Below are 69,166 nucleotides of genomic sequence, written 5' to 3' on the forward strand. Positions count from 1 at the left end.
CAATATCAACAATTCAAAAGGTTTCTAAATTAGGGTTTTGTATAGGAAAAGTCAACTGAACTTTGACCAGCCATAACTCTCACATGGAACATCAGAAATTTCCCATCCCAAAGCTCATTTTGAAGGAAATTGAATTCTCTACAAAATTGTCTCTCACATGCCAAGTCTAAAAATGCTTCATTTAAGAGATATGGACCAAAACACTATAGGTCCTTTTCAAAAGTCAACAAAAAGACACTTTTTTCAAAAGGACATAAAATGAGAATGGAAAATGATTTTGATATGAGACCAAAGACACTGGTTAGAGGACTCTCTAAGGTTTCCAAAATGTCCTAGAACACATTCATACCTCAAAAATTGAGAGAGATAGACCTTGTCAAAGTTGGACAAATTTGAGAAGGAAAATGTGAAGAAAATGCCTCAAAATGGATTTTTCTTGTAAAGGAACCCAATTTCTTTTGGCCCAATCTTGTTCCACAAGTCACCAATGAGGTCCATATCCAATACCACGAATTATTGATAATTAATTGATTTTATATGAATTTTTATTCATTAAAAAGTCAATATTAATCAAATATTTGAAAGAAAATAGAAAAAGATTTGATTCATCTTTGATTTCCAATCATTCCAATCAACAAAATATCCCATAATTGCTATCAAATTCGTGCTCACACATATTAATTTGGAAAGATTGAAATTGGATGAAGTTTTAGAAAGTTTATATTCAAGATCCCATCAAAATTCAATCAATGATTCAAAGAGATTTTGTTGAGTTTTTATTGACCTAATACATCTTCTATAAGTACCTAATGTGCACAAATCATAAGGGTTGGTTTTGGACAAGGATTTGCAGCAAGGAAACTTGAGGAGAACTCAAAAAAAACGTGGCTCTAAAGTGAAGTTGCAGTCGAGATTCTAGGGCGATTCAAGCAATTCAAAGCATCCCAATCAATTCTCTGAAGCTTTCTGTTCATAATCATATCATCACCCTCGATCCAAACGTCCAGAAACGCTCCTAATTACACGCGGTTTGCTAAATTTTTCTTTGCTTCGATTATAATTTATCGTCAATCATAAATAGATTTTGATTGCATATTCGTGTTCAGGTTAATGATTAGACCGTTTCTGCATGTTTAATTTGATTTTCGTTGTGAATATAAGGATCCACCATTGTAGGGTTTTCAAAGCTTTGAGTTAGGGTTTTTAGAAATAATGGGAGTTGGACCGAATTGGGGCTATCATTGAATCGGTGATGATGATACGAACGTAACCATGTGTTTATCTTTGATTTTCATGCCCGTATGGAGTTTCTTGAGATTTGCAGGTGTATAGCCACAGACCCAAACCGTTGCCAAAAAACGCTACTGTATTCACGAGGAAGAAGAAGCTGGGCGCGTAGTTTCTTTCCTTCATAATTTTGAATTTTGTTTTTGTATATATTATGTTATGGATAACATGTTAACAGCAAAGTGAAGGTGGTGAAGCGGAAGCTAGGCGTGTCCAAAGACTCTGATTGGCAAGGGTACGGGTTCGAACCCTGCCCCTTGCATTATTTTTGTTCTATTTCTCGTTTAACCTTGCAGGCAGATTCAGTATCCACGCAGGCGCCCAGGCTTACTGTACACCCTTAGCGTCTGACCTTTGGAAGCCGTCAGATTAACCCAAGCTCAGATCCAACGAATCAAGCGTTGAGGGTGCACCATAGTTCCTCAGAAGCCACCCACACTGAAAAAAAGCTGAGTTCTTTTCTTTCTTTTTTTATTTATTTATTATTAAATAATCTTTTTACATATATACATTTATATATTTGTTTTAATTTATTTTTCCACTAATAAAACCCTTTTCTAAAAATTTCCTTTTTTATATGATAATAATAATAATAATAATATTTTATACTTATTATATTATTTTTTTATTTTCTTTCTCTTTTTTTTAATTACTTAATTACACAAAAAATTCATACATATTTTAATTTCACTCTATACAATTTATAAAAATTATTGTTACTCTCGATTTTATTTTCTCATCCCTATTTAATTAATTAGGTCGCGAGACCAATAATTAATTAAATCGTTTGTGTTTCTTATTCCAATCATACCCTAATCAGGGTTTAGGACGAACATTCCAATACACTGAAACATTTTCTTTTGTGCCTTGCCTTTTCAGGGTTACCAACAGGGTTCACTCCGACAACGCGCCACGTCAAATTCAAAAGTTAAGTCTTAATCTTTAATTATTTAAATACTTTCCTGCCTTTTATTTAATTAGGGTTTGATCACTCCCATCAATGAATTCCTCCTACACTCACTTCCTCCCATTACTTTTTTCTGTCAATCCTCCGAGGGTCAGAGTCAATGCTTCGGGAAACCTCCACTGCCGACCCTATCAGATCAAAACAAACTAAGTATCTTTGTGTATTTTTATTATTTTAAAATTTACTTATTCTTTATTTTAAGGTTAATCCCGTTTGCCTCCGAACTTGATAATGCACTCACCCTATTTTTGTTTGTTTTTTTTTTCCACCTTTTCAGGGTTTGTCGAATGCCAAAGCTACGTCATTGGTAACCCTAAATCTTTTCTGTTTTTATTATTACTTATGCCAAACCCTATTAAGGGATCCGCTGGTTACAATTCCCCTCTCCTCCGCTGGTTTCATTTTCCCCCTTCCCATAAATTGTTTATATACTGCGTGGTTAGTAATTTAGGGAGTGCAAATTTAAACTGGGTTAGAGTCACTAATTTACAAGATAACATAACTGAATTAACCACGTGATTATTGCACACACGCACTCTTTTGGGGTAACCTCTCTGTTGCCTTGTTGCCTGTTGCCTTGTTGCCTGTTTCCTGTTGCCTTTGTGTTCTTTGCAGAATAACCCACGTCCCTCGAATACGAGGATACCTCAGCCATGCTGCCTCGATAAATAAAGGTCATGCGACCCTAATGATGCTGCCTTCGATACACTACATGACCTCGACCCTCGGAAGTTGCCTACGGAAAAGGCTGAGGTATCTTCTGGCTGCCTACGAATAAGGCTTATTCTGATCCTTACCTTAGACTACCTGCCCTTCTATGGCATGGGATAGTCTTATGGCAAAGGATGCTTCGACGACCCTTCAACCTCCAAACGAAAGGCTTCCTGCCCTCTTATGGCAAGGACTGACCCTTTCATTCTGAAAGGCTAAAAAGAGACCTATCATCTGAGTTTAAGGTAATTGCCCCTAATTGCCTTGTCATGCTCTATTTTCTATATTCTTTCTCAAAATTCTTCAAAAACTGGCTACGCTCATTTACGAGCTAAAGTCCATTTTTTCCTCTTTCATCTACATTTTCTGAAAACGAGCAAGCAAAGCAATTAAGAGCCCATGGGAAACCAGGGATGCAAAGGGTGCCTTACACCTTCCCTTTGCATAAATTACCCCCCGAACTTAGATTTCTTTAAAAGGTTTTTTTCTGTTTCTTTTAGCCTTTCTGAATTTGTTTGGATAAAATACAAGTCGGTGGCGACTCATGCTTAACCGCGACATTTCGATCGATAAAAAGTCAGTTCACCGTATTACAGAACTGGCGACTCTGCTGGGGATGCTTTCGATTAAAAGAGGGGTTACCTTAAAAGTATAGGATTCACTTAATTGTTTTCTATTGTTTGCTTTGTTTGTTTTATTTTTCAGGGGCGTTTTGGGAATTAAATGAAGGACGAATCCTATTCCCGGATTCAAGAACACTTAAGATTAGGAGTGGCATAGTCATGGCGACCTCTTTCACATATGTGGGAGATGAGTCAATATGAAGTTCACACTTGAGTTAGGACTCCATAGCATATGCACACCTTTCTCAAATGAGGGAGGTCCATGTATGTGTCTGTGGGTGCGCCGGAGCTCAAGGACCTTTAGTTACCCTTAACCCATCCTGGCCTTTAGGAACGTAGTGGGGGGACTACTCTTGACAAATGTTAAGAACTAGTCGCTACCCGATGCTACAATTCAGATAGGTTCTTTCTCAAAGTATCATTGCATGGTGCGAATGCATCATGTCCGAGGGTGCTTTAGAAGGGCTGACAATTCTGGATAACTTGTAGAACCCGTTACTGAAATCTCCCTATCCATAGAAATACCCTTGGGAAGGACACCTGATCAGACTCCATGCAAGCCTTAAGCCAAAAATTGTGTGACTTGTGTGACTTGTTTGTGTTTGCTACTAACCTTCATTCCCTTGCAGGTTTTGATAAAATGACTTGTTTGTCCTTACTATCTCACACTACGCCTAATGCACTGCATTCACATGACATCATGACATCATGAGCATAACATGGTTTAACTAACCCTTTCAAGGATCTTAGGGATTTAGGGCGCGCAATTTCAGGTGCTCTTATCAAAGACTGAATTCCTATCAAGGGGCAAGAGGATTTACTTTCCTCTGGCCACATACCTTCCAATTCAGAGACTCAGTATCTATCAAGGGGCAAGAGGATTTACTTTCCTCTGGCCACATACCTTCCAATTCAGAGACTCAGTACCTATCAAGGGGCAAGAGGATTTATTTTCCTCTAGCCATGTGCTTTCAAATTCAGAAGTATCCCGAATCAGAGGCGATGACCCACTCGATATGGTGAGCTTGATTCTCAAAGAACGACGTTCAAAGACAAAAATCAGATTCTTCACACAAAGACGCGACCAAATCACTTTCTAATGTTGCTAACTAAAAGCCTAAAGATCCTTGAAAATATTGCATCTGCATTCATAACATCGCATAACAGGTTCTTACAATAGGTCTCTCATCCTCCCTCGCTGTTTATTTCAGCATCATGGACCTTGAACAATCTGTCAAAAAACTCCAAGCTCAGAACAACCAATTCCAAGGGATGATCTTTAACTTGGCCAAGGGGCAAGAAGAATTAAAGGCACTCCTGATCGAGAGGGAGAAGAATCAACATAAGCATCAAGGTGTGCAAGATAAATGGAAATCCAAACCTAAGCGGTCATTCACTCCGTTACCCATGCCGCTATCTCAAGCTCTGCAACAACTGCTCAATCAGAACTTGATAACTCTATTGCCTCCATATTCGTTTCCTACTAATCCCGCTCCTGGGTATAAGTATCATGCGAGATGTGCTTATCATTCGAATAGTCCTGGTCATGATACAGAGGATTGTGGACCGTTGAAACACAAGATCCAAGACCTCATTGATGACAAGATCATTGACTTCAACTCACCTGAGGAACCTCATATGGATAATGCTGGGTACAATCGGAAAGGTCGTAATGAACACAACCTACCCACTGGGGCATATCCACAACAACAAAGACGCAAGCCAGATGCACCTAAGCGTCAGTTCACGAAGATCAACATGTCACTGGCTCATGCATTACAACATTTGTTGAAAGCAAACTTGATCACTGTGAGGGGTCCTCCTGTAAAGCCCAACACTTCCGCTCCCAGCTATAAGCCCAATGGGAGGTGCGCATACCATTCCAATAGCCCTGGGCATGATACAAATGATTGTTGGCCATTGAAGAACAAGATTCAAGATATGATCGATGCTGGTGAAATTGAATTCCCTCATCCCAAGACTCCTGTAGTGATCACTGCTCCCATGCCTAACCACAAAAAGATTGATTAGTGCCTAGAAGGATGAACTTTTTAGATCATTAGATTTACTTTCATTTGCAATTTCTATTCTGTTTGTTAAACATTCAAATTATGATAGACATTATCTGTTTTAATAAATATCATCAGTGCATTGCATATGTTTGTCTTGAATACATTATTTCGTTATCACTCATTTTAAATTGCGTATTTACTTTGCATATGTTTTGTGTTTATTCAACTCCTGCTAAGCTGTAAGCCTTTTGAGGGAGGATGACGAAAACGATACCGCAACCTCATACAGTGTGCTTTTGAACAGACTATGCTGACGATGTACAGGCATTGTTTCAATTCCTAAACAGTGGAGATATAAGGATGTTAATCCCTTGTCAACCCCTTTGAGCCTTTGAAGTAGGAGTTTTTTTTTTTCTGTACGAAAAAACCCGCATTTTTAACCTGGGGCAGGGTAATTCTCACATAATTTGGCTGTGCATTCTATTTTAAGAGAATCATTCAAGTACACCTTTCAACAAAGGGTTCAATCACAAGCGTTAATCCGCACACATCAAATAAGTGTCGGAGATGTCAATCAAAAGCCAACGATGGTTCATCAATCATTAAGCAAGGCAGCCAACATCTTTCAAAAAACAAAAATGATGAAAAAACATATATACAAAGAAAAGCCTGCTAAGTCAAAAATCAAAAGATGACTTAGGCAAAAATCAAGGCATCCCGCTGACTGTAATCTCAAAAATAAACAGTTCAGGCAAAAGTTAGGGATATCAAAAAGATGAAAACAGAGAAGTCAATAAATTCCTGAACAACACAATATTGTGACTACCAAGAGGAAGAAGTGACTGCCATCTCAAAAAGTTCTCTTTGTTTGTGAACCATCATCATTATCAAAGGTGCAAATCCAAAAGTCTCTTGGGACCTGAATGCATAAGTTGAATTAACTGAGTTTAGGACTGAAGATCATCACGAAGAGGGGTGGGTACAATCAAATTTTGCGCCTTTATCCTTTGTTTCTTAAACCGTGAACCAAGCCACGTTACAACCCTTGAAAGTCCTAACTGAAGCATGGTTAGTTCGAAAGTATACTGTCACTAAAAAGGTATCCTGACTCCTTAAGGTTTACCAAAAACGAGGAGTCGGTATTTCATTCTTACAAACATCACGTCGTTACAAATATCATGTTTTTACAAATATCACGCTTTTTACATCTTCTGTTTAAATGTTTTCAAAAAAAAACTCAAGACAAACGTATGCATTGCATCTCATGAATTCATTATTAAACATATTCTGCTACATAATTTCAAATGTTAGCAACAGAAAGAATTTGCACAGGATACAACTAATGACTAAAAGTTATCCCGACAGACAAAATCACTTCAGAAGCAATGTCTCTTATGTATACAAGGGGCATGGCATGTTTTGCCCAATCAATCTGGGGCAATCAAGTCAAAATTCCAAGAATCTCTCAAAAGCCAAACAGTCAGGGGCATCATCCTAAGTTTACGATTACTTGGGGCATGTCGCCTACAATATACATCTCATAAAATCCTCGCGAGGCGAATCTTTCCAAAGTCCCTACTAGCAGGGGCAAATCTATGCAAGTCCAGTTTGACATCTTGATCAATACTCAGTGGTGTGTCCTAATCAAATCCAGGAATGGTAGTTACTATAATGCTGGGGGCATCTTTCGAGACACCCATGTCTCCTTACAAAGCCAGGTTCACAAGATCATATCCCCACAGAGTAATCATTTCCAAATGCTCTCGTCCCGACAAAGACATGGCTCCCCAACAGAGTTTACATTTTCAACACTACCGGTTCTCCAACACTAGGCCCTTCTCCAACACGGTCTACTAATATCTTTTATTCCCAATCAGGGTACATCAAGTTACTGGTCATCCCCAAGCAGAAATCGTAAATCCCCAATCGATCATCTTCAAGACAAGATCAAAACATCAAAATCACAACAAGAGAAAAATCTATCTCCTCGATCTAGATGTTCCAAGAAGCATAAATCATAGTCATACATCATAAATCATAAACATATTCATACATCGCATACATTACTTCATACGCACATTCCTCATTTATTTTGAGGAACAAATTACATACATCATAAACATTGCATAAAACTGACATTGTTACCAAGTGAATATTATCTGACAGGTACATTACAAAAGTTCGAATCTTATTCAAAGCAAAGCCTAACGCACGGCCTTCCAGACATCTACGGATGCAAATTGGGTAGTCTAACGCACGACGTATCCATCAACCTAACGCACGGTTTTCCAGACATCTACGGATGCAAATTGGGTAGTCTAACGCACGACTCATCCATCAACCTGACGTACGTTTTTCCAGACATCTGAGGATGCAATTGAGAATAGTCTAACGCACGATTTATTCTTCGACCTAACGCACGGTCTTCCAGACATCTGAGGATGCAATTGAGAATAGTCTAACGCACGATTTATTCTTCGACCTAACGCACGGTCTTCCAGACATCTGAGGATGCAATTGAGAATAGTCCAACGCACGATTTATTCTTCGACCTAACGCACGGTTTTCCAGACATCTGCTGATGCAAACTAGACCCAGTCTAACGTACGACACAACCTAAGTCTATTCCTCAGAAACAGTCTAACGTACGACATATTCTGACTCTCAAACACCTGGATGGCATCTTCAAGCCCATCTCCGACAAACGTCCCTACTTCAGCTAGGGCAAATTTCTTGGTATTCTAGTGTTCAATCATCTTCCACCTTCAGATACCGACTGGCCTACAAACCACTCTACATCTTCAGGTTTAAGATAATTGAACAGGGGCAGCTGTCATACCTCAAAATTTGCCCATACTATTTCTCTTATTCAAATTCAAATCAATACACAAAGCTCCTAGACACACTCTCCTATACAAGGCTCTGAAACTAGGGTTTGGCTTATTCAAAGAAAAATCAGTGAATCAAATGGCTCCAAGGCATCTCATATGGCTCAATATATCTCACATCATCTCCATGACAAGTATCAAGGCCTATCTCAAAGTTCTGGTCATTCAAAAGCTCAGAAAGTCAACAGTCGACTGGTTGACCTAAAAAGTCAACTGTGGTCAAAGCAAGGTCAAAACTCCTGATTTTTTGTCAAGATCCTCATATTGAAGTATCATTCACCATTTGATCAAGAATTGATCATGGTTCATCAAGGAAAGATCAAAAATCAACAATTCAAAAGGTTTCTAAATTAGGGTTTTGTATAGGAAAAGTCAACTGAACTTTGACCAGCCATAACTCTCACATGGAACATCAGAAATTTCCCATCCAAAGCTCATTTTGAAGGAAATTGAATTCTCTACAAAATTGTCTCTCACATGCCAAGTCTAAAAATGCTTCATTTAAGAGATATGGACCAAAACACTATAGGTCCTTTTCAAAAGTCAACAAAAAGACACTTTTTTCAAAAGGACATAAAATGAGAATGGAAAATGATTTTGATATGAGACCAAAGACACTGGTTAGAGGACTCTCTAAGGTTTCCAAAATATCCTAGAACACATTCATACCTCAAAAATTGAGAGAGATAGACCTTGTCAAAGTTGGACAAATTTGAGAAGGAAAATGTGAAGAAAATGCCTCAAAATGGATTTTTCTTGTAAAGGAACCCAATTTCTTTTGGCCCAATCTTGTTCCACAAGTCACCAATGAGGTCCATATCCAATACCACGAATTATTGATAATTAATTGATTTTATATGAATTTTTATTCATTAAAAAGTCAATATTAATCAAATATTTGAAAGAAAATAGAAAAAGATTTGATTCATCTTTGATTTCCAATCATTCCAATCAACAAAATATCCCATAATTGCTATCAAATTCGTGCTCACACATATTAATTTGGAAAGATTGAAATTGGATGAAGTTTTAGAAAGTTTATATTCAAGATCCCATCAAAATTCAATCAATGATTCAAAGAGATTTTGTTGAGTTTTTATTGACCTAATACATCTTCTATAAGTACCTAATGTGCACAAATCATAAGGGTTGGTTTTGGACAAGGATTTGCAGCAAGGAAACTTGAGGAGAACTCAAAAAAAACGTGGCTCTAAAGTGAAGTTGCAGTCGAGATTCTAGGGCGATTCAAGCAATTCAAAGCATCCCAATCAATTCTCTGAAGCTTTCTGTTCATAATCATATCATCACCCTCGATCCAAACGTCCAGAAACGCTCCTAATTACACGCGGTTTGCTAAATTTTTCTTTGCTTCGATTATAATTTATCGTGCATCATAAATAGATTTTGATTGCATATTCGTGTTCAGGTTAATGATTAGACCGTTTCTGCATGTTTAATTTGATTTTCGTTGTGAATATAAGGATCCACCATTGTAGGGTTTTCAAAGCTTTGAGTTAGGGTTTTTAGAAATAATGGGAGTTGGACCGAATTGGGGCTATCATTGAATCGATGATGATGATACGAACGTAACCATGTGTTTATCTTTGATTTTCATGCCCGTATGGAGTTTCTTGAGATTTGCAGGTGTATAGCCACAGACCCAAACCGTTGCCAAAAAACGCTACTGTATTCACGAGGAAGAAGAAGCTGGGCGCGTAGTTTCTTTCCTTCATAATTTTGAATTTTGTTTTTGTATATATTATGTTATGGATAACATGTTAACAGCAAAGTGAAGGTGGTGAAGCGGAAGCTAGGCGTGTCCAAAGACTCTGATTGGCAAGGGTACGGGTTCGAACCCTGCCCCTTGCATTATTTTTGTTCTATTTCTCGTTTAACCTTGCAGGCAGATTCAGTATCCACGCAGGCGCCCAGGCTTACTGTACACCCTTAGCGTCTGACCTTTGGAAGTCGTCAGATTAAGCCAAGCTCAGATCCAACGAATCAAGCGTTGAGGGTGCACCATAGTTCCTCAGAAGCCACCCACACTGAAAAAAAGCTGAGTTCTTTTCTTTCTTTTTTTATTTATTTATTATTAAACAATCTTTTTACATATATACATTTATATATTTGTTTTAATTTATTTTTCCACTAATAAAACCCTTTTCTAAAAATTTCCTTTTTTATATGATAATAATAATAATAATATTTTATACTTATTATATTATTTTTTTTATTTTCTTTCTCTTTTTTTTAATTACTTAATTACACAAAAAATTCATACATATTTTAATTTCACTCTATACAATTTATAAAAATTATTGTTACTCTCGATTTTATTTTCTCATCCCTATTTAATTAATTAGGTCGCGAGACCAATAATTAATTAAATCGTTTGTGTTTCTTATTCCAATCATACCCTAATCAGGGTTTAGGACGAACATTCCAATACACTGAAACATTTTCTTTTGTGCCTTGCCTTTTCAGGGTTACCAACAGGGTTCACTCCGACAACGCGCCACGTCAAATTCAAAAGTTAAGTCTTAATCTTTAATTATTTAAATACTTTCCTGCCTTTTATTTAATTAGGGTTTGATCACTCCCATCAATGAATTCCTCCTACACTCACTTCCTCCCATTACTTTTTTCTGTCAATCCTCCGAGGGTCAGAGTCAATGCTTCGGGAAACCTCCACTGCCGACCCTATCAGATCAAAACAAACTAAGTATGTGTATTTTTATTATTTTAAAATTTACTTATTCTTTATTTTAAGGTTAATCCCGTTTGCCTCCGAACTTGATAATGCACTCACCCTATTTTTGTTTGTTTTTTTTTTCCACCTTTTCAGGGTTTGTCGAATGCCAAAGCTACGTCATTGGTAACCCTAAATCTTTTCTGTTTTTATTATTACTTATGCCAAACCCTATTAAGGGATCCGCTGGTTACAATTCCCCTCTCCTCCGCTGGTTTCATTTTCCCCCTTCCCATAAATTGTTTATATACTGCGTGGTTAGTAATTTAGGGAGTGCAAATTTAAACTGGGTTAGAGTCACTAATTTACAAGATAACATAACTGAATTAACCACGTGATTATTGCACACACGCACTCTTTTGGGGTAACCTCTATGTTGCCTTGTTGCCTGTTGCCTTGTTGCCTGTTGCCTTGTTGCATGTTGCCTGTTGCCTTTGTGTTCTTTGCAGAATAACCCACGTCCCTCGAATACGAGGATACCTCAGCCATGCTGCCTCGATAAATAAAGGTCATGCGACCCTAATGATGCTGCCTTCGATACACTACATGACCTCGACCCTCGGAAGGTGCCTACGGAAAAGGCTGAGGTATCTTCTGGCTGCCTACGAATAAGGCTTATTCTGATCCTTACCTTAGACTACCTGCCCTTCTATGGCATGGGATAGTCTTATGGCAAAGGATGCTTCGACGACCCTTCAACCTCCAAACGAAAGGCTTCCTGCCCTCTTATGGCAAGGACTGACCCTTTCATTCTGAAAGGCTAAAAAGAGACCTATCATCTGAGTTTAAGGTAATTGCCCCTAATTGCCTTGTCATGCTCTATTTTCTATATTCTTTCTCAAAATTCTTCAAAAACTGGCTACGCTCATTTACGAGCTAAAGTCCATTTTTTCCTCTTTCATCTACATTTTCTGAAAACGAGCAAGCAAAGCAATTAAGAGCCCATGGGAAACCAGGGATGCAAAGGGTGCCTTACACCTTCCCTTTGCATAAATTACCCCCCGAACTTAGATTTCTTTAAAAGGTTTTTTTCTGTTTCTTTTAGCCTTTCTGAATTTGTTTGGATAAAATAAAAGTCGGTGGCGACTCATGCTTAACCGCGACATTTCGATCGATAAAAAGTCAGTTCACCGTATTACAGAGGATGATGAAAACATTGAGAAGATGTTCTCAAGATTTCAAACGCTAACTGTTGGATTAAGAGTTCTTGACAAGGGATACACAAGGGCTGATCATGTCAAGAAGATCATCAGAAGCTTTCCAAGAAGATGGGGTCCTATGGTGACTGCTTTCAAGATTGCCAAGAATCTGAATGAAGTCTCTCTTGAAGAATTGATTAGTGCTCTGAGGAGTCATGAAATTGAGCTGGATGCTAATGAACCTCGGAAGAAAGGTAAGTCTATTGCATTAAAATCTAATTATAAAAAATGCACTAACGCTTTTCAGGCTGAAGAAGAAGATTCTGAAGAATCAGAATCAGAAGAAGAAGATGAACTGTCCATGATATCCAGAAGGGTAAACCAACTCTGGAAGAGCAAGCATAGGAAGTTCAAGAACTTCAAAAGTTCTAAGAAGCCTGAACGTGGAGAATCTTCTGGAAGCAGAAGATCTAACAAGAAGAATGTCACATGCTATGAATGCAATGAGCCTGGTCACTACAAGAATGAGTGTCCAAAACTTCAGAAGGAGAATCCCAAGAAGAAGTTTCATAAGAAGAAAGGTCTTATGGCAACATGGGATGATTCAGATTCAGAATCAGAATCAGACTCTGAAGGCGAGCAGGCAAACATTGCACTCATGGCCACAGTTAATGATGGATCAGAATTTGCATCAGAATCAGATTCTGAAGAGGTATTTTCTGAACTATCTAGAGAAGAGTTAGTTTCCAGTATAACAGAACTTCTGGAACTCAAGGCTCATATTAGTATCAAATACAAAAAGCTGAAAAAGCTATTTGATTCTGAAACTAAGAAGCTGGAAGAGGAAAATTCGGAACTGAAGGAAAAAGTTTTAAAATTATCCAAAGACATTGGATCTCATTCTGGATCAGAAAAATCCATTCCTAGTCTCAATCATATTCTGAAAGAATATGACTCGAGCTTCAGAAAGTTCTTATCTAGAAGTATTGGCAGAAGTCATCTTGCTTCTATGATATATGGTGTTTCTGGAAACAAAAGGATTGGCGTTGGCTATGAGGGTGATACCTCACACAAATTTGAACCTGTAGATGATATGAAAATCACATACAAGCCATTGTATGATCAGTTCAAATATGGCCACTCACATGATATTAGGCTCACTTCACATGCCAAAAGCTTTCATGTCACACACACTAAGAAGCATGTGACACAACCTAGAAAATATCATGCTGCTAAACCTAAAGAATATCATGTTGTACCTCCTGTTGTTTATTATACTAAACCCAAGTTCAATCAGAACTTGAAGAAAACTAACAAGAAAGGACCCAAGAAGTTGTGGGTACCTAAGGAGAAGATAATTTCTGTTGCAGATATCCTTGGTAGCAAAGAAGACAAAGCACAACATGTCATGGTACCTGGACTCTGGGTGCTCGCGACACATGACGGGAAGAAGGTCTATGTTCCAAGACCTAGTGCTTAAGTCTGGTGGAGAAGTCAAGTTTGGAGGAGATCAGAAGGGCAAGATAATTGGCTCTGGAACCATAAGTATTGGTAACTCTCCTTCCATATCTAATTTACTTCTTGTAGAAGGATTAGCGCATAACTTATTATCCATAAGTCAATTAAGTGACAATGGTTATGACATAATCTTCAATTAAAAGTCTTGCAAGGCTGTAAGTCAGAAGGATGGCTCAATTCTATTTACAGGAAAGAGAAAGAACAACATTTATAAGATTGATCTTTCTGATCTTGAGAAGCAGAAGGTGACTTGCCTTATGTCTGTTTCCGAAGAGCAATGGGTCTAGCACAGAAGATTAGGACATGCTAGTTTGAGAAAGATTTCTCAGACTAACAAACTAAATCTGGTCAGAGGACTCCCAAATCTGAAATACAAATCAGATGCTCTTTGTGAAGCATGTCAGAAGGGCAAGTTCTCCAAACCTGCATTCAAATCTAAGAATGTTGTCTCTTCCTCTAGGCCGTTAGAACTTCTGCACATTGATCTGTTTGGCCCAGTCAAAACAGCATCTGTTAGAGGGAAGAAATATGGATTAGTCATCGTAGATGATTATAGCCGCTGGACATGGGTAAAGTTCTTAAAACACAAGGATGAGTCTCATTTAGTGTTCTTTGAATTCTGCACTCAGATTCAATCTGAGAAGGAGTGCAAAATCATAAAGGTCAGAAGTGATCATGGTGGTGAATTTGAGAACAGATTCTTTGAGGAGTTCTTCAAAGAAAATGGTATTGCCCATGATTTCTCTTGTCCTAGAACTCCACAGCAAAATGGATTTGTAGAGCGAAAAAATAGGACTCTACAAGAAATGGCCAGAACCATGATCAATGAAACCAATATGGCTATGCACTTTTGGGCAGAAGCAATAAATACTGCATGTTATATTCAGAATAGAATCTCTATAAGACCTATTCTAAATAAGACTCCTTATGAATTGTGGAAGAACAGAAAGCCCAACATTTCATATTTTCATCCTTTTGGCTGTGTTTGTTTCATTCTTTATACTAAAGATCATCTTGGTAAGTTTGATTCTAAGGCACAGAAATGTTTCCTTCTTGGATATTCTGAACGCTCTAAAGGCTACAGAGTATACAATACTGAAACATTGGTTGTAGAAGAATCAATCAATATCAGATTTGATGATAAGCTTGGTCTTGAAAAGCCAAAGAAGTTTGAGAATTTTGCAGATATAGATATTGATATATCAGAAGCTGAAGAACCAAGAAGCAGAGTTTCAGAAGCTGAAAATCTCAGAAGCAAAGGATCAGAAGATCAAGTTGCTGCGTCTTTAGAGAATCTCAGAATTTCTGAAGAGCCAACAGTCAGAAGATCTTCTAGACTCACCTCTGCTCCCTCAGAAGATGTCATTCTTGGAAAGAAAGATGATCCTATCAGAACTAGATCTTTTCTAAAGAATGGTAGTCAAAACAATTGATCAGAATCAGAAGATGAGAAGTTCTACCGTTCATCAGAAGCATTTTTTTTGTAACAGCTGTCATCAAGTGTTTTCTGATGGTGAACACGTGTTCACACGATAGGTAAAAGCATGTGTGAAATTGATGGGACGCCGCCCTAGGTAACTGTGTAAATCATTTCAAATATCATGTTCTCTCACCTAACGTCACTCATCATTTAATGCATTTGATTTCAATTAATTCTGTAACTGTTCATTCTCATAAATTAATTGCATTCTTTTTCAAATCCGCCCCTATATATTCATTTCAAATCATAACGTTTCTCTTTTTCGCTCTCATTCTCTCTCTTCTTGCATGCATTTCTGCAACTTGTTTGCCCTTTTCTCAAACCCTAAACGCAAACCAAAAAAAAAGTTTCCAGTAATCTCAATAGTGCTTCAATGGCTGCTTCATCATCTCTCAATGTGGGTTCCTCTGTTCCTCTACATCTTCAAGAAGAAGAAGATCAAATTGTTCCAGTTATCTCTTGTTCCATTCCCAGAAATGAGTTAGAAGTTATCTGTGAATTAACGGTGGACTTTGATAGTCTTAAAAAACATGAGTTCCATCTGAAAGAGGATATGTTGTTTCAAGGATGGACTTCTCTGTTCTCTGAGTTCTGTGGACCTGTTTACCCAGAACTAGTGAAGGAATTTTGGGTGCATGCTGTAGTTGCCCCTAAATCAATCCTGTCTTTTGTTCATGGAAGATTTGTTGTTGTTACTGAGAACATCCTAAGAATGATGTTTGATCTGAGAAACCCTGAAGGCGTCTATGAAGTGGATCAAAGAGCAGACTGGGATGCCGTTCTGGCTAAACTTTACCCAGATGTAAAGAAAACAAAGCGTGTCAAAGACATGAAGAATCTCTACAAAATCTGGACCAAGATTCTTCTGGGGTGCTTCTATCACAGAAAAGAAACCCATTCTGCAGATTTTGTCAACAAAGAGCAACAATATATTCTGTACTGCATTGCCACTCAGAAGAAGATTGATATTATATACATAATATTCAATCATATGTGGAATGCTGTAAGAGACTCCATAAATGCCTTCAGAAAGAAGAAAGGTACTATTATTCCTTTTGGAAGAATAATCACCAATCTTCTGATTCATACCAAGATTGTTGAAGACTTGGAAGCTCAAGGAGTTATCAAGGATCTTGTTACTGATTCAGGAAGCTGTTTGAATGCTCACACTCTGAGAAAGATGAATCTCATTCAAGAGGATAAAGACAATCCTCAACCTCTCCCAGGAGCAAGAAGCAGAAGAAATCTTGTTCTTGCTGAGTTTGAATCATTCTTCAGAAGTGAGCTGCCAGGAGTTAGGGCTAACTATCTTAACTCTCTCAAGGAAGATAAAGACAAAGATGCTCCTGCTAAAGGTGGTCGCAAGAAAGTTTCTACTTCCAAGCTAGCAGTTTCAGAAGATGTTTCAGAAGCTGCACCAGAAGCTGCAGGAAAGAAAGAAAGAAAGAAGGACAAAACGGAAGTTTGATTGCCCTTCTGACAGTCAGGAGAAGGAAGTCCAAGAAGAAGCTGCTGTAGTTGAGGAGAATAATGCTGATAAAGAAGTTGTTGCTGAAGAAAGCCAGGATGTTTTAGTTGAAGATAAAAATGTTGAACAAGAAGGTGCTGAGAAGAAGAAGAAGAAGAAGAAGAAGAGAAAGCTGAAAAATAAGAATGTAGAAGATGGAAAGGATGTAGAAAAGAAGAAGAAAAAGAAAAGAAAATTAATAATAGTAGATTCGGATGAAGAAGAAGAAGAGATTCCAGAAGCTGTGAATCAGCAAGAAGTTGAAAATCAAGAAGCTGTGGGTGGAGAGAAAGAAAGACTGGAAAATGCCAGAAGAAGAGAAATCTCTCTTGGGAAGGCAAAGATTATGGAAGAGAAGAAGAACAAGAAGAAGAAAAGACTTGAGGCTGCATTTGAAGCTCTTCAGAAGGTGTCCAAAGGTATACATCTTTCTGAACCTGTCTCTGTATCTGTTTTACATTCAGAATCCGTACCAACAGAAGTTCCGGTTAACCCTCAACCAGAAATTCTACCAGAAACAGCTCCAACAGAAACACCTCAACTCACCCATGTTCTCACACCTCCTTCTTCTCCCCATACCAATGTTCTTACCCCACCTTCCTCACCTGTAACAAATGTTCTCATTCCTCCCTCTCCACCCACAACCAATGTTGCTTCTGACCATTCGTTTGAAACCCTCATTCTGAATATTCAACCCCTTCAAACCTATTTTCCTCCTCACTCAAATATATCCATTTCTCAACCACCTCCTCATGCTAACTATGAACTCATTCCATCCCACACTCAAAATAATCCCTCCATCTCTGATCTCCCTGATTCTGCATCACATGAGCAATTGCTTCGTGATTGCAACTACACACCCAAGCCTCGTCCTGAACCTGAGTTAGTGGTGTTAGAATCTGAGAATGAAGCAGAATCATCTCTCTGTCTCGATAGGGATCCTCAACCCTATCTCCTTCTGAGACCAGATTCTGCCATCACCTAACTCAAATCCCGCCGGGAATTATCTGTTGGTGTACAATTTGAATTGTTAAACATTAGGATGCAGGAAGGGTTAGATATCTTGAAAGCAACATATCAATCCAGGATGGATGATGTGGCTTTCAGAAATCTATGGAGGACTTTCAGAAGAAATATGAATTCTATGTTTCTGGAGCTTCAGAAGAAGTGTGTAGCAATAGCCCCAGGTCCTTGCAAGATTCTCAGACCTTATGAAGACTTCTGGCATAGTCGTCTTGGAGGGAGGCATTGTTTTGAAGAAAGAGATTTTGTTGATGAACTGGCAGAAGCTTCAGAAGCACACTCTCGAGAGATTGTTGTGTGGAAGCCTAAGTTTCCTGTTCTGACTGAAGATTCCCAATGGCTATTTCACTGGCTTAGGGAAAATTCTTCTGAGTAGGCTCCTACCATGGCTGGTTCTGAGGCTGTCTACTATCGAGTCGTTGCTGCTCCCATTCCTCCAAAGAATCTAGCTAAGATTCTTCAAGCTCTGGAAAATGGCGATTCCGATCTTCCTACTCCAGAATATGATGAAGATGCTTCTATGGAAGAAGGTGATGCTGAGAATAAATCTTCTGAGAAAAGTCCTGTTCCGGAAACTCAAGAAGATGTTCTTACATTGGATGCCTCTGCTGGACATGCTATTCCACTGAATGCTGGTGGTGAAACTTCTGGTGAATCCTCTCGTCTGGAGAAGACATTGGAGGTTCTTCAACAGAATCAAGAAGTTCTTGCTTCTCGCCTGGATAAGCATGATGTAGCACATGAAGAGTTCAGAGACTTCATGAAGAAGCAGAATGAAAGCACTGTTGGGATTAATGAGATGCTGGCCAAGATTATGTCTAAGCTAGGCTAGTTGTGGTCTTTTGTGTCTTAGTTGTCTCTTTGTTCTTGCATCTGTCTTCTTGCATCTCCTTTTGTATCTTCTGATAATTCTTCTGTTGAAATCAATGAAAATTATCTTCTTTTCTCTCATATTGTCTGTTTTTCATCTGACTCTTTTATGCTTTTTGATGTTATGACAAAAAGGGGGAGAAAATGTGATAAATGATCTGATTTATATTATCAGTTGCTGGGAGTAAGTCTCCACATTTCTAACAGAATTTGCAAGTTCTATGTCTTTGAGTGTTTTGCAGGATTGAAGACATTCTAAAAAGCTCAACATGAGAAGCAAAGACATGGGGAAAAGCAATTCTATATAGAAACAAGCTCATGGAAATTGAAGCAAGCTGAGTGCTGTGAAGCTTCAAGATCAGAAGCAAGAAGGAAGAATGTTCTGATATTCTTGTGATAGAATATGCTCTAACACATTCTTATTCCTTATATGTTCTGATACATTTTTTGTTTTCTATATGCTCTGATACATATTTTATGTTCTGATGCATTTTATGTGTTCTGATACAATTTGTTGTATGCTCTGACACATACTATATGCTCTGAAACATATTTCATGTTATGATTCATTCATGCTCTGACTTTTGTCGTTTAGTTTGTTCTGAAACATTTCAGGATGTAGAGATGCTCTAATGATGCTCTGGTACATTCAACAATGTTCTGATACAACCTAGCATGCAATGATTCAAGAAGAAATTCAAAGCTCTGAAGTTGTCCTATGCAAGCAAGAAGCAGAAGCTCTGAATGTTCTAAAGATCTAAGCATATGTGATCGTCTCAACTGAAATGGAAAATACTCAGGGAAGTCCTTTATTTATAAATTTCTTCCAGTATTTATTTCAGGGGGAGATTATTTATCTCAGGGGGAGATTGTTAATCTCAGGGGGAGACATATTCACACAGTATGTTTATATGCTTATGCTATAACTGTGTAATTGTCTTTAGCCGTATGATATTTTGATTGCAAATTCATATCATTTATATATGTTTTTGTCATCATCAAAAAGGGGGAGATTGTTAGAACAAGATTTGTTTTGATCAATATTCTTAGTTTTGATGATAACAATGTATATGAATTTTGTTTGAGATAATGTGGTACTCTAATTCTATGCAATTTCCATTTCAGGAAATATACAAAGAGTATGCACAAAATCAGCGCAAGATGCACTGACTCAGAAGGTTCAAATATGCAACATCAGAACATGCTCTCACAAGACATCAAAAGATGGTCAAGCAGAATCAGAACATGGTCTATTGAAGCATCAGAAGAACTTGAGATCAGAAGCAGAAGCACTGAAGTTCTCATGGTATCACGCTAGAAGCACTTCAAGGTCAGAAGACAAGAAGATGCTCTGCACCAAGCTGTTTGACTCTGATGATATTCAAACGTTGTTCACACAAACATCAGATCAGAAGCAAGTACAAAATGGCAGGCTACGCTGACTGACAAAAGGAACGTTAGAAGCTATTAAAGGCAACGTCAGTAGACACAGCAAAAGCAAGGCTCGAGGTAGTTGACAAAAGAGTGGAACATTAAATGCAATGTTGTACGGATCACGCAACGCATTAAATGCTCCCCAACGGTCATCTTCTCAAACGCCTATAAATAGAAGTTCTGATGAGAAGCTGAATACAACATTTTGCGCAAACATACAGAAACGCTGTCAAATTCAAAAAGCTCTCAAACTTCATCTTCAACCTCACTTCATTACGGTTGTAATATCTTAGTGAGATTAAGCTTAAACTTAAGAGAAAAATCACAGTTGTGATAATAGCTTATTAAGAAGCATTGTAACTCTTATAAGAATTTGTTTACATTCATTTGTAAGAACTAGAGGAGATCAAGTTGTGATCGGATTCTCTAGAAAGTCTTAGAGGGTATCTAAGCATTGTGTTCCTAGGGTGATCAGGTTGTGATCAGAATACTCTAGAAGACTTAGAGGTTATCTAAGTGGAAAACCATTGTAATCTTGTGTGATTAGTGGATTAAATCCTCAGGTGAGGTAAATCACTCCAAGGGGGTGGACTGGAGTAGTTTAGTTAACAACGAACCAGGATAAAAATCATTGTGCAAATTGTTTTTATCTTAAGAGTTTTAAAGCTGCACTTATTCAAGCCCCCCCTTTCTAAGTGTTTTTCTATCCTTCACACACCACTGTGGTAGCACCCAAACCCCCTAAAATCCTACAGAAATCCATCGCATTGAAGGATGACTGGACTGTCATGTGTATTATTTTTGCTTATGTGGATTTATTATTTTTATTTTTCAATTATTTTTAAATCCATGTAATATTCAATTTATTTTTTATTTATTTTAATTTTAATTACTTATCAATGAAAGATGAAAAAAATCAAAAATTTGTGCCTAGCAAGGATTGAAAACCAAGGAGTCCTTGCTTAAGGAGTAACTTGCTCTACCATTAAACCAATATAATTTTCATATTTTAATTTACAAATAACACTTATAACAATATATTTTCTTGTTACTTTTTTTAATTATTAACAATACTTAATACATTTTAATACCTAACAAAAAAAATCATATTTATTCGACTTTTTATTGGACGTCTTTCAATAGTTGAATCTTCATCGATCCAACCATCAACACCTCTATTTTGCCCTCCACGTTCATGTAAATCTCCACAAATTGGACCTAATAGTTCAAGATTCTTGCCTACTCCTGAATTTACACAATGGCGGCCAACTTGATGTTACCTGCTCCTTTATTTAACTTGTTTTGGTGATACTAGATGTTTTAGATTTAGAGTTTTATTTGTTGGTACAATGATTTTGAATTTGATGATACATATAATGTGATGGTAATGTAGAATTTTTACTCCCTGGTTTTAATGTGATGATACTATAATATAGGATTAAACATATGTGACTAACCAGACTAATTAAAATTTTTAAGGGATTAATTATATATATATTTTTTGTTAGGAATCAAAATATATTAAGTATTACTATAATTGAAAAAATATATTGATATAAGTGTTATTTGTAAATTAAAACATAAAAAATACATTGATTTAGTGGCAGAGCAATTGCTCTTTAACCACACATGGCCGTCCAGACAATTGCCCATTGACCACACATGGCGATTCAGTCACGATTCAAAAATACGAAGAAGAACTGATTCAAAAAAATTTGTTTTTGTGAGGGATTAAAATTGTATTAAGTATATTATTTTAAGTATAATTAAATTAATTATATTACATAAATAAAATAAATTTCTATATTGTGAAAAATATTTTAAAAGGTCAGCCTAATATCTTAAATAAATCTTTATTATCTAATTTTACTTTTGCAAATGCAGTCCAATTTATTTCTGTCACAATCATTATTTATTGGTGGTATAAATGAAGATTCTAAATTAGAAATTCAATAAAACTGACTATTTAGCGAGAGACGAAAAATATAATAAACTATTCCAAATCAATTTTTTCTTATCTTATTTAAAAATTATTTTAAATAAGGATAAAAAAGTTTTATTCAATAATAATAGGATATAATGGATATGTAAATACATGGTAAGAATATATCAATTTGTCATGTTGTACAAATAATTAAAAAAATTCAATTTAATTTCATAATAAATAGTCATTATTAGTTGACAGGAGAAAAAAATTTACACCGTCAATGCATCATTTTTTTAATAATATAATTAAAATATAATAAATTTTACACTATCATCCAGTAAAAATATATTAATCTGTCATATCATATAATTAATAAAAAAAATTATAAAATAATTAAATAAAATATATGAATGTTATTGGTTGACTGTGAAATTTTGTTTTTACACATTAGCACATTATCTCTTTTTTATAAGAGTTTAATTGTGATGGATGGTTAGTGTAAATTTTTTTCACACTATGAGTGTATCACAACCACTCAATTATGATATTTTAGAATAAATTAAAATAAAAGTCAAATATTTCTAATAAATTAAAGTGGTTATCGACGGTGTAAAATTTTTTGTAAAGTCAATTTATTCCAATAAAATTCTATTTAATAATAATAATAATAATAATAAATTAAAGCATCATAATAAAAATCAAAACATTCCCATAAATAAATTAAAGTTTTGTATTCAACTAATAAAAATAAATTCGATGCCAATTCCCGTAGTAGTATTAAATTATTTTCTCTATTCTCTTTTGAGTATTATTTTTTTGACTTTTCTTTTATATATATATATATATATATATATATATATATATATATATATATATATATATATATATATATATATATATATATTAAAAATAATATATTTTACTATTTTCAAACAGTTACAATTGAGCTTTTGACTATAAAAATTTATTGTTTACTAGTATTAATTTATTAGACTTTATCTTTTTAAATAATAAATAAAAAAACAAAAATAATTTTGACAAAAAATGATTATAAAATGGAACATAAATACATAAGAAAACCAGAGTTATAAGAGTGACTGAGTGAGTACTTATATTGTCAAACCCGAGGCGTGTGTGTTTCACAAAAGAATATCCCCACTTTTAATTCCTTCCAGAATCCAAATCCAAAGATGCAACATTATATATACTTATAATCAACCAGAATCACTCTTGCTACAATCTCAAAAAAAAAAATGGATTCAAATTATTCACGTAACAAGCTATCAAAACCCTCACCCTTCACAAAACCTCACCTCTACCTTCTCCTCATCTTTCTCTGCGCGGCTTTTTATTTCTTAGGCGCATACCAACAAAGCTCAAGTTTCATCACAACAACGCCACCACCACAATCCAAAACACCAATAGCATGCAACCTCCAACAAACTCCCAACCCCACCCTCGATTTTCTCTCTCACCACAACGCCACCACCACAATCTCATCCAAAACCATTACCTTCCCTCGCTGCACTGCCAATTTCACCGAATACACCCCCTGCGAAGATCCGCAACGATCCTTACGTTACGAACGTGACAGGTTGATTTTTAGAGAGAGGCACTGTCCGGTGAAAGGTGAAGAGGATTTGAAGTGTAGAGTTCCGCCGCCTTATGGTTACCGGAATCCCTTCCCGTGGCCGGCGAGTAGGGACGCGGCTTGGTATGCTAATGTGCCGCACCGGGAGTTGACGGTTGAGAAAGCTGTCCAGAATTGGATCCGGTACGACGGTGATCGGTTCTTTTTTCCCGGTGGTGGAACTATGTTCCCTAACGGCGCTGATGCGTACATTGATGATATCGGAAAGTTGATCAATCTGAAAGATGGTTCTGTTAGGACTGCCCTTGATACTGGTTGTGGGGTATATTTTCTTACTCAATCTTTTTCTTGTTCTTTTTCTTGTTTTTCTCTTTTTTTTTTTCTTTCCTTTTTTTATTATTATTATTATATAAATAATGGGAAAAGATAATATAGTGAATACAAATATTTTTCTATTTAATTAGGGATTTCTTATTCTCTGTCTTTCTCTCTATTCTTGTTCTTTAATTTTCACCGTCGTCTTGGTATTTTCCTTACACGTCATTTTCGATTTTCTGTCTATTTTGTTTTATTTATTTATTTATGTAAGAAACGGATTTGGTATATTTATTTAATTTATGAAGCAATTATGGTAATTTATGTGCTTATCCAGCTGGCATTGTTTTAATTTAGATAAAAATCATTTTCAGGCAGTAGCAATAGTAACGTTTTTTAAATTGCTTAGAAGATTCTACTTTTCTTTTTTTTAATAAAATTGAAAATTTTAAGCTAAATATCTTTTTTATTTTTTAAACAGTATTTTATTTATTAATAATGAAGTGTCCTATAGCTGCCAAAATTGTAGACGGCTTTTGTTTTCATTTGCGGTACTTATCAAATACTCTTTTAATCAAGGTTGCTGATTAAAGTATTAATTGGAGATATATTAATTATTTACACATTTTATTTTTTCTCTCAAATATTTTTGTTATTTTCATTTTACATACACGTTACATATTACATTATATTATCAATTTCCATATATGTTTCTCTTTATCTTTTTTAGTATTCCCTCCATCTTAAATAATAAGTATTGTAAAAATGTCTTATTTTTATGCTTTTCTTTTTAAAATAATGATTATTTAAAAGTATTAGTATACTACTTCTTATTTATTGATTTTTAATGTTTATATCTTTTTTATATATTATAAATGATAAACTATTTAAATAAGTAATTTTAATTTTATTACTATAATCAATATTATTTAAAAAAATAGATTCAGTGTACAATTCAAAGAAGATGGTTATTATGAGATAAAACATAATATCTCACTTTATATAAATTAGAAAAACATAGTATTAGGGGAGAAAGTAAAATTATAAATTATTGTAAATAAATACAATTTTTAAAGGTAAATAAAATATAAAATTAATAATGATAGGCGTAAAAGAGAAGAAAAAAATTAAAATCTTATTAATATTTTAGAATAATATATAGATTGTGTTTGGTAAAAAATTAGTTTATATATAATTATATAATTTGAGAGAAACGTATATTTTTGTTAAAATGATATATTATTTTTAAACTATAATATAACACAATGTCACTAATAATATATTGTGATTTTTTTATGGTTGTATATAACGCAGGTTGCTAGCTGGGGAGCATATCTTGCATCACGTAACATAATAACATTATCAATAGCACCAAGAGACACACACGAAGCACAAGTTCAATTTGCTTTGGAACGAGGAGTTCCTGCATTGATTGCTGTCTTAGCCTCCAAGAGATTACCTTTCCCTTCAAGAGCTTTTGACATCTCCCACTGCTCTCGCTGCCTCATCCCATGGGCTGAAAATGATGGCCTTCTTCTAAACGAAGTCGATCGAGTTTTACGCCCCGGAGGTTACTGGATTTTATCTGGTCCACCAATCAACTGGAATAAACACTGGAAAGGTTGGAAGAGAACCAAAAAAGATTTGAGTGAAGAACAGAACAAAATTGAGAAAGTAGCTAAAAGTCTTTGCTGGAATAAACTTGTTGAGAAAGATGATATTGCTATTTGGCAGAAACCCAAAAACCATTTGGATTGCAAACCTGCCACAAACCGTGCCTTTTGTAGTGCACAAGATAATCCCGACAAAGCTTGGTACATACTTCATTTATTTATCTGCGTGCAACTGTATAGACTAATATTGTATAGACTAATATTTTCTGTTGTTTTAGGTATACCGAATTACAAACATGTTTGAGTCATGTGCCTTTAGTTTTCGACAAAGAAGAAACTGCTGGTGGGACATTAGAGAATTGGCCACAGAGACTTGAGTCTGTTCCACCTAGAATTCAGAAGGGTACTATTGAAGGGGTTACATCTGAAACTTATTCAAAAGATTCTGAGCTTTGGAAGAAAAGGATATCACATTATAAGAAAGTGAATAATCAATTAGGAACTAAGAGATACCGTAATCTTTTGGATATGAATGCTAACTTGGGTGGATTTGCTTCTGTTTTAATTAAGGATCCTGTTTGGGTCATGAATGTGGTTCCTGTACAGGCTAAGGTTAATACACTTGGAGCAATATATGAAAGAGGATTGATTGGAATATATCATGATTGGTTAGCACAATTAATAATTTTCCTTTCTGAAGTGTTTGATGAAGTTCTTTCTCTGTTTATGTCTCTAATGAGTTTGATTTTTTTTTTTTTAGGTGTGAAGCAATGTCCACTTATCCAAGAACCTATGATTTAATTCATGCTGATTCTTTGTTCAGCCTTTACAGTGGCAGGTAAATAATATGTTGGTTTACAATAACTATATACAAAATTGTATAGGACATAGTTTTGTGATATTTGGATTATGTGAAATATTACCAACATGTTTTTATTTGTGTGTTTTAGATGTGAATTGGAAACTATTATGTTAGAAATGGATAGGATTCTTAGACCTGAAGGAGCAGTAGTAATCAGAGATGATGTTGATGTATTGTTGAAAGTAAAGAACATTGCTAATGGATTGGAATGGGATAGTGCTATTGTAGACCATGAAGATGGACCACTTGAAAGGGAAAAACTTCTATTTGTTGTCAAGAAGTATTGGACTGCTCCTGCTGCTTCTCTCAAGACTAATTAAAAACTTTAGATCCTTTTTTTATTGTTAGTCTTTCTCTTTTGATCTATTTGCTTTGGTTTTTCTGTTTTTTTCTTCCCATTTTATTACTTTAGAACAAATTAATCACACATTTTACATAGGGGTATTGAGTCCAAAACAAGTAGGGGTATATGCAAAAACCAGTTATAACTGTGTAGAAAGCATCTTGGTGTTATTACATGAGAATCAGAAACTAGTTATGCCAGAAAGTTTTTTTTTTGTATGTTTACTATTTTGAATCAAAATTGATCTTCCTTTTTCTTCAATTTATATATAAAAAGAACTTATTTGTCTTTTTTTAAATTAATTAATCTCACTCTAATGGTTACAGCTTTAGTAATGTGCTAAAGCGAAATTTGATCGAAAGGGAAGTAAAATTTGACTAATAATTATTTCTTTCCAAATTTTAATTCGGAGTTATTTAAACAATTTATTTTTAAGTGGAGAACATTAACCATTTAGAATTTTTTTTAAAATAATCACATTTTTTTAAAAAAATATCCCTAAATTAACAACTTTTTAAATAAAATAAAATAAATATCTGTCATAAAGAGGAGGCGCCACACTGCATGGCGCATGCACCTCTATCATGCCATGCAGTATGGCGCATGCACTATAACTTTAGGTGCATGCGTCATGCAGTGTGGCTACTAAGTTGTTTTGCATTTTTTTATAAATACACCATTCATCTTCACCATTTACTACACATCTTCTCATTTAACTTTGAAATATGTCTTCAAAAATGCTTCCAATGTTTCTAATTACTAAAGAAAATGCTCAACGTTTTTTCGCCAACAAAATCTCTGATGAAGATCCGACTTTGAAACCCGGAGACCTTCTAGCATTTTTCAGAGAAGCTTGATTCGTTGGTTAGACGAAGAGTCTTGATGGTGAATAAATTAGAAGAATTGATAAGCTTATTACGGTGTCCAACCAAAATGGAGAAACTCGTTCTTAAAATCCTATTAAAACCGACAATGATGTCATTATGATGATCCATGGACCGGCTGATATTTTCTTGGTGATTGTAAAATCCTAGATAAGTTGATGTATTTAGTGGTTTTATTTGTTGATGGCGTTGTTGTTTTGTGTGGTTGTATTTATTATGTTGTACCCGAATGTTGTTAGGTATATGGAATGAAAGATGAATTTAAAATGAAATTTCATGGTTACATCAAATAAATTACATATCAAGAGTGGCATATAAAAATTATGTTGCGGAGCTAGGCCTAATATTCAGACAATTTTTTCAATTGTGTCCGGGTTTACGACATATACTACGTAATCTAACCATTTTATTTACTGTATCCATTTCGGTTCGAAGACGCGTCGTGTTAGAGCGACCCTTTTTTCTTCCTTCGCATGTGTACATTGTTCCAAACAATGTCTCCTTGATAAGTAGGTCAATAATCCTTGATGTACACATTTAATAGGTTTCTGACTCTGTAAACCGGGGATATATGTCCTCTAGGGTCTAGGCAAGCATGTGAGCATGCCGCTATGACATGAAAGCAAGGCATACGAAAGGCTTGAAATTTTTTGCAATCGCACCAACCACTATCTAGTTCGACCCGATAGTATTCCCTTGGCCTTCCCTCATTATAGTCCATTGTCTCATATACACTGAACCAGCCTTTTAATTCGGTTGAACATTGTAACACTATGTGTGTTAGCATTGGCATTTTCGTCCTGAATAAATTTCATAGAGATTTAACTAAACAATTGACCTGATTGTAACACTGACCTTCATTTTGAACCCTTAGTCTCGAACAATGACCCCAGCCTAAAATAGGTTGCTCTCACCAAAGCGGTTATCGATAGGTTTTTGATACCTTTGAATACATAGTTCATTGATTCCACAAGATTTGTTGTAATGTGGCCCCATCGTTGACCATTGTCAAATTCCCAGGTCCACTTCTCCACTGGAATGTTATCGATCCACCTTAAAGCATCCACATTTGTCAACCTGGTCTCTGCACGGTAGTGCTGAAACGATGGTTTTGTTAAGGCATATGCCACATTCACAGCTTTATTTCAAAACAACTTGTCTTTGATCTCCTGCATGAAGTTTTGTGCAATATGTCTAATACAATAGACATTGCGTGGAAGGGGGATCTTGCCATCAGCTATCAGGGTTATTGTAAGCACTTTCAATAGATGGATGTTTGTCTGAAATCAAACATAGGTTGGGTTGAGGAGCAACGTGTAATCAAAGATGCTTGAGAAAGAAAATCTACCCACCGCTAGTCTCACATTCAACCGGAAAGAAAAATATTATTGTTTCCATCTTGTGTCACTGCCATGAGTAACGTTCCTTTATATTTCCCGTACAACCATGTTCCATCAATTTGTATAATAGGTTTGCATAATGCAAAACCTTTGATGCATGGTTCATACGCCCATAACAGTCGATGAAATATTTTATTTCCACTAACACAAGTTTTATCTGGGGGTAAATGTTGGGAGTGTCTCCAAAATTGCAACAGTTCCTCGAAGCATAATATTTGAGTGCCACCAAATTATTTTGGAAGTTCTTTGTAGGAATCCGCCTAATTTCCGTACACTAGTTCAACGTCTTTAGTCCTCGTGATCCATGCCTTCATGTAAGGGGGAGTGTAATTGAATCGTATAACGATATGAGAAATAGTTGTACTCACCTTCAATGATGGATCCTTGCTAATGAGAGGCAAGATTTCCTGGAATATTAATTTAGATCTAAGTTTTCTATGATCTTGCGTCAAATTGGTGGTGATGCAAATGTGAAGTGAGTCAATAAAACCTATTTCCCATGAATCACTTATGTTCTAGTAAGATGCTGATAGCCAAAACATGCACATCGGATTTTGACGACATAGAATGATGTATCTCGTTGAATTTGTTCGATCTACAGTAAAATCTATTGAGATCTCCATGTGAAACTTTTTTATAGCTGTCACACATTCTTCTTTTGTACGAAATTTGTCTCCACCTTTTAATGCTCCCTTAGTCTTCATATACAGGTTGTGAAAGATATTTGAGGTTGGTTCGTCTTCTTCCAAGTACAAGTTTGTCATGTAAACTAGAGGAATGTACACATGGCTCGTAGGTAATGGCTCATGCTCTTGGTGTGCAGAGTCATCATTCACCATAAAATAAACAAGTGCCTCTTCTTCTTCTTCTTTGTTGTTGATAGCATCGACTTTAGTGTGTTCGTCGTCAGTTTCTTTAAAAACTTGCGGCGGATCAACGACTAGAGACTGCTGAGGTTGTTGTAGTAAAACATATAACTCAATTCTGTTGAACCCGAAATGTTCATGAGTTCAAAACATATTTTGAGCATCATTGTAACACCCCTTTTCTAACCCCTAAACATTCAAATATATATATATATATATATATATATATATATATATATATATATATATATATATTCACAGAGTAAATAAAATTCATTAACAAAAGGGTGTCACATGCTGTTTCCATAGAAATGAAAACCCATATCAAATCATACAAACATGCACTGATCATTTAGTCATTTAGTCATTAAAATAATTAGTTTTTAGGATGTTATTTAGTTAAGTCTTAACGAAATTTCCAATTAGTTTAATTAGAATTAGTTCTTGATTTTAGATTTACCATTAGACATTAGGTTAATTAATATAATTGTATATAATTCAATTAATTTAGAATTAGGAATAGTTGAATAATTAAATTAATTTAGGTTTTCATTTAATCTCCTTAAAACCTGATTCTTCAACTCGATTCTCTTCTCATCTCCAAACTCCATTGATTGTCGCATGCGTGCATATTTACTGTTTTGTTATCTATTTTAAATTCTAGAAATTATGTATAGGATTGCCAATTTTTTAATGTAATAGTAATTAGGATTTATTTTCTCGCACTTTACTTTCCGCATCCCCCAATTTTTGGTTATGTACTACCCTAATCTCGAAGCCCTGTAATAGCGTAGGATTTACTTTCTGCATTTACTTTCCGCACAACTATAAACTGCTAGATGTATGCCTTAGGATTATTTGGAAAGATTTAAAATCAATCGCTAGCTAACAAATAATTCAAGATAAAATACTTGAATCTAACACACGTGATTGCTACACACACCCACCGTTAGGGTAATTCCTCTCCGTTGCCTTTCGATTAAATAGTCAAGTCCCTCGGATGTAGGGATACCTTAGCATGTTTCCTAAGAATAAAAATCATCATATAAAGATCATTGTCCCTTCAATGTTGTCTACGATAAATGATCTTGTTCCTCGATTAATGATGGTAGTCCCTTTTGATTGCTAAGGTATCCTTACTTGTTGCCTTTATGACTATTCTCATCAATTCATAGGACTTCCTACCCTCCTTATGGTATGGATAGTCCTATGGAAAAACGATGACCCTTCGATGACCCGTACATCCAATGCATAGGACTACCTACCCTCAAATGGTATGGATAGTACTATTACTCAAGAAAAGACTTAAAGAACAAGAAAGACAAACTTAGGGTAGGTAGTTCTTAACTGCTGACTCGCAATCAAATCAACATTTCAAATTACTTTTCACACCTCCTTTTCAAAACTATTTCCAAAGACTACACTTTGTATACATCCGTACGAAGATCATTACAAAGTTAAAGCTCTTTACAAACTTTTTTTCTAAACACACACTACATCCTTTTAAACGTTTCAAACAATTCAAAAGTGAGCTAAGCAATTAAGAGCCCGTGGATAACCATGGATACCAAGGGTGCTTACACCTCCCCTTTGTATAACCTACCCCCCGAACTCAATCTCTTTCAAAGGTCTTTTCCTGTTCTTTTTGCCTTTCCTAATTGGATAAAATAAAAGTCAGTGGCGACTCTTGCTATCTGCACATTTAAAAAAGTCAGTTCTCCCACCGTATCACACTCACCATAAACAAACTGGAAGAGCTTCATGGTGTAGGTTCTTTCTTAAGTGACAATGTGTTATCGATTGAATGAATGGGGAGGAAAATGAGATATCTTAAAGTTAGGAAACATGTGATGTATTTGGCAATTGGCTTTGTTGTCATTTCCATTTTCAACCAAACTCGTTGCAAAAGATCATGATTTTTGAATCAAAGAGATCTGGTCATAGAATTCTTAGAGATCGGAAGCTTTTATTCCCACATACAGTGACATTATTTTACTTAGGAACCAAAAATGAATGGAGAATTGATGGATTGGAGTCTTCGTGTGATAGAGAAAGATTTTGGTACAGGGCAGGGGTGGATATGCAAGGTTATCACTTCAACATTCAAGTCAATTAATGATTAGCAAAGGAGTATAGTAAATTATGGTTAAAACTCAAATATCACATGGAATCCTTAATATATGAGGGCGGTTAGAGATCCCCATGCTTTTTGGTGTGGAACACGAGAAATCGTTGGATGATATCCGACGATGAATGACCATCCATGCTGTGAATTAAGTATGGGTCTCAAGGTAACGAGTGCACAGAACCTTCAACACCTTATGATTTTGGATTGACGATTAGACATATTTGTTAATGAGACAATGGTCGGCCCAAAACAAAATCTATAATATTGTAACATTAATCAAAAACCATTTATTATGGTAATGAGATACATTAAAATAACCTGCATTTAAAACGTTAATTTTTATGTAACTCATTCACATATGAAACAATTTTTTATTGATATTAAACTTGGTTATTATTGTTAAATTTTAAAAATGAGATTTATATCATATTATCATTCAATTTAAAGGTAAGTTTTGCTATATATAGCATGTGATAAAGAATTATTGGAGTTGTCAAAAGTTAAATTACTTGGAATCATGGCAAGTTAATGTGGAGAATTTCTTCCATAAAATAATTCCTCATAAAAAAGACTCTTCAAGAAAGCATCAACACAATCACTCACTACCGTGAAGAAAGAAATCATCATCGAGCCCCCAAATGGAGGTCAATGTTCTTGTTTAAACCTAGGGATGAAACACCTAATCAGGGAATGTGAGAATTGTGCCATTAGTCCTATTACTACAATCTCTTCTTCCACTTCTAACTCCACCAATTAACTCTATGTGGGAGGTATACATGCAACCCATACTCGGATTACTAAGCAAGATAGTACTCTAATAGGAAAGAGATGAGTATGTTAATTTTGTAATCATACCCAGTGGATGAGACACACACTTATAAATAGGTTGGACTCTAACACACTCCACGTGTCTACAATCTTCACTAAGGAAACCATGAGGATCACTAGTTCATAAATTGTTGGCTCCTTGGCTAACTAACCATGAGGTAGATGGTGAAACCTACGAGGTTAAAATATCTTTTGTGTAGTTAAAAGATTGAAGGATTATGTTGGTGCTTCTAAATACCTGATTTGTAGGAGTTTTTTTTTACACGGATGACCATTGATGTGAAATATCACAATGTGTTTTCTTGTAATATTGAGTTGGGCACCTCACACAATGGTTTTGAGACTCATTATATAGCTCATTTTATACTATGAAGTGTAAACTATCTATGTGGATGATTCAAGATGCATTTTGGATTGAGATGCTTAAGCCTACACTAATGCAATAATATTTAATATAAAATATTACCTTTATTACACGGTGCATAATTCTCGCTAATATTATTGCACTTTTTTTAAAATTTTTTTTAATTTCTTATATTAGTAACTGTATAAATAATTGTCACCCATGTGGCTGTAGTTTAGTGGTAAGAATTCCACGTTGTGGCCGTGGAGACCTGGGCTCGAATCCCAGCAGCCACACAATATGGTTAGTTTTGTATGTTTGATTTATATTTATACTAGTTATTTATTCCATTTAAATAAATAACATAAATAAATCATAAAGCTCTATATTGGTTTCTTATACTCCTTCATTAATCTCTTTCATGGTGTAGTGAACATCAACTCGCCATAGTTTCACAACTTCTTTTTCATTATAAGGTAGTACCTTCTCAGAGAGGTAGTATTTTAGATCTTTGATCTAAGCTTGTTTGGCTCAAGCCAAATATATTTTGACCTTATATACATAGTGTCTTTATACATTATGGATCAAGTTTGTGTAAAATACGTATTTGGAACATGGTTGTGGTTCTTTTGGTTGCAAAGATTCAATTCTTTTAATTCCTCCAACTATGTCCCTTTTCTTCTATCAAAAATGTTTTGGGTAGAAATATACATATATCGACATGTCTTCAGAATGGTGATTCTAAATATTTGGATCCACCATTTTTGGAATTATGCTTCTATTGACTATGCTTGCCTTCCTAAATTTTTTTTAGAGCATGAAATCTTGGTATAGTCATGTTTGTTGATATTTTAGGTGTAAGGAAATATCATCGAGCCCTAAAATGGAGGTTAATGATCCTGTTTAAACTTAGGGATGGAACACCTAATCAGGATATGTGAGCATTGTGTCATTGGTCCTATAACTACAATCTTCTTTTCAATTTTTAACTCCACCAATTAACTAGATGGGGGAGGTATACATGCAAGCTATGCATACTCGGATTACTAAGTAAGATAGTGCTCAAATAGACAGGAGATGAGTAATTTAATTATGTAATCATACCTAGTGGATGAGACACACACTTATAAAGAGGTTTGACTTTAACACGCTCCATGTGTCTAGAATCTTCACTGAGGAAATCATGAGGGTCACTTGTTCATAAAGTGTTGGCTCCTTAGCTAACTAACCATGAGGTAGATGATGAAACTTATGAGGTTAAAATATGTTTCATGTAGTTAAAAGATTGAGGGATTATGTTGGGGATTCTAATTACCTATTTTGTAGGAGTTTTTACCTCACACAATAGTTATGAGACTCACTATTAGGCTCATTTTATACTATGAAGTGTAAACTCTCTATGTGGATGATTCAAGATTCATTTTGGATTGAGATCTTAAGCCTATATGAATGCAATAATATTTTAAATTGAAATAAAAAATATGTGACTATTGATTAATATTTAATAGAGTATTTAATATAAAATATTACCTTAATTATACGATGCATAATTCTCGCTAATATTATAGGACTTTTTAAATTGATTTTGTCTAATTTATTGTTATAGTAATTGTATATATAATTGTCACTGGTGTTGTTGTAGTTTAGTGGTAAGAATTCCACGTTGTAGTCTTGAAAATTAGGGCTCGAATCCCAACAACAACACAATATGGTTAGTTTTGTATGTTTGATTTATATTTGTATTAGTTATTTATTCCTTTTTAAATAAATAACATAAAAAAGTTTTATAAAGCTCTAAAGTGGTTTCTTATACTCCCTCCTTAATCTCTTTCATGATGTATTATGCATGTTTATTTTCCGAGCATAGCAAAAGAGGTCAAAATAAGCTCTTCTTGCAAAACATGTCATTATGATGGAGTAGTGAACAATCGCCATGGTTTCACAACTTCTTTTTCATTATCACGTAGTACCTCCTTGGAGAGGTGGTCTTTTAGATCATTAATCTAAGGTAGTTTGGTTCAAGTCGAATATATTTTGACCTTATAATCATAGTGTTCTGTACATTATGAATCATGTAGGCCTAAAGACATTATTGGAATTTGGTTGTGGTTTCTGTGGTTGCAAGGATTTGGTTCTTTGGATTTCTTTATCTTTGTCCCTTTTCTTTTATCGAGAATTTTTTTGGTAGAAATCTTCCTCTATGGGCATGTCTTCAGAATAGTGATTCTCAATGTTTTGATCCACCGTTTTTGAATTATACTTCTATTGATTGTGCTCACCTTTCTAAAAATTTTGTGGAGCATGAAATCTTAGTATTGTCAAGTTTGTGGGTATTTTTGGTGTAAGGAATCATCATGGAGCCCCAAAATAAAGGTCAACGATCTTGTTTAAACCAAGGGATGGAACATATAATCAGGGAATGTGAGAATTGTGTCACTAGTTCTATAACTACAACCGCCTCATCCACTTCTAACTCCACCAATTAACTAGATGTGTGAGGTATACATGCAAGCCATACTCGGATTACTAAGAAAGATAGTGCTCTCCATAGTTTCATAACTTCTTTTTCATTATAAAGTTGTACCTCCTTGGAGAGATAATCTATAAGGTATTTGATCTAAGATAGTTTGTCTCAAGCCGGATATATTTTGACTTTATATACAAAGTGTCTATGTACATTGTGAATCATGTTAGCCTTAGAGATATATTTGGAACATGGTTGTGGTTCTTTTGGTTGCAAAGATTCAATTCTTTGGATTTCTTTATCTCTATCCATTTTCTTTTATTGAGAATGTTTTGGTAGAAGTCTTCATCTATCAACATGTCTCCAGAATAGTGATTCTCAATGTTTGGATCCATCATTTTTGGAATTGTTCTTCTATTGATTGTACTCCCCTTCCTAAGATTTTTGTGGGGCATGAAATCTTGGTTTAGTCATGTTTGTTGGTATTTTAGGTGTAAGGAATCATCATCGAGCCCCAAAATGAAGGTCAATGATCCTGTTTAAACCTAGGGATATAACACCTAATCAGGGTATATGAGCATTGTGTCACTAGTCCTATAACTACAACCGCTTCATCCACTTCTAACTCCACCAATTAACTAGATGTGTGAGGTATACATGCAACCCACACTCGGATTACTAAGCAAGATAGTGCTCAAATAGGCAAAAGATGAGTAAGTTAATTTTGTAATCATACCTAGTGGATGAGACACACACTTATAAAGAGGTTCGACTCTAACATGCTCCATGTGTCTTCAATGTTCACTGAGGAAATCATGAGGATTGTTTGTTCATAAATTGTTGGCTACTGAGCTAACTAACCATGAGGTAAATGGTGAAACCTATGAGGATTAAATATGTTTCATGTAGTTAAAAGATTGAGAGATTAAGTTGATGCTTCTAGATACCTGATTATTAGGATTTTTTTTACACTGATGAACTTTGAGGTGACATATCACAATGTATTTTCTTGTAATATTGAGTTGGGCATCTCACATAATGGTTCTGAGACTCACAATTGGGCTCATTTTATACTATGAAGTGTAAACTATCTATGTGGATGATTCAAGATACATTTTGGATTGAGATGCTTAATCCTAAACTAATGAAATAATATTTCAAATTTACATAAATAATATGTGGCTATTGATTAACATTTAATAGAATATTTAATATAAAATATTACCTTAGTTACACGGTGCATGCTTCTTACTAATATTTTATAGCAATTTTTAAATTTTTTTTGTCTAATTTATTGATATAATAATTGCATATATAATTGTCACCCATGTGGTTGTAGTTTAGTGATAAGAATTCTATGTTGTGGTCGTGGAGACTTGGGCTTAAATCCCAGCACTCACACAATATGGCTACTTTTGTATGTTTGATAGATATTTATACTAATTATTTATTCCATTTAAATAATCATTATTAGGCAGTACCTCCTCGTAGAGGTAGTTTATGCCGAATATAATCGAACCTTATATATACAGTGTCTTTATACATTATGAATCATTTTGGCCTAAAAGATATATTTGGAACATAATTGTGATTCTTTTAGTTGTAAAGATTCAATTCTTTTGATTCTGGGGAATTATAAATAGTATAAGACTTGACATGTCCTTGTACGATGTGGTTCAGGGACGAATCAAGCGGAAACTGGTGAGCATGTAACACCCGAGGCCGAAAGAGGATGAAGAGTGCACTATGCCAAATTTGTCCTTTAGCAGCACCCCTACGAAAGCGCTTTTGGAAAAAGCGCTGGCATAGGCTTCACTAAAAACAAAATTAAAAAACACGCTAAAAAAACATTAAAAAAGCACTGGTATAAGGTATGTCTACAAAAGCGCTTTCTAAAAGCGCTGGTATAGGCCACCTTACGAAAGCGCTTTGTAAAAGCGCTGATATAGGGGTAGATATGAAAGCGCTTCAAAAAGCGCTGGTATAGGTATAGGGTACGAAAGCGCTTTTAGCGAAAAAGCGCTGGTATAGGGTTACCTATGAAAGCGCTTTTGAAAAGCGCTGACGTAGGTCATTTATAATTAAATTTTTTAAAACAAATTAAAACAGACGCGTTTTGTCTTTAATTATTCTTCATCGTTCTCACTGTTCTTCACTGCCCTCACTGTTCTCTTCTTCATCGTTCATCCTTAACAAAAGCTACAGCCGACCACCACTCAACGTCTTCGCCTCCGCCAACCTCCACAACACCGACCACCACTTAACATCTTCTCGCCGCCGCCGCCGTTCTAGATGAGCAGTTTCACTTTGTGAAGGTTAGCGAAATTCACTGTTGTAGTTTTAGGGTCTGTAGTAGTTTTAGGGTTTTGTGTTAGGTTTTAATGAATGGGTTTTATGTATTATTGAATCCTATTATTAGTAATTTGCAGAAGCCATAAATTTGCAGAATCGAATGAAAACTGATACTAATTAGCCTCTGAAGAACTTATTATTAGTAGAAAGAAACAGAACAGTTTTGTTACCCATTTTTGATCTTGTCATGATTCCACCAATGTCCTATGTTGAAAATGATATATTATATCAGCATTATAATACTGAGAATTAGTAGCCCAATTTTATTTGAATTTGAAAAGTGATTTGTAGCAACTTGTATCGTATCAAAGCTAAATTGCAATGACTCACTGACCATTATTTCATCTTCTTCGTCGTCTTCGTATTCTTCATTGTTAGCTTAGGACATTAACCAAGTTAAATAAGATAGTTTTTTTAATGGCGCTGCTATGGCGATGACAGTATGTGTTTTGTTGTGTCCTGCGCCACAAATTTAGTCTCAGTTACTAATATTTTCACTGTATTTAGTGTGTGTGATTTTCAAGCAAGCATCTTTAATATATAGATATGAGAATTACGTTTTCTTTTCTATATGTTTAAATTAGAATTTGAAGGACTGAATTTCATGTGTCTATTAGGATGTAGGTTCTTTTAGAATCTTTCAATCAATTTTGTCCTAGTGGTTACTAACTTTGTGAATTTGCTATAGGGGTAACTTGTGTAGAGTGAAAGTTTGATCGTTTCCCGGCCTAGTTCGACGTTTGGCGTTTTCTTGAGTTCGGTAACATCCGAGGTAAATTTCTTTCTCAAATTACTGGTATTATGATGAATTTTGCAGTATAGAAACTAATTTTAATATGTTCAATCTAGATTGGGGTTTTTTTGATATTGTGTTAGTAGTGGTGTATTTAACAGCATCGTGTGTGTGTTTAATTTTACAGTTACTTTGAAGCCTCTGGTTTCTACTTGTACAATGCCGATTCAAGCCTCTGGATATTAATTATAATGGTATTATATTAGTGTATATATATATATATATATATATATATATATATATATATTGTCCTACCGATGGTTGAAAATATATCGTCGAAAATATATTACAGGTCGAAAATATTACAGGTTGAAAATATATTACAGGTCGAAAATATTACAGGTCGAACTGGGAGGCTCAAATTATAGGCTGCACTTTAAAATACCTCATTTAGCAACGACAGCGCTTTTAAAAAGCGCTCTAAAAGGGCCACATACGAAAGCGCTTTGTTACAAAAAGCGCTGCTAAAGATTAAAAAAAAGGCATAAAAAATAAAAAAAATACGCAACCTACGAAAGCGCTTTTGGAAAAGCACTCTTATAGGGGGGGCTATCAGAGCGCTTTTTCTAGAAAAAGCGCTCTCATAGGGGGGATACCAGAGCGCTTTTCTGGAAAAAGCGCTCTTATAAGGGGGAGCTACCATAGCGCTTTTTCCAGAAAAGCGCTCTTATAGGGGGTCTACAAGAGCGCTTTTCTGGAAAAAGCGCTCTTATAGCGGGGTCTACCAGAGCGCTTTCAAAAGCGCTTTTGTTACCTACGCCAGCGCTGGCTTTGACAGCGCTTTAAAGCGCTTTTAAAGCCCAAAATAAGCGCTTTTGTATGTCTTCCGTGTTGTAGTGGTGGTCTCCGGATTTATATCGGAATGAAAGGGATCCTGAGGCTGTGCGGGGATGAGACTATATGGTTGAATGAAGGCTTATAAGGATTGATTGGTACTAACTATACCAACAAGATGCATCTTATTCTCGGTAGCCTAACAACTAATAACTTCATAGTTAAAAAGGCATCTTCTTTTCAGTGGCCTAACAATTAAGAATTTCATAGTTAAGGAGATTTGACTTGGAGTAGTATTTGGATGGGTGAGCTTCTGGAAAGTTTTCTGGAATGCGTGTGAATGAGCACAAAACATGCTGAAAAGATCGATATTGGTTTGTGAAATCAGTCGATAATCCTGAAAGAAGTCTGAGATGTTACATATATATGGGATGTATCAAGTAGGAGTATTTTTAAAATGAGAGATGAGATGAACAAATACCTACCATTAGATTAATCAAGAGAGAAAAATTAATATTCTCATCTCCCATTTTAAAAATGATCATGCTTGATACGTTCCATATATATATATATATATATATATATATATATATATATATATATATATATATATATATATATATATATATATATATATATATATATTGTGGGCTTTCTTGTGTGATATTTCGATGAACTCAGTCTTTCCAATAATGTCATGCTGGCTTCTCAAATTCAACACAAATATTGTGAGCCGAAAAACTCTAGTTAGGTCACTCATGAAAATAACCAAGTCTTCAATACCGAAATTAACTATAAATTGAGGACATTTCTTGTCATACATCACATACCTTTGATAGACAAACTTAATAACTAGAAAAGTATTATGGCAAGTATTGTTTCAATGAGGTGTCAAGTTGCACTGATGCTACTATTGGCTGTGGCATTAGGAACTCATGTGAAAATGGGTGAGGCACAAAGTAACAGTTGTCCAGTTCAGCTGACCAATCTGAATGTTTGTGCACCATTTGTTGTGCCTGGTGCATCCAACACTAACCCAAATGCTGATTGCTGCTCTGCACTTCAAGCAACCAACCGTGATTGTCTATGTAACACTCTCAGAATCGCTTCTCAACTTACTTCTCAGTGTAACCTTCCATCTTTTGGTTGCGGTAATTAATAATCACATAACTTCTTGTTATTTATTATTGCATATTGTTCTCCAAGCTTTTTTTGTTTGTTTGTTAATTTTAATGAATATGATGTTTATTTTTCTTCATTTACAGTTCTGAATTAGAGCATGGTGATGCGAAGAATAAAAGGTTAAGAGATGCTACACCTTTCTAGTATGGTGATTTTGGAGATATTATTGTGTCACAAAATGTAATCTTTGCTATGAAATAAAGAAAGTTGTAATTTTCCTTCCTGAGTAATGTATGACATATTGCAACTTTGAATAAAACAATCTTATTCCTAAAAGATAAAGTTCATGAAAAAATAGTAACATATTATCCTCTCTTACTAATCACTCTTCTGCTAAATCTACAATTTTCTTTCCAACGTTATCTCCATTGAAAAGCCCAACAAATGCAGAAGGGATGCTCTCTACACCAAATGACTTGTCTTCAATCACCTCTAACTGACCATTGCGAAGATAATCCATTGTTTTAGCAGAAAATTCAGCAAAAACATCAAAAAAATCAGTAGCCAAAAATCCTTTGATGGTGATTCTCTTATACACAACATCCATCATATTTGGTGATGCTCTCTTGTCAACATCAGTATACTCAGAGATTACACCACAAACAGATACTCTACCAAATGCTTTCATGTTAGCAACTGCTGCTTCTAGCATTTCCCCTCCAACATTGTCAAAATATATGTCAATTCCATCCGGAAAGTACCTATAATTAAAACAAAAAAGTTCATCAAAAGGACTTAAATCTCATGAAATATTCCTAGCATTGAACGTCGCCCATTCAATCTTATTAATATAACTTATTTATGTAGCGGTGACACTTTAGATAAAATATATGTTCAGTTACATGTGTTAGTGTCAGACACTCAGACGATACAAATGAATATGACACTAACATGTCATTGAAAAACTACTTTTATTTTCTTACAAACCTTTTAAGAGTAGAGTTTAGATCGTTTTCTTCCTTGTAGTTAAAGGCATCATCAAATCCTAGTTTTTCTTTGAGTAATGCGACCTGAGATAAATCGTTTATGGATTAGTAATTTCGATTAAAGCCCAAATCAAATTCTAAAGGATCCTATAATAAGCTAGGCTCACCTTTTTTTGACTCCCAGCACAACCAACAACATAACAACCCAAGAGTTTTGCATATTGTCCTACAATATTTCCAACAGATCCAGATGCTGCTGAAACAAATACCTTTTCACCCTTTTGAGGTTTGCAAATTTCAAAAAATTATCCCGCATAAGCTGACAACCCACTAAATCCTACAAAAATATTTTGAGTTCTTTCAAAATTTAGTATAAACCAATCAAAGAAGCATTTTTCTTCTTACTGTCTCAACTTTATGACAGTGTGTAAAAACCAGAAAAGAATAGTAGTTTAGTGATTACCAAGGATTCCGAGATGATAAGTGAGTGGAAATTCAGAAGACTCTAATTTTCTTATTATGTTTTCTTCCTTAACCACACTGTACTCAGCCCAAGTGAATACTCCCAAAACTATATCATCTTTTTCAAACTTAGCATTCCCAGATGTCACAACCTTTGCAATAATAATAGCATCAACAGCCTACAAAAATTCCAAAAACAGGAAAACAATGTTTTAAAAATCAGACCAGGTCTAGTTTTTAGTGACAGCCAAAAACTATAGGTATGAATGATTATTTATTTGTCACTAAAACTTTCCATTGGTATATGTGAGCGAATGGATGCGTAGTGCATATTTTAAAATTAGAGGGAATGTCGGTGTCATTTAAAAAACGTCGTACGAAACAAATATAAATGAAAGCTAGTTGAATGAACAGCAGTTGAATCCAACTGAATCAGCAATTTTCAGCAAAAAAAAAAATGAGTACCTTGCCGGGAGTTACGGGAGTTGTAATGCTTATAGCTTTGTGTGAAGGGCTGTAGCTTTTCATGCGGTTAATAAGATATGGATCAATAGAGATGTGCAAATTCTTGACTATGACATTATCAGAACCTGGCTCCAAAGAAAGAGCAAAAGGCTCAGTTTTGATCTCAAAATGTGACTCTTTTGGTGCATCTTCTATGTGATTCTTTATCACTATGTATTTGTTGGTGACTTCCATTTTTCACTTTGCTTAGTTGTTGCTAATGCTAAGTAAGTAATCCTTCTGTTTTGCTATGGTTTGTTTTTATAATTAGAGTAGCGAGAACCGATGTAGTGCTATAAAAAAATGAACTGCGAACAAGTATAATATTCCTATTTGCCTACAAGAAACAACAAAATGGGAATCATTCAACTCTTGGGTAATTTCATATTCGACAAGTCACTGTTGATGCCTTTTAGATTTTTTTTTTTTATATTTTAATTTTAGAATCAACATTTTCATCATATTATAAAAAATTAACAGCTGGAAAGCATTATTAGCCTTGGAGTTGTTTGTTGATGCCTTTTATGATTTTGAAAATACGTCATATATCGAATTGCGGATTAATTCGCTTTCTCCTATGACTTCACTCGAAATCAAAGATTCATGATATCACTGTTGGAGACAATTCGGGGATCAACACGAGAGAACATTTTACAATTGAGACACATCTTTGTGAGAGACACGCCAATATTCACCTAAAACTTTAAGGTGATAGGTGTGTGGGTTCTCTCACTTATAAAGTGTTAAATCTTCTATTTTCTAATCAATGTGAGACTTCTTCCTCACACTTGATTCTTAACAAATGATGCTCGCGTACTCAGCTTATCTAACATTGTCATAAGTGTTCTTAGATAGTTTTGCATTAGGATGGCAGGGTGTGTAAGCAGGTTTACGGTTAAAGTAATTATATTTCTTTAAGATCTTCTCCATATAATGAGATTGATCCAAATATATTCCATTCTTGAATACAGTGATCATGATTTCAAAAGTCACATTTTCTTCTTCGATGTCTTTCATATCAAAGTCGTTGCACAATAGTGATTTCACAGTGTTCACAAGATGTATGATTAATGCGAAAATGAGTAAGTCGTACACAAAGATACATATGATAGTTGAAATGCTATTTTCATATTTGAAATAAAAACATTTGTTAAGTTCACTCCCTTTGTAACCATTAGATATTATTAAATTATCAAAGTTTTCATGTCTTTTCTTCGGTGCTTGCTTTAGAACATATAAAGATTTATTTAACTTACAGAATTTGTTTTCTTTCCCATGAATAACAAAACCCTTTCGATTGGTCCATATAAATTTCTTTTTCCAAATCACCATTTAAAAAAAGGTGTTTTTAACATCTATTTGATGTACTTTCAAGTTATAAATATCAGTATTGTAATGGATCTAAAACCATGTCCGTTCCAAAAGAGCCCACGAAAAAACGGGGTGGGGCGGAGCAGACATATTTAAGAGTGCGGGTCTAAAACCTTACCCCGTCCCGCAAAAAAGTGAGGGCGGGACCGGGAAGGTCTGCAGTAATTAAACCTATTAAGTTTTAAAATAGTAAAATTGTATGAAAAAATTTATCCCCGCAAAAGTCCGAAAAAAACGGGGTGGGGCGTGACGGGCACATTAAAGAGAGCGAGCCTAAAACCTTGCCTTATCCCGCGAAATAGTGCGGGCAAAACGGATTTTTCCCGCGGGTCGGACCCGTTTTGCCACCCCTATCTAAAATCTTGTCCTGCCCTGTAAAAAAATAAATGTGAGACGGAGAGTGCCCGCTGGTATTGCTTTTTTAATCCTACAAATTGCAAATTTTTATGTTAATTTTTCGCGCTTGTAAAAGCCCAGGAAAATGAGGCGGGGTGAATATATTAGAGGATGCAGATCTAAAACCTAGATTATCTTACAAAAAAGTGCGGACAAAACGAACATACGTACCGGTGGTCATTTGTTACCTCCAATTGAAGATGGTGCTTGGACGAGGCTGTTAGAACAAGATTTGTTCTGATCAATTATCTTAGTTTTGATGATAACAATAATATGAATTTTGCTTAAGATAATATGGTACTCTAATCCAATGCAATTTCCCTTTCAGGAAATATATAAAGAGTACGCATAATTCAGCGCTCAGAAGCTTTGTCTCAAAGGGTTCAGCATGCAACATCAGAACATGGTCTGGCAAGACATCAGAAGATGGTCGAAGCAGAATCAGAACATGGGTCTATGGAAGCATCAGAAGAACAAGAGAACAGAAGCACTGAAGTTCTGATGGTATCACGCTCAGAAGCACTTCAAGGTCAGAAGATCAGAAGATGCTATGCACCAAGCTGTTTGACTCTGATGATATTCAAACGTTGTATTCACAAACATCAGATCAGAAGAAAGTACAAGTGGCAAGCTACGCTGACTGACAAAAGGAACGTTATAAGCTATTCTAGGCTACGTCAGTAGACACAGCGTGAACAAGGCTCGAGGTAGTTGACAAAAGCGTATAACATTAAATGCGATGCTGTACGGAACACGCAGAGCATTAAATGCACTCAACGGTCATCTTCTCCAACGCCTATAAATATGAAGTTCTGATGAGAAGCAAGGTTAACGATTCTGCACCAAAACAACTCATATCAAACTTGCTGAAACGCTGTTCAAATCTAAACTCAGAATCTTCATCTTCATCAAAGCTCACTACATTGCTTTTGTAATATCTTAGTGAGATTAAGCTTAAACGTTAAGAGAAATATCACAGTTGTGATTATCGCTTTTAAGAAGCATTTGTAATACTCTTAGAATTACATTAAGTTGTAAGGAACTAGAGTGATCGTGTGGATCAGAATACTCTAGGAAGTCTTAGGAGTGAACTAAGCAAGTTGTAACTAGAGTGATCGTGTGGATCAGTAGACTCTAGAAAAGTCTTAGAGGGTATCTAAGCAGTTGTTCCTGGAGTGATCAGTGTGTGATCAGAAGACTCTGGAAGACTTAGTTGCTGACTAAGTGGAGAACCATTGTAATCCGTGCGATTAGTGGATTAAATCCTCAGTTGAGGTAAATCATCTCTGCGGGGGTGGACTGGAGTAGTTTAGTTAACAACGAACCAGGATAAAAATAACTGTGCAATTTATTTTTATCTGTCTAGTTTTTAAAGCTACACTTATTCAAACCCCCCCTTTCTAAGTGTTTTTCTATCCTTCAATTGGCATCAGAGCGCCGGTTCTAAGGTGCAAGCACTTAACCGTGTTTAGAAAAGATTCAGGAAGAGAAAAACGCTTCAGTAAAAGATGGTTGATGAAAGTGAAAAGTCTACACCTGCATCTACATCTGGCTCTGCTGAGCAATACAACGGTAACAATGGTTATACTAGACCGCCAGTATTTGATGGTGAAAACTTTGAATACTGGAAAGATAAACTGGAAAGTTACTTTCTGGGTCTAGATGGTGATCTATGGGATCTTCTGATGGATGGTTACAAACATCCAGTAAATGCCAGAGGCGTAAAGCTGACAAGGCAAGAAATGAATGATGATCAGAAGAAGCTTTTCAGGAATCATCATAAATGCAGAACTGTTTTGCTGAATGCTATCTCTCATGCTGAGTATGAGAAGATATCTAACAGGGAAACGGCCTATGACATATATGAGTCCTTGAAAATGACTCATGAAGGAAATGCTCAAGTCAAGGAGACTAAAGCTCTAGCTTTAATCCAGAAGTATGAAGCCTTCAAGATGGAGGATGATGAAGACATTGAAAAGATGTTTTCAAGATTTCAAACTCTTACTGCTGGATTGAGAGTTCTTGACAAGGGATACACCAAGGCTGATCACGTAAAGAAGATCATCAGAAGCTTACCCAGAAGATGGGGTCCTATGGTAACTGCATTCAAGATTGCAAAGAATCTGAATGAAGTTTCTCTGGAAGAGCTTATCAGTGCCTTGAGAAGTCATGAAATAGAGCTGGACGCAAATGAGCCTCAAAAGAAAGGTAAGTCTATTGCATTAAAATCAAATATCAAGAAATGCACTAACGCTTTTCAGGCTAGAGAAGAAGATCCTGAAGAATCAGAATCTGAAGAAGAAGATGAACTGTCTTTGATCTCCAGAAGGCTAAATCAACTCTGGAAGACCAAGCAAAGGAAGTTCAGAGGCTTCAGAAGTTCAAAGAAATTTGAACGTGGAGAATCTTCTGATGACAGAAGATTTGACAAGAAGAAGGTCATGTGCTATGAATGCAATGAGCCTGGACACTTCAAGAATGAATGTCCAAATCTTCAGAAGGAAAATCCCAAGAAGAAGTTTCATAAGAAGAAAGGTCTTATGGCAACCTGGGATGAGTCAGAAGATGATTCAGACTCTGAAGATGAGCAGGCCAACTGTGCGCTGATGGCGACAGAAGATGACGGATCAGAATCTACATCAGAATCAGATTCTGAAGAGGTATTTTCTGAACTTACTAGAGATGAGTTAGTTTCCGGTCTAACTGAACTTCTGGAACTCAAGTCTCAAATTAGTCTCAAATACAAAAAGCTGAAAAAGCTATTTAAATTTGAAACAAAGAAGCTTGAGTTGGAGAATTCTGAATTAAAAGAAAAACTTTTAAAATTATCCAATAATGTTGGATCTCCTTCTGATTCAGAAAAATCCACTCCTAGTCTAAACCATATTCTGAAAGAATATGATTTAAGTTTCAGGAAGTTCTTATCTAGAAGTATTGGCAGAAGTCAGCTAGCTTCTATGATATATGCTGTGTCTGGAAACAAAAGAGTTGGCATTGGTTTTGAGGGTGAAACCCCATACAAACTTGAACCTGTTGATGAAATGAAAATCACATACAAGCCATTGTATGATCAGTTCAAGTATGGCCACTCCCATGATATTAGGCACACTTCACATGCTCAAAGTTTTCACATAACACACACCAAAAAGCATGTGACACAACCTAGGAAATATCATGAAACTCACATTAAAAATTATCATGCTGTTCCTCCTATTACTTACAATGTTAAACCCAAGTTCAATCAGAACTTGAGAAAAACTAACAAGAAAGGACCCAAAAAGATGTGGGTACCTAAGGATAAGATTATTCCTATTGCAGATATCCTTGACTGCAAAAAGGACAAAGCACAACATGTCATGGTACCTGGACTCTGGATGCTCACGACACATGACAGGAAGAAGGTCTATGTTCCAAGACCTGGTGCTTAAGTCTGGAGGAGAAGTCAAGTTTGGAGGAGATCAGAAGGGCAAGATAATTGGCTCTGGAACTATAAAGTCTGGTAACTCTCCTTCCATTTCTAATGTACTTCTTGTAGAAGGATTAACACATAACCTCTTATCTATCAGTCAATTGAGTGACAATGGTTATGATATAATCTTTAATGTTGTTTTGGGAAGGTAAATGACACTTAATATATTTGTCCAATCACACTTAATATTTTGGTTCATATAGAATTGTCCAATTACACTTAATATTTATACAATCATTCTATATATTTTTTTCTTTAAAACTTACTATTTATAATTTTTTTTACAAGTATAATATTGTTTTAATATTATAAAAAAACATGCGAGAGTTATATTTAACTTAGTTAAAATATATTCTCATAATTTAAAAAATCATTTTAATATGCAATACATTGTTTTATTCCCATAATTTAATCTAACAAAAAAAAATTTAATGTATCAATACGATACTATCACCTGAAATTTATTCTTAATAAAGCATATTTACAATTTTTTTCGTAAATTATTTCATAATAAATAGACTTTAATGTATTAATATAAAATAGTTACTATAATATTACAAATTAACTACATGTAAATTCTATTAATTGAAGTTTATCGTTTTACTATTTATTTATAAAAAAAATAATTTTATTAATTTTATAATAAAGTAAATTATAATTTTATTTCAATATATTGAAGTTCATGTTATTCATTTATATATACCAATTTTTAAATTAATTTAGGGTCATGCTAACATGTGCCCTTATGGCACATGTTAAGGATACTATAATTAGAAAAAATTAAAAGTAATTAAATGCAATAAAGTCATTTTTAAATTTTCGATACATTGAATGCACGCGTTCCAAGAAAATATTTCTATAAATATCTCATTAACTTGTGCCCTTAGGGCACATGTTAGCTTTTCCCATTAATTTATCATATAAAAATGTTGAAGTTATTATGAGAGAAAGATAACTATAATTTCATAAAGAATAATAAATTTTATCAATATTATAATAATGATTGTATGGTAATAATATAAAGGATCCAAAATAATAAAAATTGAAGCTTTTATCCGTTTTTATGATAACTCAAAAAATTTAAGCTTAGACTTTCTCCGTTAAAATTGAAGTTCTATAGTGAAATCTATTTAGATTTTCTCCGCTTTCTTGTTAAAATTGAAGCCTTTATCAGTTTTTGACAACTAAAAAAATTTATGGTTAACATAACAAAGCATCTTTAAATACAATAAAAAATTATTACAAATTAAAATATTTCTTCATATTATCACATATTATTTAATTTGGCAGCAACACTTATTTATCAACTTTCTTACCAACAAAGTATAAATTTCACATTCACAAGAAACTTAGCTCCAACTAAGGGTTTAAGGGGAATAAATTAATAACAAAATCTAAACTGAAGAAATCACACATAAAGCATTTTGAATCCAACCACCACCATGCTCGTCGTCGGAAACATGTTGTCGCTGCAACAGATCTACCACTGTCAAAACGCCTACCACCGTAAAATTGCCGAAAACGCCATAGTCGTCGCCAAAGTTTCGTAGATCTAAGTAGAGATGGATAAAATAGTACAAATCATGAAATTTATACTAAAAACATAACTTGAAGAACTTTGAGCATCATTAAACGAAATAAAAGAAACCATAAAACCATACCTGAAGTAGAACAAAATAAGCTTCTAAACAATGAAATAAGACCTGGAAAAAAAGATGTAATGAGATATCGTTAAATAAAGATGAGTAAATTTAAACAAAAAATTGATAAAATAGCTGAGAACATATTTGAGAAAAATGAAGGAAGAGAGAGGACCTGAGAAAAAAAAGAGTGAAAGAGAAAAAGTTGAAAATTTAAGAAATAGAATGAAAGAGAAGAAATAAGAGGAAGAGAGATCTGTATTGTTTCTATCAAAAAGTTAATTAATATAATATTGTTTATTCTTTCCAACCATCAACTTTGCAATGAATGAGATAAAACATGTGGGAAATAAAGGAAAGACAAAGAAGAATGAGGAAGACATCCACGTGGAGGCATTGTTGAGCAGCAGGGTAGATAGGTCATTTCAAGAACTTCAAATTTTTCTAATATGATAGATATTATATACAAAATTGTGGATTTGAACTACCAATCGTTAGTTGAGTCAGTGGTGATTGTCGCTGAATTTGGTAGGGAGGACCATAGTTTGATCCTCCGCAACTACGATCGGGAAGGGGCTGAAACGGGTGCAGTTACCGTGCATAGATAAAAATCTATGCACCATGCATAGATTATTATGGACCCTTGGATCATTGGATCAAATTCTAGACATCAATTGTTATTACTCAATACTCAATACTCACCACTCAATACTCAATACTCAATAGTGGATCAAAAACATGATCCAATGGCTTATGTAGGCTTATGCATGGTGCATAAAAAAAATCCTTATGCATGTTAGTCAAAGCCGGACTGAAATCATTTGATGTCAGAAGTGACCCCAAAACCGAACTATACTAATGATAATAAACTAAAAAAAATTTAATGAAAAAAAAGAGTTAAAACAAATAATAAAATTGAAACTATGCGTTTTAACACACCTTCAAAGAAACACCGAATTATCTTCTACACAATGTTAGGGTTTTCAGAATTACTACTCCCTTCTTTTATTCTCACCGATCACCTTTCTTGAATTGAAGGAGAGGGCTTCAAATAATGCAATTTTGTTACCTCAATTCAAATTCAAAGAACGATACACTACAACGTCGCGGTTCATCAATTACTTCGTATCGGCTATAACGCACCAAACCCAGAGACAATGGACAGTGTCGTGCGTCCACTGCATGATACTTTGTTCCTTCCATTGCATCACGCTCTCAAATTCTGACCACAATTTCCACCCAGTGATCAATTTCATAGTTCCCCTTTGTCTCAGTTAATTTTGGTAAGAGTTGTTAGGTTGAATCAAAATGAGTGTTTTTTTAATGCAATTTAAAAAAAAAATGGATTTTTTGTGTGATTTTTTAGCATATTATTGTCCATGCAAAATGTAGCTATCTGGGTTTAAAAAGAATCATTGTGGGTTTGAAAATTGTTTTTTTTCTTCTTCCAAATGTGATTTTTTTTCTGTCAACTGAGTGAATTAAATTATCTTGATTATTTCTTTCAATTGGGTGAAGGTTTTTCATGGATGGTGATCATAGCGAGTTAGGTAACATGCGTGAAGAAAACAATGAAGTTGGACTTGAAACTTCGAATAATTTGGACTTGAATGTGGAGCAGAACTGTTGCAGCCCAAGCATTGTTCATGCTAATGGCTCTCAATCTGGTCTCACTTCAGCAAATGCATTCTGCAGCAGCACAATATTGGGAATTGGTACGGTATTTGAATCTGATGAACATGCGTATAGAAGTTATAACAAGTATGCCAAATTGATGGGTTTCAATGTTAGAAAAGATTGGATAAATAGGAGTAAGGTACATGGCATGGTGGTTTCTAGAAAATTTACGTGTTCCAAAGAGGGATATCGTAGGACTGATAGAAGAGATTGTAATGTGAAGAAGCATCGAAAGGAAACTAGAACTGGCTGTTTGGCACACATGATCATCACTCGTCAATCAGATGGAAAATACCATGTCACCCATTTTGAAGCACAACATAATCACGATGATGTAAATCCTAGCAATGCTAACATGTTATTACTAGACTTGCAAAATGAAATTAATGTTGCTCAAGCTGTGGAGGTTATTGACTCATATGATAGTTTGGGGCCAAAATCTAGGTCGGCATTAAAGATGATGAATAAAAAATTAGGTGCACGTGATTCTCTTGATCAACTTTCCGTGAATTATGACAATTACCTTCATTCTGTAAGGGGAAGAGATATGGCTAAAGGAGAAGCAGGGCGTTTGCTGGGTTATTTTCAAAGACAACACTTTGAAAATCCAACATTTTTTTATGCCCTACAGCTTGATGCTGAAGACAAGGTAAGCAATATATTCTGGGCTGATGATAATATGGTGGTAGATTACGATCATTTCGGGGATGTTGTTTGTTTGGATACAACTTGCAGAACAAACAAAGCTCTTCGGCCATTTGTACAGTTTTTAGGTGTTAATCATCATAAACAAGTGTTAATATTTGCTGCTGCTTTTTTGTATGATGAGACTGTTGAATCATTTAATTGGCTATTACGAACTTTTATTGGCACAATGTCTGGGAAAAAACCAAAGGCCATCATCACAGAACAAGATGCTGCAATCATCGAAGCTGTCAATACTGTTTTACCCGAAACAAAGCAGTATACATGTGTATGGCAGATGTATGAGAATACTGTGAAACACCTCAGCCATTTCGTTAAAGATGCTAAATCCTTTGCAAATGATCTAAAGTGTTGTATATATGGTCCCAAGAATGAGGAAGATTTTACTCATGCTTGGGAGGCTATGCTGGATAAATATAATCTTCATCAAAATGAATGGTTGAGATGGATGTATAGAGAAAGGGAGAAATGGGCTGTTTTCTTTGGTCAGAATACATATTTTGTAGATATCAAAGGCTTTCATTTAGGTGAGACTTTGTCTCTTAAGTTTAGAAATCATCTAAATCCCGACCTTGATGTAGTTCAATTTTTTAACCATTTTGAAAGGGTTGTAGATGAGCAACGCTATAAAGAAATAGAAGCTAGTGATGAAATGAAGAGATGTTTTCCGAAACTAATGGGTAATGTTGTTATGTTGAAACATGCAAGTGTTGCCTATACTCCAAGAGCATTTGAAGTATTTCAGCAAAGATATGAGAAGTCTTTGAATGATCTTGTCAATCTACATAACAAAGATGGATCTTTGTTTGAATATAAAGTGAATACATTTGGCCATGCAAGACAATACAGTGTCACCTTCAATTCTTTTGATGATACAGTTGTCTGCAGTTGTATGAAGTTTGAGCATGTTGGTTTTCTGTGTAGCCACGCACTGAAAGTTCTTGATAATAGAAACATTAAAGTAGTTCCATCTCGATACATCTTGAAGAGATGGACCAAAGATGCAAGATTGGGAAATAGCAGGGAGCTTAAGCAATGTCAGATGCAAGATAACCCTAAGATGGTTGTAGCAAGCTATTACAAAGATTTGTGTCACAGACTTGTCAATTTATCAGCAAGAGCTTCTGAATCCGTGGAGGCTTATCAATTTGCCGCAAAGCAACTTGATGAAGTGATGGAAGGAGTGCAGAAAATCTTGACATTGAAAGGTGATGAAGTTCATGTTATCACCTCAAATAGTATTCATGTAGATGCTTCAGAAAGTGAGCCCGCAGAGATCTTTCCGAATGGACATGCAACTGAGAATCAGGGTGAAAGTAACAGAGTAAGTGGAGAAATTGTCAGGATCGCTACACCAAATAGGTGGCAAACAACGATGAACTATAACAATCAAACTAATTTAGATAGGATTTTAAACGTAGAACCTCCTCCAAATACTGTTCTCTGCATTTCAAGCCCCGCATCTCCATATGTTTCCCCTCAAACCGGGACACCAAATCCCCTTTTGCAGGTAAGCATTTATTATTTATTTGATATGGTATTATGTTGTTGTGATTTTATATTCATATTTGATTAGATATAGAGATCATGAAAAGCTTAATACTCATCAGTTCTTATAAAAATGTTGATTTTCTCATCTGTGTTATAGGACTTATTCGGTTTTGAAGCCAATCAAATGGTTCAATGTATGTATGAACAGCCTGATCTTGTGTTGGACCATCAATCTGATACTAACCTGTTTCCACCGCCAAACTTCTTTTCTAACCAACAGAGCTCTCCTTGCGGTACTCAACTAGCGCAGGTGTTAATCTTTCCAGTCATTAGGTTCATTTTATTTAGAATACACTACTTTGCATAACATGTCATGAACATTTTACTCAGGAGCCTATAATCCCGAACACATACCACGAGTCCATGCCAATCAATAATCAGATGCGACAGGTAAAACATGTACTCAATGTTCATAATTTGAACAACACCTCCTCAGATTTATGGAGAAAAACTAAATCCATCTAGTTTGTGTATATTTGTTGTAGGGGATGGATCTTGATATCCAACATCCTCATTCAGAATCCCTTCTCTTGCTATGTGACCATAGATACAGAAGGTCCGATTCTGCGTAACGGATTCGAGGACCGTGGTCGAAACATATCCTGAATTGGCAATGCCATTGTTTTTGTTGTACAGTAAGGCTTGTTCTAGTCAAGTTATCTAGTAGTAGCGTGTAAATATCGGAAAAAAATGGTCGTCCTTTTTTTGTGTAAATAACTACATATTCATCAATTAATATTAAAAGAGATATATACACAACTTCTGCAATGAAAAACAAAGTAAGAAATAGTACAGCTCCTTCTGAAACAGAACAATCTGTTTAACATAGAACATGTTCCGGAATTAAATTGATTTTATTTTTAGAAAATTCTTATTTGAAACATTTAAATTCAAATCACTTTATATTCAATTCACTTTTAATTATAGTTAATTTACTAAAAATTAATTTTTTAAAATAAGAGGCATCAGCCTTTGAAACACAAGCACATATTTTGGATTGACAAAGTTTCTCTCTTAGATTTTAAGTATCCTTACCTACTACAGTTATAGCATTATATTTCAGTTGTCAAAACAACCGATTATTTAGAGAAATAATCAATTCTTGACGTTGAATGTCTACAATCACTGGTTTGTGATAATGGAATATGCATGCATCCAAACTAAAAAATTAGAGTTTTCTATATGATTAGACCTACAAATCAGTCTGTTAGTGATACTTATAACTTTTGTTTTTTGTGGTTGACAGGAACTGCTTCAACTATTAGTGAAACAAAAGAGTATACAAACAATAAGTTTAAACATTGAAGGGTCATTCCCAACAACTTCAAAGAGCAAAGTCTTGATAAATATTCAACCTAATTATTATTTGAAATACACATAAGTTTTGCATAAGGGTAAGACATCAAACCAAATTCTATATCCTAACAATCAAACAATCAGCGGATTCTAGTCTGCTAACCTTTCTCTTGAAAAATTGAAATTACCCTTTAAAATTAAAACATTTTAAGGATAATTTTGAGGTGTTTTTATTAAATTTGAGTTGAGACTCAATCACCCTATTCGACCTCTGATATTTCATGTATGTTTGCGGGAAGACTGGTTTGGTTGGCATCAATTTTCATGTACGCGGCCTACGCCTCAAGTACACATTTATTCTTCTTGTATGCTTTGTAGTTACTATTCTTGGCCATGTTGTCAACACAGAGAGTTACAAAAGTTAGCAAACAAATAATCAAGAATAAACAATTTATTAAAGAATATAACAAACATGAGATTTCAATCATATCCTCATAGTTTGAACCGATCAATAAATACAGAGTATCTATATACTAATCCTTTTATCTTAACTTCATTTGTTTTCCTTTCATCATAAGCGGTTTTACGAAAAACACAGAAGAGTTATTGAATCTTCAATACACGCGTCTTCTCTAGTTCATTCCAGTTATCCTCATTAGGAAAAAACTATGCCTTAGGATTCTCGAAGTGTGACAGAATATAATAGTGTGGGAAGAGTGCTTCGCAAACAGGCACATCAACACCAAGAGGTATCCCCTAACCTACTTTATATATGATCTGGTGAATGTCATCATTTTTAGGCCGCACAAAGTTTGAAGTTATTAAAATATTCGGCGAAAATTTTAGAAAATTTCTTTACCCACCTCCCTATGGGGTCGCCCCTAGCGAAAACTCCATTTTACCCCTGCTTCGGAAATGCATTTCCGAAGTTTTTTTTTTTTTAAATTTTCTCAGACTTCGGAAGTGCATCTCCGAAAACACCAAATGGAGGGTGTTTTCGGAGATGTACTTTCGAAAACACCTTTTTTCAGATTTTGGGGAGTTTCGGAAATGCACTTCCGAATTATGCAGAAACTGTGTCTTTTTTTTTATGTTTTTCGAAACAGTCTCGTATTTTTAATTAAACTGCAACGCCAAATAAAATAAGCGACATATAAACAGAAAATACTAATATGATAAATCAAATCCAGAAAATATATACAAGCCGATCCAAATAGTAATAGTGTGCGAAAGATACCATCCAAAAAAAAAAAAACCCGGACTCCTACTGGGTATGCCTAACCCTCTCTCCCTGGGACCTCCTCTGCCGCCTATACGCCGGCGCACGGCCCGCATCAGTGACGATCATCTCCATCACGGCGACAGCCTCTGGACCGCCCTGATGAACGACACCTTGATCCAACGCGTCCCGTCCAAGCATCTCTATCCACTGGCAGATCGGCAAGAGATCAATGGCGTGGTCATCCTCGGCCTGCTAGTTCTCCAGGATCTCCTCGTGTGTTGGCCTAGGAGCGCAGGGAGCATCGGGTTTCAGCAGAGGATGTGACACCCGGTAGAACCATGTGACGTACCCCTCCGGTACCACATGACGCTCCCAATCTTCAAATATGCCAGTGAGCTGCACATACCCAAACTATCGCATGCACCACTCAGGGAGATACCGCACCATGGTAGTGGTCCCGCATGCCAACCAGCTAGAATATAAAGATATGTCGTCAAATGGGGACAACATGAGTGTAGTCACTGAATGGCCTCCAAGTCACGTCATCGTGCATCGTGCGGTCCAGGTACCCACGGTATGGTCCCACTGCATTGTTCCCCCTCTAGAAAACGTATCTGGCGGCCCTGGGCATGGCGTCATCGTACTCAGGATCAATGTGGAAGCCGTGGATGCGGGAGAAGTAAGAGATGATCCAGCTCTGAAACACAAACGATAATGTATTAAAAATAAATACGAAACAAAATAAATACGAAACAATTAAAATGAAACGTACCGTAAGTAGTGTGCAGAATCCGGTCAACTGCCTCGTCCTCTAGTTGGAGGCCTCATTCAGCTTCTGGTATAGGTATGCCAGAGTAGTGTCATACCCTAATTTTGACCCCCCCTGAGATGTCACACCTCCAAAACTTTTCATCAAAGTCAAAACAGATACTCAGAGTTGTCACTTATTCATCTGATACCTAGTCAGGGGTGTTCAGGAACAAAAGAGCTCAGGCAAAGGATCAATCAATAAAAGGGATGGTTTCTAACACAACCATGGGACTCAAAAACTTCATTCTATTCACCTATGATTGATTAGATACCCATTACCTGGACTCAGGTTTGCTTACTTCACCAGTCTAGGGTTTTGAGCCCATCAAGGACTAAAATCAGGGATCACATTTGGGAAAGCCTAGAAAGCCTCAGGGCATCACTCAAAAGCTTCAATCATCTTCAATTAGTTCATATGACAATATCCATAAGGCATTACACTTCAATCCAAGGCCTACAGTCATCAATTTCATCTGGTCGACAATTAGGGTTTTTGACCTAATTCACCAAATTAGTTGACTTTTTAATCAGGACATGGATCCAAAACTCAAAGCATGACTCAAGAGCTTCTATTACCTCAATATAATCCATTCACATCATTCATTTGAAGAGGAGAGTTTGATTCATCACAAAAGTCCAAGAATTCACTTCATCTGGAAAAAGTCAACTGTACAAGATCACCTTTGACTTTTTGGAAATTCTGGTCAACCATGATTTTTGAAGTAATAAATCATCAATATATGATATTTGAAGTCATTTGATCAAGAAAAATCAAGAAAATCAATCAAGAATAAAAAAGTCAAAGTTTGACTTTTCATACTTAGAAAATTTTCTGTGTTTTCAAGTGGTTTTTGGCAAACTTTGGAAGGGAATATCTCAAAATTTCACCTACAAACTGAAAAAAACTTTCAACATGAAAGTTGTAGATTTTGATCCAATGAACAACTTTGTCACATATAATGTTTTGGCTAAAAATCAACCATTAAAGAGATATGGAGCTTCAAAGTGACTGCCTTCACAAAACTTGCAAGAAAACCCTAGTTTTCTTCAAACTTTATGGGACTTTTTCACTAATTTCCCTAAAGATTTTGGGCAAACACCAAACTAATGAATTGAATTATATGTTAAGGGCTTTCCAAATTGTGCTCAACCTTCTCCAAATTCATTTTGAGCTAAGAATTATGCTTGTTCAAAGTTGGCCTCATGAAGTGAAATTATAAGTCATGCCAAATTTTGAAACTTGCAATTTTATGCAATTGTCTACACTAATTGATGCCTCTAAACTTCAGAAACATCATAGAAGATAGGAGAGGATCAAATGCATCATTGCAAGGAGATTGAAGAATATTTAAAAATTCAATGCCATGTGATTAAGTAATCATTACAAAATGGAATATTGGTGAATCATCAAGGAATCTTCTTCTAGGCCAATTAGAACTCTCCTCTGCATCAGAATTGTCCCCTAGGATCATACAAGATCAATGGTTGAGGAAGCTAGCCCGAAAATTCATCATTGCATATGTGATATTTTCAAATTTTCTTCATGCTTAAGAAACCAAAATGACTTCACTAAGCAAGCTCACTCCTCTGCAACTATACTGAACTATTTGCCTATAAATACAAGTGCTATCCTCCATACAATTCACACCAAAGCAACTCTAATTCTTGCTTTCTCTTTCTCTCCCTCATGCTTATGGTTTTTCAAAGTTCTTTGGCAAGAAGAATCGATTTCTTCAAACCAGAGCTCTTCTTTGAAAAGTAAGCATTCTAACATCTCAAAGGGGTTCATTAGAGGTGATCCAAGCACCTGCATCACTTTTGTAAGTGGAGTAACACAATAGTCACTCTCACTTTAGAGATTAGCAATTGGAGGTCTGTAGAAGAATTCAGAAGGTGTCAAGCCAATCTAAGCACATCAACAGGTTCCTAGAGGTGTAGTGAAGCTATTCAGATGCCTGCAGCACATCTGTAACAACAAATTCATCAACCTCCATGTTCACTTGAAGCTCAGTTTGAAGGAGTCGAGTTGGACGATTCAGAGAGATTCAAGTCATAATAAGTATTCAGTTAGCATCACTGAGTCCCCAGGAAGCTTTTAGGATCACTCACACAAGCCCGAGTGTTCCTCATCATCCTCACGACCTCCATTTTCAGAGGTATTTTTTCAAACTCTAACCCACTTATTCAAGTATTCTTTCTCATATATCTCGATAACAGTTTGTTTAGCATCATCAGAGGATTAAAAACGCTCTATCACCATTCATTTATTCATCGTATTCATCATTTAATTTTAAAATTAGGTTTTATGTGTTCTTCGTGTTTTCTGGAAAATTAGATAGTTATAGTTAATATAAATTTATATTAGTTATATATCTTGAATCGTGAGTGAATTTAGAACAAGTTTGCTCTTTACATCTCTGAAAATGGTTAAGATTTGAGAGAGTTGGAAATTCAAAAATGGTGGAGCTTGAGGTTGAAGACGAAGATGGTGAAGCGCGCCATTTTCAAATTCTCAGGGATGAGTTTAAAATATATTTATTACAAGGTGTATTCTAAACGAATACATCGTCTAACTCACTTGGTCACATGCGCTTCTTGCTTCTCTTGCCACAAGGTCTGGGGTTCGACCCCCCCCCCCCCCCCTCAGACCTTTTGTTTTTATTTTTCATTTTAACAAGCGTGTTTCACATATAATCAAATGGAATCCCTCTTTAGTCACACTGAGCGCGTAGCTCAGTTGGCTTTGTTTTGTGTGGTAACCATGAGAGCGTGAGTTCAAGTCTTGGTAGAGACAAATCCTTATTTTTTTTATCACTTTTCTCACTCATTTTCTTCACAACTTCACACTATTATTTCACCTATTAAACTAAATCATTTTCACTTCATTTTTCACACACTTATCATTTAATATATCTATTTTATGATTAATCAAAAAAATCACAAAAAAAAATTATTTATTTGACATTTTTTTAGGGTTTAAAATAACATGTTTTTAAGTATTTTAAAATACTTTAAATATAGTTTTTTTTCTTGATTTTTAAAAACCTAATCTCTCATAAATATTTTAGTGATAAAACCCTAATCATTTAGGTCTTAATTAGGTATGTACTTTGTAATTATCTCAATTAAGTTGACTTTTGTCAAATGATTTAAATTGTTTTTTTCAAATCTCCGATTAAACAGACGATTAAGGTTCACACAACAAAATCTTGTATCTTTTCAATCATCCTTCAACTGTTTCTTTTAAACAGTAAATAAGTACTGAGCCTCTAATAGAGTGTAAGTCCCATCCATCCTTTTTTTCCTCATTTCAAATTGCAAATCTTTTTCAAACTGTTTTCATAACCGTCAACCAGTACTGTAAAGTACTGGGCCTCTATTAGAGTGTAAGTCCCAGCACCTTTTTCTCTTCTTAGTTTGTTTTCAAAAACTGTATTTAACAAAATCTCCTTTCTGTTTTCAAAACATTCTTCTGGTATTTGAAGGGCATTATTCCCGGTGAAACTCTTCAGATACCTATGTGACCTTTGTCCATATTCACTTCTTCTGTTTTCAAAAACCTCTTAACTGTTTATCATAAATATCCAATTGTTATCAATAAAACAACAAAAATTGCTAGTAAGGCTTTGTACATACATCTTCAAAGGCCTCCACTCCATCCAGGTTAGGCTTTATAAGCTTTCAATTTACAGTCTTTATTTAAATTACTGTCAAATATAGAACTGTTTATATATTGTTTGGAACTACGTCTGAGTGTAAACCCTAGGGAAGTTAAACTATATATATATAATAGGAATATGGCCTAGGATTGAGAATGTCTTCCCGGTGAAGGCTCTTTGCTAATTAGAAATCTTTAGTTAAAACCCTCAAGATGAATTATTCCCGGTGAAACATCTTGAAAAAAGCCTTAGAACCCAAAATAGGACACATCCACCCAAAGAGGAATTATTCCCGGTGAAACCTCTTACCCATTTTCTTAAAGCCAAAATAAGTTCAAAACCACATAGCTTCCTCTTGTGCTATAACAAGGACCATCGATTAGCCTCCTCTTGGGCTTTGTACAAGGACCACAGGCTTCTTAAAAGCATTTCTAGCTTCCTCTTGAGCTTGTATACAAGGACCCATCAGGTTTCTTATAAACATAGGAACAGGTCTTTAGTTACCTTTTAGCCTATCCTGGTGAGCTTCTTTCACTTTAAACCAGACTTTAAACAAGCTAAGATTGTCTCAATCTCATATTGAGTACACCTTTTAGAATGAGAGACATGGACAGTCTCTGTCACCCTTATCTTAATCAATATCCCTTAGCAGAGTCTAGGATCCATATTTGCTTATCCTCGGCAAGAGTCAGCCTTAATCTTGGGCTTTAAACAAGAAGTCTCAATTAGTTAACCTTTATGCCATCATCCAAAAAAAACCCTGGAAAGGGTCAGCCTCCAACCTCAGTTAATAAAAAGAGTCAAAACCCCTGGAAAGGGTTAGCCTCCAAAAACATAAAGAAAAATCAGTCTTTTAATAGATAAATCCTCCAATAGAGCAAAACTCCCCCAGTAAGTCCATCATTGTTAAGTAGCTACAACCTTGGGCTTTGTACAAGGCAGATAAACCACATTTCCTGTGTCAAAGATTCCTAATCTCTAGGATCTTTTCCCCATAGAGTCATCCATACTCAGTTACTTTAAGAGTCCGCCACAACCTTGGGCTTTGTACAAGGCAGAAAATAATGTTTTTTCCCTAGCTAGAATAGCCACAACCTTGGGCTTCATAACAAGGCACAAATCAATGACTTCCCCAGTTAAGAGTCAGCCACAACCTTGGGCTTTGTACAAGGTACAAAATAGAGTCATCCATAGTCTTCAAAAATTCAGTTTCCTCAGCAGTTAGCCACAACCTTGGGCTTCATACAAGGCACAAAATAGAGTCTCCCTAAGTAGAGTCAGCCACAATTATGGACTTTGTACAAAACACCAAATAAAATCCACCAAATAAATACTCTCCAACCAGAGTCAGCCTCAATTCCGGGCTTTATACAGAACACAAATTCCCTGTAATTAATCCCCAGTGGAGTTATCTCCCAGAGTCAATAAAAATAATCAAAAGCCTCAAGCTTGGGCCTCATAAAAGCCAACTAAAAATCAAATCTTTTATACAGTAGATAGATGTAGCTTATCTCTATAGAGAGATCTTTCTCCTATCTCACCATATTCAAACAAACAAACATTACATTACATTTTAATTTTTATCAGTCTCCCATTTAGGGTTTTGAAAGGCATGCTCTGGCAGTAGAACCCACGCATGTGGTAACGTTCCCTAATTTTGGTTGAGCATATTTCTTTCATTCAAGACGCAGTTGACTGGTATACTTGCACATAAACAAGTAAGGTCCCCCTCTTGAATGAAATGAATTCAGTTATTCTGTCACTCTTTTAATGTTTGTGGTGGAATAGTAGAAATACCTCTCTATAAAGATGACTTCATGTCTCTTTACTGTAAACAGAGACTTAATTCAAGCTTCAACCTTGAGCTTCAAGCAAGACACCAAAAAATCATTAAAATCCCTAATTAGTTCCCCGAACTACGCTAAGCTCTGACTTCCATTAGGGATATGTAGGCATGAGTTTCACAAGGAATCTCAGCGAGCTAATAAAATACCAAAAATAGTTAGTCAGTCAGTCTGTTTTTTTTAAATCAATTCAATTCTCTCTCCTAACACAAAGGAGAAACTTTCCCAATCATTAGCAGTAAACACAATCACAATGACATAGAGAAGGTTCTCGTAGAGTACTACGGATATGTAGGGTGCTTAAACTCTTCCCTATGTATAACCGACCCCCCGAACTCCAGAATTTCTAGTCTAGGTGAATCCCCACACTTAGCAAACTCCTAGGGTTTATTTGAGATCTTTTTCCCTTCTCCAACTCGTTAGGATAATTAAAAAGTTCGTGTGATATCGTAGGAAGAACTGAAACAAAATTCATCCCGCCACGGGCGCATTCTCCTTCCAAATTTCGCGTGAAGAGTCTAGCGTGTCGTCCTCCCAAGTGAAACGGGGAGGTAAATAAAACGACCACCACAAATAGCTGCCCCCAGTTCCACTGGTGAACAGTGGTCAAGTCCATGAAGTAACGGAGGTAGGTCACGTCGACGTACCTTACACTCTTGTCCACAAAGACTGCAGCGCCTACCACAAACATGTACCAGCACCGGAGAGCGCAGCCACGGTGATAATGTGTAAATAGGTCGTCACCCGCATCCTCGGCTTCGGCCGCCGCCACCAGGTGGTGCTCAAAATAAGTGCTCAGTATGGTGAACCAGATATGAGGCCCAGATGTCGTGATGCACTCATAGTCAGCAACTTCGGGCTCCATACCCAAATAGAGCGCTATCCACTCACTGGATTCGATCCTCTGGATTCGGGAGTGGTGCAACAGCGCCCCCTGATCGGCAGGTAGAGAAGACACTGCACATCATGCAAGGTGATCGTCATCTCCCCAACCGGCAAGTGGAAAGAAGACGTCTCCCTGTGCCACCGCTCCACAAAGGCCCCCTGCATGTCGTGGCTGATGGTGGTGTACCCCGTCATGCAGAGCCCATTAAGCCCTGAAGCTCTCACCGCGTTGTTAAACCACTCAGCAGGTAGTTTAAACAGACTGAAAACCTTCCGGAAGTGGTTCACCATTTTCAAAGGCTCTCTCTCATGTTACAAAAAAAAAAGTATGTTAAATAGACCGTTAAGAAAATATGGAATAAACGGCTAAATTATAAACGGTTAAATAATATAGTCGGGAAAATTATAAAAAATACCTCTCCCTCCTAGAAACGCCGAGCGACGTGCTCGTGGTAGGTATGCAACACAAAAGTGTCACTGGGCCCTCCTGGGTAGCCCTCCTCCTGCTCATCCTCCTCGTCGTGTGGAGGGACAACATCTGGTACCTCCTCCACCTCGTGGTATGGCACTGCCTCCTCCTCCTCCTCCTCTCGCTGGCGAGAAGAAGATACCCGAGCCAGACGACTCCTCGATGCAGATGTAGAGGTACCCTCGTCCATCTCCACGGGAACTCGCACACGTCATCCCCGTCCCTGCCCCAGTCCTTGCGCCGACGCCAGCTGCGCCGCCGCCCGCTCGCGTCTAGCCGACGCAGTCTGGGTCTCTCTACCCTGTCTGATGTGTGCTTGGTTACCTGACATTTCCTAAAAACAATTGAAATCGATTAATATGTGAGACAACCGATAAAACTAAAAAAAAAATTGCATTTCTGATACACTTCGGAAGTTCATTTCCGAAACTGGGAATGGAGGTGTTTTCGGAAATGAACTTCCAAAACACCCCTGCGAAGAAGTTTTCTGCAACTTCCATGGCAGACCCCAAAATCCTAAATCAAAACTACTTTTATGCATTCTAAACAACCTAATATCAGTACCAACCTATCTTAATGTGATTTTTTTCAATTTCTAAACACCCTAATAGAGTAATGAATAATGGATCTAAAAATTGAAAAAAAATGATAAACTTACCAATTAGTGTTTGAGATGATTTAGGTTGAGATTGGAAGAAGATTTTGGCAATCTCTGATAATTCACACTTGCTTTTTGCAGAAATTTTGAAGAGAGGCTGAGTTTGGAAGAAGATTAGGGCAAAATAAATGGGGGGCTGTTTTGCTTAATCTGCAAAACACGCAGTATTTTGGAAATGAACTTCCGAAATGGTTTTTTCAGAAATGCATTTCCGAAATAAGACAAATTTTGAAAAAAAAAGGCACTTTCGGAGATGCATCTCCGAAAACACCTTTTTCTTGCATTTCGTAAATGCATTTCCGAAGTCAGGGGTATATGTGGGTTTTCACCAGAGGTGACCTAGAAGGTTGGGAGGTGGGCAAAGAATATTTCAAATGTTAAATGTCTTGGAAGATTTTTTAAAGGAAATCATCCTTTGAGAAAACGAATTAGACTCTTATATAATATAAAATAAAGATAAGAAGGCTCAAAATGACTCTTGGACATTTATATAACAACGCATGTGAGATATTGAATCGAACTCTAGTATGGTCGAAGGGTAGCTTCTTGATTCAACAGTTTCGACAGAGTTAAGCATGAAGTCGAAGGTTATTCACATGCTGGTGTCGAAGTGTGCATGCTGTAGTCGAAGACGGGTCTAGGTTGCAGATGTCGAAGATGCTAGTGTTGTTAGCATGTTAAATTAGGTTTTAGTGTTTAAACCCTAATTTGTTAAGTTAGCTTGTGTATTAAGTTGGCTTGTATAATGGGCCTTGCTGAAAAAACCCATTAGTTAAGTTAGCTTAGGTTTTATTATAAATAGCATACTAGTCTCTCATCATTGCTAAGCTGAAAATCCTAATTTAGGGTCAGAGAGGTTATTTGTTATTCTTGTAAACTTGTAATCTTGTTTTAAGAGAAAGTAAAAGAATAGCAGTTATAACCAATTCCTTGTGTTCTTCTTATCTTCCCTAATTCCCTATTATACTTTGTTATTGGTATCGTTTTTCACAACAAATTGGTGCAGTGAGCATGGAGAAGATTCCTTCAACAAAGTATGAGATTGAAAAGTTCACCGGAGTGAATGATCTCGGCTTGTGGCGCTTGAAGATGAAAGCCCTACTGGTTCAGCAGGGTTGTTTGGAAGCGTTGAAGGGAGAGGCGGCCATGAATGCCGCATTAACGGCAGTGGAGAAGACGAATATGATCGAGAAAGCACACAGCGCAATTTTGTTGAGCCTTGGTGATAAGGTTCTTTGGCAGGTATCAAAGGAGACGATGCCATCAGGGTTATGGGTGAAACTTGAAAGTTTGTATATGACCAAATCGCTGGTAAATCGACTCTACCTGAAGCAAGCTTTGTATTCATTCAAGATGATTCAAGACAAAGTGTTGGCTGAGCAGTTGGATATGTTCAACAAGATGATTCTTGATCTTGAAAATATTGATGTGAAGATCGATGATGAAGATCAAGCGCTATTACTATTGTATTCTTTGCCTCGATCACATGCTCACTTCAAAAAAACTCTCATGTATGGAAGGGAGTCCCTGACGTTTTAAGAAGTTTAACCAGCCTTGTATTCTAAGGACTTGAACAAACGAAAGGAGCATAAACCTTCGACTGTTGGCGAAGGTTTGACCGTTAAAGGAAAACTCTTACGAAAGGATGGTAAGTTTGACAAGAAGAATGGCAAAAGCCTGTCGAAGTCTTACAGTGGCGAAGCATCTGGTATTCGATGCTATCATTGTAAGAAGAAGGGTCACACAAGAAAGGTGTGCCCTGAACGCCTGAAAGATCATGGAGGTAAGGATAATGGCAATGCAGCCATTGTTCAAGATGATTTCGAATCATCTGATGTTCTTGTGGTTTCAAGCAGTGACTCGAGAAGATAGTGGATTATGGATTCAGGTTGCACTTAGCACATGACTCCAAACAAAGACTTGTTCGAGGAATTATGTGATAAGGATGGTGGATCAGTATTGCTGGGAAACAACAAGGCTTGCAAGATTGCAGGTGTTGGATCTGTAAGGTTCAAGCTCCATGATGAGTCAATAAGGTTGTTGACTGAAGTCAGGTATGTTCCTGATTTGAAGAGAAATCTACTTTCTCTTGGTGAATTCGACAAGAAAGGATATGTTTTCCAAGGAGAGAAAAGTATCCTAAGAGTCATGAAGGGTTTGAAGGAAGTCTTGAGAGGCGTGAAGAAACAAGGCTTGTATACCCTTGAGGCTGAAGTTGTAAGTGGTTCGACAAATGTTGCATCCACGAAACCTTTGTCAAAGACAAAAATCTGGCACATGAGATTGGGCCATGTCAGTGAAATGGGTCTGGTCGAATTAGGGAAACAAAATCTGCTTGGGGGAGACAAAGTCGAAAAGCTGAAGTTTTGTGAACCCTGTGTACTTGGAAAATCTTGCAGGTATTTTCTATCCATAGTAGATGATTATTCCAGAAAATTATGGGTATTCATCCAGAAGACTAAGGATGAAACTTTTGAGAATTTCAAAAGTTGGAAGACTCTGGTTGAAAATCAGACTGGCAGAAAGGTCAAGAGGTTGAGAACCGATAATGGCCTTGAATTTTGCAATGAGGCATTCGACAGTTTTTGTGCTGCCTCTGGTATTGCAAGGCACAAAATTACGGCAGGTACTCCACAACAAAATGGTTTGGCTGAAATATTTAATCGAACTATTTTGGAGAGATTCAGATGCATGTTGACTAGTGCGGGGTTAAAGAAGGTGTTCTGGGCTGAGGCTGTTTCGACAGCAACATATCTGATAAACAGATGTCCTTCGACAGCGTTAGATATGAAGACACCTGAAGAAGTTTGGTCGGGACATCCACCAGATCTCGACAAACTGAGAGTATTTGGCTGCATAGCCTATGCTCACATTAGGCAAGACAAGTTCGAACCTAGAGCTCTGAAATGCATGTTCATGGGATACCCTGAAGGAGTTAAAGCTTATAGGCTATGGTGCCTAGAGCCAGGTCACAGGAGGGTTATCACCAGTCGATATGTAGTTTTCAATGAAGCTGAAATGACTTTTAAGAAAACTGATGATGTTGGTTGAAGTACAGAAACATCTAATGAAGAGCTAGATCAGGTAGAGATTCCTGTTGAGGTGGAGCATGTTAATGCTGAATTGCATATCCCAGATGAAGTCGAAGAAGAAGCAGAAGATGCTGAGGATGAGGAAACTGTCGATGACTACCTATTGTCGAGAGATAGGTCGAGAAGAGTCATCAAGGCACCTCAGAGACTTGGGTATGTAGATCTTATAGCTTATGCCTTAATCTCTGCAAGTGAGGTTCTAGAAGAAGAACCTAGAGACTACGAGGAAGTTATGAGGAGTCGAAATAAGACTGAATGGCTGAAGGCCATGGATGATGAGATGAAATCTCTTCATGATAATCAGACTTGGGAACTGATCAAGAAACCTACTGGGGCAAGGTTAGTCATATGTAAATGGATTTTCAAAGTGAAGGAACGAATCGAAGAAGTGACGTCGAAAAGATACAAGGCAAGGTTAGTTGCAAGGGGTTTCACTCAGAAAGAAGGTGCCGACTTCAATGATGTGTTTTCCTCTGTTGTGAAGCATAGGTCCATTATAATGTTGATTGCCATGGTGGCACACACTACAACATGGAAGACAAACAAAAGCACTTTTTTTGGCCTTTAACAGCGCTTTAAGTTCATGGCACGCATAAGTTTCATTAGAAGTCAGTTCATGGCACGCATAAGTTTCATTAGAAGTCAGTTCGACCACTGTGTTTACTTCAGATTTCGACCTGGTAATTCATTTGTTATTTTGTTGCTTTATGTGGATGGTATTCTCATAGAAAGAAACAATGTCAAAGATGTGACGAGGGTGAAGGTTGAACTCAATAAGGAGTTCGATATGAAGGATCTGGGAGCTACTTCCAGGATTCTTGGAATTGATACATATCTACGAAAGATTCTCAAAAAGTTTGGAATGTCGAATTCGAAGCCAGTTGTGACTCCAACAAACCCTCAATTTAAGTTGAGTATTGATCAGTGTCCCAGTACTGATGTCGAAAGAGCCTATATGAATAGCATCCCATATGCTAATATAGTTGGTTCTTTGATGTATGTTGTGGTCTGTACTAGACCCGATATAGCATATGCAGTAAGTCTTGTAAGCAGGTACATGGCGAATCCTGGAAAGGCTCACTGGAAAGCATTGAAGTGGATTTTAAGGTACATAAATGGGTCTCTGAACAGGGTCCTAATTTATGGTGGAGCCTTGGGTGAAGATAGTAAAGCAGCAATCGAAGGATATGTCGACTCTAATTATGCAAGTTGTATGGAATCTAGAAAATCTATTTCTGGATATGTTTTCACTATGTTTGGCACAACAATTAGTTGGAAAGCAACACTTCAGAAGGTTGTTTCTCTATCAACCACTGAAGCAGAATATATTGCTCTCACTGAAGCTGTGAAAGAAGCATTATGGTTTGAAGGTTTTGCAAAGGAGCTGAAACTTCAAGGTCAAGGTATCACTGTTAAATGTGATAGTCAAAGTGTAATACACCTGTCGAAGAATTCAGCCTATCATGAGCGAACTAAGCACATTGATGTGAGACTGCATTTCGTCAGAGGAGTAATCGAGCGTGGAGAAGTCCAAGTGCTGAAGGTTTCGACTGAAGACAATGCTGCTGATATGATCACCAAGACATTGTCGAGTTGCAAGTTTTTCCACTGTATGCAGTTGATAAAGCTGCATGAAGAAAGCTAGTTTGTTCCCTTG

The 69,166-nt window shown here is 36.0% G+C and overlaps 3 protein-coding genes, 1 non-coding gene and 1 pseudogene across 4 annotated transcripts; 4 read left to right on the forward strand and 1 right to left on the reverse strand.

Moving 5' to 3' along the window:
• Window positions 1-23,235: 23,235 nt before the first annotated feature.
• On the forward strand, window positions 23,236-27,082 carry LOC131612262 (probable methyltransferase PMT16). The gene is made up of 5 exons (XM_058884072.1): window positions 23,236-24,048; window positions 25,356-25,855; window positions 25,933-26,322; window positions 26,415-26,492; window positions 26,605-27,082. The coding sequence occupies exons 1-5, from the start codon at window positions 23,389-23,391 to the stop codon at window positions 26,834-26,836; spliced, it is 1,860 nt and encodes a 619-aa protein (XP_058740055.1). The 5' UTR covers window positions 23,236-23,388; the 3' UTR covers window positions 26,837-27,082.
• Window positions 27,083-33,532: 6,450 nt separating this feature from the next.
• Window positions 33,533-33,604, forward strand: TRNAH-GUG (transfer RNA histidin (anticodon GUG)). The gene has a single exon. It is a non-coding gene; the product is annotated as a tRNA-His (tRNA).
• A 6,931-nt stretch (window positions 33,605-40,535) lies between these two features.
• LOC131612283 (protein MEN-8-like) lies at window positions 40,536-41,325 on the forward strand. Its single transcript, XM_058884092.1, has 2 exons — window positions 40,536-40,842; window positions 40,957-41,325. The coding sequence occupies exons 1-2, from the start codon at window positions 40,557-40,559 to the stop codon at window positions 40,965-40,967; spliced, it is 297 nt and encodes a 98-aa protein (XP_058740075.1). The 5' UTR covers window positions 40,536-40,556; the 3' UTR covers window positions 40,968-41,325.
• Window positions 40,661-43,037, reverse strand: LOC131612273 (2-alkenal reductase (NADP(+)-dependent)-like; annotated as a pseudogene).
• Window positions 43,038-50,581: 7,544 nt separating this feature from the next.
• Window positions 50,582-55,030, forward strand: LOC131643535 (protein FAR1-RELATED SEQUENCE 5-like). Its single transcript, XM_058913783.1, has 5 exons — window positions 50,582-50,924; window positions 51,160-53,533; window positions 53,672-53,824; window positions 53,905-53,964; window positions 54,060-55,030. Exons 2-5 carry the CDS (start codon window positions 51,167-51,169, stop codon window positions 54,144-54,146), a joined length of 2,667 nt encoding a protein of 888 aa, XP_058769766.1. The 5' UTR covers window positions 50,582-50,924; window positions 51,160-51,166; the 3' UTR covers window positions 54,147-55,030.
• Window positions 55,031-69,166: the final 14,136 nt, after the last annotated feature.

The sequence above is a fragment of the Vicia villosa genome, linkage group LG1 (genome assembly GCF_029867415.1).
Source record: "Vicia villosa cultivar HV-30 ecotype Madison, WI linkage group LG1, Vvil1.0, whole genome shotgun sequence".
Taxonomy (NCBI): domain Eukaryota; kingdom Viridiplantae; phylum Streptophyta; class Magnoliopsida; order Fabales; family Fabaceae; genus Vicia; species Vicia villosa.

Coding starts and splice junctions, on each gene's coding strand:
- LOC131612262 (XM_058884072.1), top strand. CDS start 23,389: ATGGATTCAAATTATTCACGTAACAAGCTATCAAAACCCTCACCCTTC. Junction 25,856..25,932: donor GATAATCCCGACAAAGCTTG/GTACATACTTCA, acceptor CTGTTGTTTTAG/GTATACCGAATTACAAACAT. Junction 26,323..26,414: donor ATTGGAATATATCATGATTG/GTTAGCACAATT, acceptor TTTTTTTTTTAG/GTGTGAAGCAATGTCCACTT.
- LOC131612283 (XM_058884092.1), top strand. CDS start 40,557: ATGGCAAGTATTGTTTCAATGAGGTGTCAAGTTGCACTGATGCTACTA.
- LOC131643535 (XM_058913783.1), top strand. CDS start 51,167: ATGGATGGTGATCATAGCGAGTTAGGTAACATGCGTGAAGAAAACAAT. Junction 53,534..53,671: donor CACCAAATCCCCTTTTGCAG/GTAAGCATTTAT, acceptor TCTGTGTTATAG/GACTTATTCGGTTTTGAAGC. Junction 53,825..53,904: donor GCGGTACTCAACTAGCGCAG/GTGTTAATCTTT, acceptor CATTTTACTCAG/GAGCCTATAATCCCGAACAC.